The 71777-nt window shown below is 33.6% G+C and overlaps 5 protein-coding genes and 1 long non-coding RNA gene across 11 annotated transcripts; 3 read left to right on the top strand and 3 right to left on the bottom strand.

Annotated features, from left to right (window-relative positions):
* Positions 1 to 28936: 28936 nt before the first annotated feature.
* LOC114734165 (DNA-directed RNA polymerase II subunit 4) lies at positions 28937 to 33290 on the top strand. The gene is made up of 7 exons (XM_028921716.1): positions 28937 to 29047; positions 29883 to 29949; positions 31226 to 31334; positions 31679 to 31756; positions 32145 to 32178; positions 32273 to 32341; positions 32851 to 33290. Exons 2-7 carry the CDS (start codon positions 29901 to 29903, stop codon positions 32926 to 32928), a joined length of 417 nt encoding a protein of 138 aa, XP_028777549.1. The 5' UTR covers positions 28937 to 29047; positions 29883 to 29900; the 3' UTR covers positions 32929 to 33290.
* Positions 33291 to 35174: 1884 nt separating this feature from the next.
* On the top strand, positions 35175 to 41179 carry LOC114733936 (U4/U6.U5 tri-snRNP-associated protein 2). Its single transcript, XM_028921423.1, has 10 exons — positions 35175 to 35281; positions 35449 to 35871; positions 36079 to 36323; positions 37107 to 37191; positions 37294 to 37479; positions 37556 to 37723; positions 37809 to 38027; positions 40198 to 40369; positions 40463 to 40634; positions 40715 to 41179. Exons 2-10 carry the CDS (start codon positions 35491 to 35493, stop codon positions 40806 to 40808), a joined length of 1722 nt encoding a protein of 573 aa, XP_028777256.1. The 5' UTR covers positions 35175 to 35281; positions 35449 to 35490; the 3' UTR covers positions 40809 to 41179.
* An 830-nt stretch (positions 41180 to 42009) lies between these two features.
* LOC114734140 (adenylylsulfatase HINT3) lies at positions 42010 to 48315 on the bottom strand. The gene is made up of 7 exons (XM_028921687.1): positions 47798 to 48315; positions 46770 to 46825; positions 45745 to 45802; positions 43077 to 43143; positions 42589 to 42644; positions 42419 to 42472; positions 42010 to 42321 (listed from the first exon to the last, which is right to left on the bottom strand). The coding sequence occupies exons 1-7, from the start codon at positions 48011 to 48013 to the stop codon at positions 42187 to 42189; spliced, it is 642 nt and encodes a 213-aa protein (XP_028777520.1). The 5' UTR covers positions 48014 to 48315; the 3' UTR covers positions 42010 to 42186.
* A 1252-nt stretch (positions 48316 to 49567) lies between these two features.
* LOC114734110 (alkylated DNA repair protein ALKBH8 homolog) lies at positions 49568 to 61297 on the top strand. 6 transcript variants are annotated; one of them, XM_028921675.1, is made up of 10 exons: positions 49568 to 49745; positions 51376 to 51410; positions 51516 to 51696; positions 58029 to 58130; positions 58259 to 58345; positions 59282 to 59407; positions 59537 to 59815; positions 59982 to 60047; positions 60591 to 60713; positions 60872 to 61297. In XM_028921675.1, the coding sequence occupies exons 2-9, from the start codon at positions 51403 to 51405 to the stop codon at positions 60645 to 60647; spliced, it is 906 nt and encodes a 301-aa protein (XP_028777508.1). In that variant the 5' UTR covers positions 49568 to 49745; positions 51376 to 51402; the 3' UTR covers positions 60648 to 60713; positions 60872 to 61297. The 6 variants fall into 6 exon arrangements, with proteins under 6 accessions (XP_028777508.1, XP_028777499.1, XP_028777491.1 ...); XM_028921666.1 differs by having other exon boundaries at positions 49568 to 49963; XM_028921658.1 differs by having other exon boundaries at positions 51376 to 51696.
* LOC114734149 (uncharacterized) lies at positions 51906 to 52885 on the bottom strand. Its single transcript, XR_003739139.1, has 3 exons — positions 52874 to 52885; positions 52251 to 52252; positions 51906 to 52002 (listed from the first exon to the last, which is right to left on the bottom strand). It is a non-coding gene; the product is annotated as an uncharacterized LOC114734149 (long non-coding RNA).
* Positions 61298 to 62591: 1294 nt separating the features above from the next.
* Positions 62592 to 64924, bottom strand: LOC114734156 (60S ribosomal protein L32-1). Its single transcript, XM_028921705.1, has 4 exons — positions 64903 to 64924; positions 64249 to 64354; positions 63216 to 63397; positions 62592 to 63128 (listed from the first exon to the last, which is right to left on the bottom strand). The coding sequence occupies exons 2-4, from the start codon at positions 64336 to 64338 to the stop codon at positions 62999 to 63001; spliced, it is 402 nt and encodes a 133-aa protein (XP_028777538.1). The 5' UTR covers positions 64339 to 64354; positions 64903 to 64924; the 3' UTR covers positions 62592 to 62998.
* Between the last annotated feature and the right edge of the window lie 6853 nt (positions 64925 to 71777).

Raw genomic sequence — 71777 nt, 5'->3', positions numbered from 1 at the left:
TGGATAACTCATGATTTTATCCTAAATGTCCCTGGTCAGTCATCTGTGTGGGAGCAGAGATGAAATAAGACCCGTATGACTTTGAAGATGTATAGAGATATAAATCAAAGTCATAGGTACATGTAAAAGTACAAGGTGTTGGACCGACCCGCTATGAGAGAGCTGCATGGGTTAAGTCATAAGCTTCTCTCATATACAAACCATGTCACTATGCCCTTTGACCTGAGATCATCATGGATTCCTACATGAGAAACGCTCAGCTTTGACCTAGTCAAAAGCCACTTTTGACAGAGTGATCATAAAGACTATGTTCAGGCTTAGTGGTTTTTCATATGGAAGAATGTAAATGGTCAAGATGGAATTTGTCCCTTACATTTGTAGAGAGATATTACTGGGCCTCTCGATGAGTGAGTCTGAGAAATGTATGGCCATACTATAATGGAAAGGTAGTTCCATTTCTGTACTGAGACTACTTAGGGATCGAGAAAGTAACGGTCAAGAATAGGAGGATGACGTTCTCCATGCCTCATCCATGACCAAAATGTCGTGTGACAAAAGGGACGTGATGTGGTTGTATGAAAGGTTACATCGTTCATCGATCCTCATATGATTTGGGTAGTCATGATGTCTTGCTAGAGACCGCTTACGACTTGTGAGTCATTATAATAAATGGCCCACTGCCAACTTCATATGGGCCTACAGGTTCACACACAAAATAGCCCAACATGAGTTATGATGTCTAGATTCATTGAATCTAAGATATGTCCAGATTCAATGAATAATCTAGGGTGGACGTGTATATATATATAAATTCGTGTATATATATTATATGATATAAGAGATATTTATAAGATTTGATTTATAAGGATAAATTAAATCTCTATCACTTTTAAATTTGAAATTTAGATTGATATGATATCTTAGATTTGAGTTATTGGGATCAATTAAATCTATATCAGTTCTAGATTGATATGTTATAATATAATATCTCAAATTTGATTTATTAGAATAAATCAAATATAATTCTGTCATATCTTTATTTTGAATTAAATGAATAGGTGAATTAAATCTGTGGGACGGATTTAATATAAACCGTATTTATTTAATTGATTTCTTATCAGATTACGCAATATATGATATTGTATTAATTTCGGAATTAATTTAGGATTAATTCTGAAATCCAATATCCTTCATAATACCGATAGCATCCTATATATTTGATATTTTAGGATCTAGGGTTTTAGGTGTGTGAGAGAGCAAAAGGTTTGTAGATAAGAAACGGCCAAAATAGAAACGGTGAGGACGGATTCTCGGAAAAGCCCTAGAAGGACAAGAGGCGCTAACACGTCGTTCGTGATTGGAATGCTGTTCGTGTGGATACCGGTAGAGGAAACTGATCTGAGTTGTCGACTTCTCACGAACAAAAGGAGAGCATAGGTATCCCAAACGTCAGAATCCCCAAGCCACCAACGATTCGAATACCGCAGGTAACACCTCTTACTACTTGACTTAAACACAATCGGTAGATCTGGGCAAGGGATTGAAAAATTTTAAAGTTATTTTCCGCTACGTGTCTTTCAATTCCTTACACATATTCCTTGTCATGTGTTGGTTGATTTTGGACTTAAGTGTCAAAGGATTGGTTATTTTCATTGTAACCAAGTGTTTTCCTTTGTTAATGATTGGTAATTTTGTGTAGCCTTTTCAGTGCCTTCCATGGTGTGTTCTTTGATGATTTGCCTATGATGGGCTGTTAACATCAATCCATGACGCAATAGGGCATCATTGTGAATTGGAAGTCAATGCTCCCTTGCATCGTATGAGGGAGCACGCTAGTTATATATAATATATAATCTATGTTGCGATTATCTACTCTTACCTTTGTTCCTTTTAATGCAATTTTTCTCTTTTTGATCAATAATAACAAACCCTAAAATTGGGTTAGAAAAAAATTCCTGGTTTAAAAACAGAAAAGAACTGGCAGCTAGTTATTTTTTAGGAGTCTTTATGCTGGGTGTTGTCAAATTCAATTTAACATTTAAATTAACACCAGTTATCTTGTGTTCAATACATAAAATGAGTTTTCAGCACCGGTTTCTATGTCTACCAATGTTAAAATTTTGTCTTAGCTATAAATAATGCCCCCTTACCCTTAGTTTGACGGTCTTAGAATACAGAGAGGCTTGTTCTCACCTGTGGGTAGATGGCATAGAGTGTTTAAGTTGTCTTTCTGTTGCTCGCCATTACTGTCATCGTCTATCCCTATTGCCTCTACAATTCTATTCTCATTATAGATAACATTATCATTGTTTTAATTTTCCTCTAAGCTATTTGCCTAAACCCTAATATAGCCTCTTTTGTGTGAGATCAGCTTTGAATGTTTGTCTATTATAGGTTGCAAGCTATCTGAGGCTTAAGGCATCTTCGCCATCGATATCGTGGTTTTCGCCAAGTATTTGGCCCATTAAACAGGATGAGTCTACTAAGTATTTGGTCATTCAAGTATAATCAAATCTGCATTATCTTGAAGGACTAAGTACTTGTTAGAGATCTAGCTTATCCTTGGGAAAAAAAAGGCCTTCGTTTTCTTTTTTCCTATCAACTGCTGGTAATTAATTTTCCTTTCTTTTCTTTCTTCCTCATGAGCTATTTTCCTAAACCCTAATACTAGTTAGTTGTTAACTGCTAGATCTTGTGTTTTTACAGTTTTTTTTTGTTTGGCAAAAGAAATATTCACTCATCAAAAGAACTAGCTAATATGAGAAAATTAATTAACAAAAAAGGTCAACCTAGTGGTCTAAGAAATGGACCTTTTTTATTTAAATTTTCAATGGTCACACCGGCTGGTATCCTAACCTCTATAAAAAGTGTGGACTTTTAACATTGTCTATTTCTATACTAGTCATCTTTTTTATGCTAAATGTCCATTCTAAGTAATGTAAAAGACCTTCCCCCCCCCAATAGTGATAATAAAGTCAAAGGGGAAAAGAAAACAGTGGGCTGGAACCAAATGAACATCGAACAATTGAAAATATTCATGAAAACAAAGCAATAGTTAGAATCCAGTTATGGTTTTCTTAACTTATCCAAATTAATTAATAACTCTCACATTAATTATTGGATTGATACTAATTCTAAATAAAAATGATAAGTATTTGAAATACCTCATATAGTCCTTTGTGTTTTTTTTATTTACAATTTTCTGTTTCTTTATTTATATATATTTTTTCATAATTATCAATCTGTTGTTAATTCTTTATTTTTATTTTTTTATTCTTTTAGTTTCACAATCATGAGTGTAGCAGTTATGAGCTATGACCACCAAAACCGTGGTTTGTTTGAACTGTTAATGTAATCGAATCGCTATGAAACCATGTTTGTCAATTGTCAAGTCCTTGGTGCCCTTATTAAAAGTAACCTCATTTATCTTAAATTAAACACGATGGCATTTTTGGTCCCTATGAAAAAGTTCATAGCTCTTTTTATCCCACCATTTCATTATGGTGTCCGATGCTTTTGTGGATATTATAATGAGTAAATCTGTGCCCCCCCCACACATATATAATTTCAATGAATTAGAAATCCCAGTCCTTCTCCTTCCAAGTGCCTCTCTTTGATACCAAACTCACGGGTTTCATTATCCCAAATTCACAGTTGAGATATATCTAGTCCACCCACAGTGGATTAGAGCCAAAACCCAATACAAATGGGACTTTAATGAGAATTAGAAGAAATATGGGTCTTAATTATATAAGGATTGAAATTCAAGTAACTGCAACTTTTGTTAACTCCCCTAGGTAGAAATCTCTTCTTCTTTGTGCAGAAAAAAGACTCTTTCCTCTCTCTTCTGTCTTGGCAACTAGCATTTGTCGTTCGTTATTATACTCTGAGTCCTATTTGTTACTAGATTTGCGTGGGTTGCCTGAGCATTTAGCCAGAGTTACAGGGATGCCTCAAAATTAACTTTCATACATTATGAAGTGAGGTATTTCAAAATACATCTCTTCTTTAGTTTTAAAATCACTAGCTAGAAAGTTGGGTTTTGAAAGATGGCAATATTTATGACTTATGCATTCTGCAATTTATTTTTGCTAAAAACTATTTTTATCTCCCCCCACCCTCTGTGTTTTTTTTAAATAAGAGGAGGGAGGACACATATGACATACATATTGATATATCCCTATTTTATTATATATTTGTATATATATTTTGGGGATTTTATTATAATTTAAGGGTTTAATTGTAATAGTTGTCAATAATTTGAGCTAACAAGGAATTATATAAATAAATGCTAAAATGGGTCTAATTGTTATGTTTTCTTAGTTAAACTAATCTATATGAAGGTATTTCTACTTTCTTGTATGTTTCAGGGTAATTAAGAAATTTTAATCTAAGCTAGACCCAAGACACTATTGCAAGGTGATAATGGATCAAGGAAAGTGGGCTTTTGAGCCCAAATGGATTGAAAAAAAATATAGGTGTTGAAGAACCAATAGATTTCAGGGTCTTAAGAATACATTTGTGCCAACTTACAGCATAGTTAAGGCTCATACATGTTAACTTATCACTTATACCTATCAAATGGGCCATAACACCTCAACTTAAGCCCAAATAGCATCTCTTTCATGGCCCTATTGTTTAAAAACGTGGCTTAACATTAATGAAGAGTATGAAGGTGATTTCATAAGGTTTTCCTTCTCATCAAGTCAAAAAAAAAAATGACACTCATTAATGAAGGGCAATTTTGGGATTGTAAAATTAATTAAATTAAAAGAGGAATTGTTAATATCTAGTTAGAGATATCTAGTTAGAGAATATCCTAAAATATCTTCTTTAAATTAATTATCATCTCAAATCCATATTTAAATAAGTCAAAACTTCTCCTAAATCCTCTTACTTTTTCTCCAAGTCTTCCTTTTTAATTATTCGAATTATCCTAAACCCTTCCTACTTCTATTCACATTGTGCCAACTAAGCTTCTCATTATCCTAAACCTTAATTCAAATCAACTTAAGTCTTAATTCAAATATTAATTTGATGACTTATTTTTCAAGGCAAGTCAAGAGATAAAAATCCTATCCTCTTTCACCCAAACCTTTTGACATTTTTCAATTACTATCATTGCTATCATATCTTATCCTATCCTCCCTATTGAGCATGCTATTCTCTCCATTTTTTTCTCCATCCATACTTTGTATATGACACCATTTAATAATAGTTTCCTAGGTGATTGTCTTAGACTATTTGTATAGGATAATTTATTCAAAATATGTAATATTTAAATAGATTATCCTAGGGTTTATACAAATTATATGAAAATAATCATAGGGAAATCAAGGAAGGTATGAGGAGGCTAAATAATTCAAAGATCAAGAATCCAAGATGAAGTAGAGATCATAAAGACAGATTGAAACTATATCGCATAGGGAGGCATGGAGAGGGTCAACCAAGGCTATAAAAGGAGGTCCAAGGAGAAGGAGTAGGACGCGTCTTCTTCACTCACTCTCTACACTTCCCACAAGCATCCACTAAAACGTCAAATTCTCTCTATTTCATCTCTATATTTTTATTTTCTTTCTTTATCAATATGATGTGTTCTAGCCACATGAGTGGCTAGTCTCCTTGTTCTTGAGGAGGGATGTTGTGGCTTGAATCTCATGTTTTAACCTAAATGAGTTGTAACTAGAGTTTTTAATCTTTCATATGTAAGTTTTTATCATTCCCTAGTTTTAGGTTTTCAAACTCTTATATGTGGTTCTTTTGATTATTAAAGTGAATTTCTTTTTTAGTTATAATTTGTAAGCTTATTTATAAATCTTTTTTCCTCTCATGATTATTTCATGTTATTTTAATATGTTATTTTTAGGGCTGCATGAGTAATTGTGAATTAAGTTTAGTGCTAGTTTACTTTTGAAGAATATATCATTTGAATATTCTCTTTTTGATGAATAAATTGTAATCAGAATTGAATTTCACATGCTACGTGGTTCCGGAAATAATTATTTGGTTAATATTTATATACTAGTTCTAGGTATAGATATTAATTAAATAATTATGACCTACGTTCACTTAGGGTTTATATTCAACTCTTATTAACTTAGTACTTTTCTTTTTATCAACTCTTATTAACTTTTGGACCAGGATAGCTACACATCAATTCTTGGGAAGCTCATCTTATCAATAAAGTTTTTCTTATTCACTATCTTTTATTTTTGTGTACTCTTTATTTTTTTTGTTCACTTTAATTTAAAACCAACATTCTCTTCTACTCCTTATCTCTCTTTAATCATGTAATTTAATTTAAAAGTTGTTTTAAAGCCAAACTTTGACTCCACAAGAGATCGACCTACGGTTAGCTCTTATATCACATAGGGTTAATACTAGTAACTTATTTGAAATACTAGCGACAAGTGCGATCACATATATAGAGAGAGAAAAAAAACTCTTATATCAATTATATCAAGTTCTCTAACAATACATAATTGTGTGTCCTATTTTTTTTATGTGTGTTTATAATTAAGTGTTACTCGTTCTTGTCCTAAATGAAAGGCTCATTATGTAGTATGATTTATACTATAAAATAGGCTTTACATTTAGGACCGAACGATTATATATGTTAGGAAAAACCTAGGTTAAATTCTTTATGTATGTATATGAAAGGAAGCAAGAGAGCAGTTTTTGACACCTCACTAAGAAAATAAAAAGGTGATGATCTAAGCAGTAGGCAGGGTGACAGTGATGGGGATGGAGTTTATATTGGACAATGCTGCTCTGGCAAGCCAGCGAGTTTTTCAATGGCTAGGTGTATTACTATTACAAGAGTCCCTTTATATAAAAGAACCTACTGTGCTTATTCAAATTCATTCAAGCATCACCTTAATGCTCCTACTTTGGTCACAAGCCAGCGTCACCTAGCTCGACGATTTTCTCCCAATCTCTGCCTCTTTATCAACACTAAATCGCCTCTCATTCCTTTCGGTGTGGAACTTTTTTTTGAACCTACGTAGTTGTTAGCTGTAATTGATCTCAGAGATAATTAAGCTTATGCTTGGAGGAAAGCTGACATATTGAACTTTCCAAAAGACGTCTTCATGCCGTAAAACTATATCCATGTAATTGAGATAACAACATAATATTTTACAATCTTATTATAGGTTCCAGGACCCGACTTTGTCCTTGTTTCTCGTAACTAACTAACTAACTAGATTGTCGGATAATAGATATGGTGAATATCATCTACATTATGTAGATAATATGATTATATGATGGTAGGATAATATGCTTGCCGTTGATCAGTTAAAACCTAACATACATTATTTTACTGATTTTATTAAATAAAAAAGAGAGCTAGGTATTTTGAGATACCTCGTACTCAGATAGTCCTTTTTGGTTTTTAATTATTTTTTCTTTTTTTAATACTTTATACTCGCGTCATACTTCACCCGCGTATGAAATTTTGAATTTGAAGGTGTCTAAAATTAACTTTCATAATAATTATACGAGGTTGTTACCGTTGCTAACCTTGGCATAGCCATATACACACATATGGATATATATGTGCGTAAAAGTGCGTTGAGCCTTTTTGTTGTCATATGTAATGAGATTCAAGCATTTTTCAATTCAATTCAAAACGCAAAAAATTAAGAACCTTGCTGTTGATCAATCATTATCAATAGCTTAATTACTTATTGCTGTCAGATTTTGAATAATTTAGATTGTATCTATGGTGCTCATCACTGTGATGAAAAATGAGAATATGTTTATCATTATGTGATAAAGGATTCTGTTGGCTTTTGGCATAACTCTTAGGATATTACAATGATAATATCTTAGGATATTACAAAGAATTTGGACGCGTCCTCATGATCCACATAACTCTTAGGATATTACAATGATAATGATCATGATTTATAAGCTGAGCATGATTCATTAGTAATATAAGAATTTGTATTGCTTCAAAGTCCACAACGTTAAAAATTAAATGAGACAAATTATTATATGTAAACATATATAGTGATTGATGACAAATTGCCAACATGTGGCATTTCATGATAAGCTGGCTTTCCAGAGCAGTTATGTCTATTTTCGGTTTAAATTCAGATGTAATTAAATATCAGCATGTTTCTGTGAAACCAGCCTAACGCAGAAACATGCTGATTGTCTTAATCCCTAAGAGAGATCCTCCTGAAACCTTTAAAGACTTGTGGCTGATAAGCCTTTGTAATGTGGTTTACAAAGTGGTGACCAATATTCTAATCAATAGAATGAAGAATTTTTTACCTCAAATCATATCACCAAACCAATGCGGTTTTGTTCCTGGTTGACATCGCTCTGATAATATCATTGTAGCACAAGAAGTTATTCATTCTATGTGCAATATCAGCAGTAGAAAGGGTTATATGGCTATCAAAATTGACCTAGAGAAGGCTTATAATAGAGTTAATTGGTGCTTCCTGTTGCGGTGTTTAAAGGAATTGCACCTCCCTGACCACTTCATTGATATTATTGAAAATTGTGTTAGCTCCGCAAGCCTATAGCTGCTATGGAATGGTAATAAAGCTAAGACTTTTGAGTCCTCCCGAGACATTAGACAAGGAGATCCGATGTCTCCTTATCTGTTTGTGATTTGTATGGAAAAGCTTGCCCATCTCATTCAGGAACATGTATAGAAGAATCACTGGAAACCAATTCGTTTGACAAAAAAGGTCCCCCGTATCCCACCTTTTCTTTGCTGATGACATTATCTTATTTGCTGAAGCATCTCTCTCTCAAGCTAGTATGATTAAACGATGCCTAGATACCTTTTGTCAATGCTCCAGCTTAAAGGTTAATTACTCTAAAACATATGTCTTCTTCTCTTCAAATATTAACCACACTAGATGCTCAGAAATTAGCTCTTATATGGGTTTTACTCAAACGGCTAACCTGGGGAAGTACTTGGGTGTTCCCCTACACCATGCAAGGGTGAGTAAAGATACCTTCAAAGCGACCGTGGATAAGGTGAAACATAGACTAGACAAATGGAAGGTTAACTCTTTATCTCTTGCTGGGAGGACTACAATGATTAATTTGGTAACTTCAGCCATCCTAAACTATGCCATGCAAACTGCTCTTCTTCTAACGTCCTCTTGCGATGCTCTTGATAAACTCAAGAGAGGGTTCCTGTGGGGATCTATGGAACAACAAAGGAAGTTATCGCTTGTAGCATGGGACACTGTATGTACACCTAAAATGAAGGGAGGGCTCGGCCTACGACATGCCAAATACCAAAATCAAGCTCACCTCATGAAGATTGGCTGGAAACTTGTCACACGCCGTGATAACTTCTGGGTTAAAGTTATAAGAGATAAATATAGATGTGGAAATGACTTGCTCCCAACGATTGACAAAGCAAGGAGTGGGTCCAACATTTGGTTGGGTATTAAGAGAACGTGGCAACATGTAAAAGAGGGAATTGAGATTACATCCAATAGAGCAAACACCAGATGGAAATATGATCAGAGCGGGCAATTCACTGTTAAATCGGCCTATGAATACCTGTCCCACGCTAGTAAGCCATTGGACACTATATGGGAAAGGATTTGGAAACTACAAGTCCCTCAAAGGTGCAGGACAACTTTGTGGCTTGTTGCACACAAGAGTCTTTTGACTAACACACTCTGACACAAACGAGGACTCACCGATAACTCTTGCTGCTGTGTATGTAACCAGGGAACAGAAGACTTAATCCACGTCTTGCGAGACTGCACAGACACCAAGCTGCTTTGGCAAAAACTAATCCGCTCCTCGCTGTGGAGGCGGTTCAACCATTTGAGCTTTAATGAATGGTTTATTTGGAAACTCATGTCCAAAACCATCAACGAGCATGAATGGAATGCGACATTTGCTATCATTTGTTGGTGGCTTTGGCGGCGCCGAAATCTCTTCACTTTTGAAGGCAAAAAGATATCAAATGAAGTAATCATTTCCAATGCCAACACTCTCCTGCAAAGCATTAGGCAGGTGCATAGACAACTCTTTGGAGTTACACTGCTGAATGTCAGACGCGTGAAGAACAATGGATGGCACCCACAAACCCAAGGCGGGTCAAGCTAAACGTCGATGGAGCGTTTTCTGCTGTTAACCACGCATGTGCCTGCGGGGGCCTGTTACGAGATGAAGTTGGGAATTTCATGCAAGGCTTTATCTATGCACTTGAAGATGGCGATGCGCTACGTGCCGAGCTCTGTGCATGTCTCCATGGCCTGAAGCTTGCCTAGGACGGTGGGTACCGACGAGTCATATTGGAGTCGGATGTGAGTACTGCTATTGAACTCATCGAGGGCGAGCAGGATGACTTACATGCTGATTATGATGTTGTCCATGCGATCAAGTTGCTCTTAGCTAGTGACTGGGAAACCCGACTCACCCATCTGAGTCAGGAGGCAAATAAAGCTGCAGACTTCCTCACGAAGAAAGGCCTTGCAGCAGCAACAGGTTTCCACAGCATTGTTTCAGCCCCTGAGGAGCTTGCTGGTATTCTGGACATAGACCGAAATGCTAGAGATAGCGGCCGTTTAGACCGTGTGTAAGGTGTTCCCTTTCTGTATCCAAAAAAAAAAAAATATCAGCATGTTTCTTTAGAGTAGAAAATTATAGGGTATTTCAAAATACCTCTCTTTTAAAAATGTATTGGTTATTGTGCTTAGTTTCTTTTTTTTTTTTTTTCCGTTCCCATTACCATCTTATAGATTTTAGCTTCCTTTGATTTGTCTTGATATTTAGATTCTAGAATATTATTATAAACACATGAAATTAGGATTGGGAATCATAACCCAAGCTTGAGCATATAATAGGATTTAAATCTTGAGGATATATAATATAGGCTATTCAAGATTTAAATCTTGGGGATATATATTATTTCCATTTGTGTTTTAATAGTTGTTTGTATATATATCGTTATGTTTAATCTAAATTTCAGAAACCTCCTTTTTATTTGAAAAATCTCTCTCTATTTTAAAAACATATAAAAACCCTCCCTTCATCGTCTATAATTTCTTCCTTGCTCTGTCTTTTTAATTGGTTGCAAATTAAACTATATTTAACAACTCTTCTAAACCTTAGAATGCATGGATAGTTTTGTGTGCGATAAAAGGTGCGACTTTTTAATTATCCGTACGCAAAAGTCCCACATTGAAAAAATCACCTCCTATAGCATGTAGGTGCGTGATGGCATGAGCTAATAAGGTCTCATATCAGTTAATTCTCAAAAGATTCAAGTAATTGGTAGTGCTTGGTGCTAGCCAGCCAAAACAAACCAAGTCTAAGTTTTTTGAGCTCTTCTTTCCCTTTCATCTACTGTTCTCCTTAGTCATATTTTTATATTTCTGCTACGTCGTTCCTTGTTGCTACTAAGAGGAGAATTCGTTTAATTTTGGAGAGTTGCACACTAATTTTTTGTTGTGTAATGAAATAAAGTTAAGGACAGTGTCGTTCACTTTGTTATCTTCAATCCTTTTCACGTATGAATGATACATACATACATACATACACACACACACACACACACACACACATATATATATATATAACACGCGAAACAAGAGCAGTTTTTGAAGTCTGACTATGAGAACAACGAAAAGGGAAATAAAAAGGTGATGGTCTAAGCAGGGAGGGGGGATCAGGAGGGTTTAGCACGTGTATGTGTACGGTAATTGGTTATATATGTGTGTATGCGTTACAGATACATACAGAGTTGTATATATGTGTGCGTTACAGATACAAACATACAGAGGCATGCGTATGGTATATGAGTTACAACATGCTTATCCAAGCATCACCTTAATGCCCCTACGTAGGTCACAGGCCAGCGTTACCCAACCCGGCGGTCTCCTTTCAACTTCTGACTCTTAATAAACCCTAACTTCCCTCTCATTCCCGTCGGTGTGGACCTTTCAGAAGGATCACGTTGATGAACCAGATGACATTGAACTTCTGGAGAAAGAAAGACGTCGCGAAGTCGAAACTGTACGTGACCTTTTTGGTGATATGGTAACCACATTATATTTTACTACACAATCCTACTATTACTTCTTTTTTTTTATCTTACTGTTATATTTTATAAGGCCCCGAGTTCTTCCTAGATTCTCGCAACGAGTTAGATTATTTTGTAAGCATCCGCATGAATAGAAGCCACATGAAATAAATAAAACGATATTATCGGAAGATCAAGAGCATATTATTCGATAATGGTTGCGTTGGAGGCTAGTAGTTGGGAAGTAACATCTATGTTATATATATAGACGTAGATAGTTAAAAATTCAAGAGGATATCGAAATATAATAGTAGTATCAAGGTAGAAAAATATATACTCAATAAATCAAATCAGATTTGGATGAATATGAGGGATATTAGAAGATATTAATGAATATTAGATTTAAAAATTATTCCTAATAAAATAAAAAAAATTTCCAGCATATTCCAAATAAAAGAAATAAATCTCAATTGTCATTGATAATTAAATATGGGCATGACTCATCAAGATTGCCATGAGTTAAAACTTAACATTTGTTTATTGATTTTAAATAGAGAAAATTAATCTTTCGATTTTTCAAATTTTAACTCAGTTGGGACTCAGTCTCTCAATGATAACTCGATATGATTCTATTCCTCAACATTTAATTTAACTTGATCAAAACTCATTCCTTGCACTTTTCACATTTAGTAAATTAATCCTTTTGCATATATTGCCCAGCTTGAGTTATCACATAGTCATCCTAAATGGCTTCCAAGTAAGCTCCGGCACATGGATTCAATAGAAAATTAAAAAGAAAAATGAAGACCACGAATAGAACCGGCGGCCAAGAAGACGCAAATGGTCCAGAATCCGTGACCACTCCATGAACCTTGTTTCCATCTCCCTCCCCTCCCCCCAGCAAGCACATATATATTTTCTCCTGCTTTCTAATTACATTTATTATAAATAATTAACTAAATTATAAGTTTTTTAATATTCATAAACTAGTTATCTAACTCTTATTATAAAGGTTAGAGGTAATAACACTGCAAGTATGTAATCTTTCATATGGCAAAGTTAACCAACGTTCCTTAAACTTCATGAGAGCGGGATTTGATGTTTAGAGCCTGGATGAGCAGTTTGAAGATGGACATGTTCAAATTATTAGTCCGGTACAAAAATGATAGAGTGGATAGAGTTAAATATTCCAAACTATTATTGCTGACACTACAAAGATTAAATATTTTGTTTGGCCTTTGACTTTATTCAATGAAAAATTACGAAAATCGATAACAAATGAGGAATAGTGTGGAGAAAAAAATTAAAGACGAATTTGTGGAGCTCATTTTTCTACTTATTTGTGGATTTACGCAAAAGTAATAAATTTTTCACTTTTATTATAATATCATTAAAATATATATTTTACGTTTGTAATTGGTCTTACTTTTAATGTAATATCATTAAAATATATATTTTACGTTTGTAATTGGTCCCTAAAACATGGAGCGTAAGTGAGAAGTTTATTATTTTTAAATTTATATGTTGATGTTTGATCCTTCTAAATAATTAGAATTTTTAAAATCCTCAATAAATATTATTTTCTTTTAGTCATTTTCTTTAATTTTCCCATAAATATATTAGTGTTGATTAAACGTTGTAGACATGAAAATAAGGGAATTAACCGAATAAAACCAATCATTTTGATGTCATGAAATTACACTGAAACGAAACGGACCCTTAATTAGTTGTATTCATTTTTGTTTGTGGGTTGGTACCCTCTAAGCAATTCTTCACTTTAATTAATTTGTGAAAATTAAAAATTTTCGTTAAGTAAATAGAGTTATTTATTAAAAAAATGTGTTGATTGACGATTGTCTTAATGTATCAGTTCAATCAAACTCACTTAATGAAAATTCTCAATTCATATGCCACCAATATAAAGAGTTTACAGAAACTTCTTAAAATGCAGATTTTAGGATCTTTAATTTAAATGTTGGTAGTAAGAAGGAGAATTCTAATATAAATTTCTTAGTGCTTTTCCAAGTCAGTGGTAACCTAGATATTAATTAGTTTTTATATTTTATTTTCCTATTTTTAATGAATTTTGAATCTCACACCTTTTGCAACGAACAGTTTTTTTTTTTTTTTTTGCCGTCATGAATAAGGCTATAAATACATAAGGAATTAATTACACAATAATGATATATATTTAAATAACTATAAAAGAAATAGTTATAATGATCATACTACGTGAAGATTTCGAGCAAGTATTAAATTGGAGGAGAATACTTAGGATAAGTTAGTAATTAACCGCGTTAGCCATAAGTTGAGGATAGCAACTTATCATTACTTAAATTTTATATAATTTACAAGACCCACTTATATGAATTTCTTTTTTTAAGAAAGAAGGTAGTACTTGCTTAAGGTTTGATCTCTCAATATTATTTTCGTCAATATAAAACTTCAATAACTTTTTCCGCTAATTATATTTGGACGATTTAAAATTAAAAGGAGAGGTGTTATGAAATAGTTGTCCAATTGATTACTTGGAACATGGAAGAATCCAATCAAAGTTCGAAGAAAGCTACCAGCTCGAACCCACGCCAAAGTGTTCTAGCCGAAGCACAAAACACTAGGCCCAAGCGAGCCAGTGGCATTCCCTCGCGCAAAAAATATACTAGTATGAAGTATGGATTTGCATGGGTGCTCATCAAAACGCTTATCAGATCTAGACGATCTAGATTTAATTTTAATTTTATTTTTATTTTTTAAAAATAATTATCTTAATATGTATAGGATAAAAAATAAAAATAATCTCTTAACTATCATTCTTTAAAAATATAATTTTTTCTAATTTTAAATAATTATTTAAAAATATTAAAGCTGGACGGCGCAGATTGCTCATTAGGTGCTCATCACCTAATGAGCATTGAATGCGGACGCTATGAAGTATCTTGTGTGATGAATTTAGAGAATATGACACAACAACACCCTAAAAAATGTTAAATGACAGATTATGATACGTGAATTTTAAAATTCCAAACAAAACTCTTTGTACTATTTTATAATTTTTAGATACTACAAAATGACAACATTGTTTCTATACTCCTAGTGACTACTTTTGTTAACTATTTTTATTTAGTTATTGACTATTTTAATTTTACTATTTGCTACTTTTGTTTTCGGAGTTTCAATAACTGCCTTTATATAGCTATTGAATACACAAAAATAGTAAATAGTTAAACAAAAGTAGTCACTAGATCTCTAATAATATCTAATATATTTTTTGAATTTTTGAAATAAAAGTAGTTAATAGCAAAACTAGAATAGTCAATAATTAAACAAGAGTAGTCATTGAATTTTGAAAAAAAATATTTAAATGCGATATTAGAGTAGTCAATAGTTAAATAAGAAGAGTCATCGGAGTTTTAAAAATAAATAAAATTAATAGTTAAATAAAAGTAGTCATCAATTTTAAGTGACCGGTCACCAGTATCGGAGCTTGAGTAGCTGAAAATCGACCAAAGGTGCAAAGGGGGCATTCTCAAAAAAAACAAATAAAAAGGTGAAGGGCATTAGTGTCATTTTCCAAGATTAAAAATTTCAAAATACTATAATGCTCTGCTTGGATTGAGAAAAAATAGGAGATGAAGGAAAAGTAGAGTGGAAAATGAGAGAGGAATGGAGTTTTTCTCTACTCAAATGGGAAAGAAAATAGGAGAGAAAGGAAAAGTTGGGAGGGGGTAGAGTGAGTCTCATATCCCCTTTTTCTCCTAAAGTTTCTCTCCACATATGGAGAGATACCCAAAAAAATTCATTCCCCTCACTGCCCTCTCCCGTGCCAAGCTGAGATTAGTCCTCAACATTTCCCGTGCAAAAATGCTCTCACTGTTGTTGGTTCAGTGGTACCGTCTGTCCAGTCGTCTACATCTTCTTTAGGTATCATCATCATCCTCTCCATTTTATTGTTTTGTTCTTGTTCTCCTTATTCTGTTGCTAAGCCCTAATCTCACACTCTCTTTTGATTACTCTGAAACTAGTAACTTGCATACTTCTCATCTCCTTGCAACACCTCTCATGCACAAATCGTAGCACTCATTTTAGATTCCTTTTGTATGGATCCCAAAAAATATATGGTTCATAGATGGAAGCTCGATTCTGACAAACCCAACTTGTCTTTCTATATTTCCTTTCTGATTAAAGATGTGAACTTTTATATACTTCTATGCTCTCTATTATCTTATTAATCTTGCTTTCTTTTCTTTCATTTTTTTTATCAATGCTTGTGTCAAGTCAACTCTGATCTGTTTCTCTTTGTTCTATTTTATAGATTTACTAGAATTGCATTAGTTATTCCATAGCAAATTTTCTCTTTCAAACATTTTATTGAACTAGCAGATTAGTTATTCCATAACAGATTAGTTTGCTCCTAATAGGTTCCTTGAAGAAGAAAATCGAGATAATGCCGTCCTATGCCAAGTTAAGTACTTAAATTGAGCTTTGAGGAGGTTCTGAGAAGATAAAAGGAAAGAGTTAGAAATAGATTTCCAAGACAACTAAAAAACTAAATAAGAATTATTTCGTATGTTATTATGATCATAATGAATTAAGTAGCTTCATTCTCAATCCAAGTAAACATATAAATGTATTACGGCTAAAATAGGACATTACATAGTAAGCAAATTCATAAGTTAAGTACAAAACAGATTAGGAAAAGCTGTTATAATGAAAGTAAAGGTAGATAACAGACCACCATTGATCACCATTGATAATAAAGGCCAGCATTCATCCACTCTGACATTTCATATTAAATGGTCAATTTAAAAAACATGGTAAGAAGAGGATTCCAAGGAGTGTTGCCCTAGCATTCCCTTACAGATTTTTAAATTTGTAGTTCTCCATCGAGAGGAGGCAAACACAAATAATATCATTACACTTGGTGGATTATGCTAATGGTATATACTATTGTCACACTTGTGATGAAAATATTCCATGGCTTAGTAGTATACATCCTTGGCCTTTGATTCATTCTCCTTGGATGCAATACTTCATATAAAAGTAATAAAATCCAAATACAAATCATCAACCCTACTCACTGTCTTATATCAACTTTGTATGACATGGTAAACTATACTCTATACTCTTCTAGGACAGACTAAATCAGGTCTCGACAAATTTCTTCATAGTTATTCATTGCATATTATGTATGTGGTTGTGTGGTTTTGGATTGTTCTATAGATGAGCAACTATACTAAACAAGGAATGATTAAGGACTTTGAGGAAGAAATGTTGGATTTTGAGTTTGAAGTTAAAATGTTCACAAATTTTGAAGTGGCAACTAAAGGTCCTGACTTCAAGTTCAATTTCAACTTCAACTTCAACCTCAACTTCAATCATGTGTTACAAGATTGGGAATGTTGTAGGCAAATGTGTGTTGTACAACTTGTTTGTTATATTGTACATACACTATATTTGTTGGAAGAGATATCAACACTAATTGATAGGCCTATCAGTTGTGGTAATGTTGAAAGAGAAAGCATGAGGAGAGCATTCATGAAACAATTAGAAGAAACAAAAAATGTTGTGATGTTATTCGCATGGAACCACAAGCATTTATGTAATTATGTGCTAAACTTTGAAACACTAGTAGAGTTAATAATTCTAAAAATGTTACAGTTGAGAAGTAGGTGGCAAAATTTCTTCACACATTAGAACACAATGTAAGAAGTAGAACGATGGCTTTTTTACTTTAATTGGTCTAAGAAAACTATTAGTCGTCATTTTTGTAATGTATTACAAGCTATTGTTTCTCTTGAGGCTGAATTTCTTGTGCAACCTTCTGGCTCAAAGGTTTCTCCAGAAATCTTTAATAATGAAAGATTCTACCCATATTTTAAGGTATGTTTTTATATCTGTGCATGCTTTTGTAATTGTATACTATATTTATGTTATGCGTAACCAAAGTTTAAAATAGGATTGCATTGGAGCAATAGATGAAACTCATATTCGAGCAAAACTACCTAAAGAACAAGCTGCCCGTTTTTGAGGATGTAAAGATTATCTAACTCAAAATGTTTTTGTTGCATGTTCATTTGACGCGAAATTCACATATGTGTTGGTTGGTCGCAAAGAAACTACCTTAGATTCAAGAATCCTTAAAAATGTTTTATGAAGAGAAAATAAATTATAATTCCCCAGGGTTAGTATGGAATTATAAACCATTATTTTATTTTTTATGAATGTTTATTTGTACTTATGGACTACTTCATATTGTTTAAGAAACTTTTTTCTTCGGGATGCTGACTTTCTACTCAAGCATAGTGTTATAACACCTTATAGAGGAGTTCGTTATCATTTGAAGGAATATTCAACAAGAGTACCGCAAAATGCAAAAGAAATTTTCAACCATCGGCATGCTTCCTTGCAAAATGTGATAGAAAGAACATTTGGTGTTTTTAAAAGAAAATTTTCTATAATTGACAATGGCACTAGCCACATTTTTCAATCGAAACAATAGTTAATATTCTCATAGCTTGTTGCATATTATTAAGGTGGAATAATAGATATTGCATATTCTAAGATAGAAAATGCTTTGCTCCTGACCTAACGCCCATTATAATTACGAAATTCATAATATATTGTTTGCTTGATGCATTTATATGCAACAATATATAAAATCAATATCCCAACACTAAAACAACAATTTTGTTCTCATAAGCCTTAATCTACCTACTTATGGAGGCTTTTATTAAGCATATAATGATTGATAAGTTGAGGAACGATCACTAGCTACTTCAACGAAAATCATATTGGTTACATAATATGGGATTTATGCACCCAATATGATTATTTGAACATATTTGCAAACTTTAGGTTGCTTGATCATAATCACCCATGTGACCATTTTATAGATGCATCTTTCTTTGATAATGTATTGATTTGGTCCACATAGTGTCTCAATGGGCTCATATGTAAACTTGATTCATTATATATATATGCACGGATCCAATTTCAAGCACAACTAGTGATGTTCTCTTATTTGATTCTTTCAAGAACAAGTAGCACATAAATTTCAATGCACATTCTTCATAATATTTTGTATCATTATTATCCGGACTGATTTAACTGGCCATGTCAAATAATGAACATGTGAACTTTAGGTTTATTGTAATATTATTCTTAATTATCAATGGATATAATAAACCATAATATACTTCTTGTAGAGCCTTATATTTTCATCTTTCACCAATGAGAGAAGCTCACACTTTCAACCATCAATAGGATAATAACTCATTATATAGCTCTTCTTGAGCCTTATATTTTTATCTTTTACTTAATGAGAGAAATTCACACGCCTTTCGAGGGTTGAATTTATAATCTCTTACTTAAGTCAAGATTTAAACAAGTATTTAGTATTAGTTGAATCTAAGACTTCTGATTCTTCTAGAGTTTTAGTCAATATGTGTTTCCATCATTATATTCTTACCCATATAAATAAAATAAAAAAAAATTATGGTCTTTATGAACTAAGGAAGTTTTGAGGAGAATGTGAATGAGAAATTCATTATAACAAATAAAAAAAATTTCAATTCTCCCTTAGAAGAAATAAATTTCTCGTATCATAAGTAATTCAAAAGGTATAATATTCATATCAAAAATAAATTATAGTGCAAAAATATAAAGTAATAATAATCTTCAATCTTAACGGTGGAACCTGATATTTAAAACAATGATAAATAATCCTTTTAATTTCATATAATAGCTCAAATTATCCTAGATAAATTGAATAGGGACATAGATACTCTGAAACACCATATATACATTGTTGGAGATATTTTCATTTGAATAAAGTAAAAGATACTCTAGAAAAATTATACAAATGATGCTCTAAAATTATGATTGGATTGAAAGGTATATCATGCGTACCTTGGTTAGAGTTTCGTGCTGATAATGTGTTATAAAACTAAAAAAATAACAGAGAATAAAAGAAGAGAATAGAAGATATGAGTGTTTCTCATTCCATTCAAATGTACTAAATACATGATACATAGTCTCTATTTATGGAACAGTTTAATATCTTTGACTGAATCTACCGATTGCATAATAATAGGAGATAATTGTGAGATATAGATATAACAGAAGATATTAGAGATGATAGAAGATAATGAGAGATATATAGACATCCACAAAGATTATATTCATAACAATAAAGACTTTGATTTGGGATTTCAAAATTTACCCATACTGATTTGTCATCTAGGAATTTTTAGGATATTTTATTATTTTTTTCAAGAAATGAAACATAAAATGCATATAAATTAGTTTTAAAAAAATAAAATAAAGATAAAATATATTGTCCCTGTCTTGCAGGCAAACTGAAAATTACGAGAAAAATGGAATGCTTTCAATATGTGACTTCCCTACTTCTTTGTGTATGTCACCATTACTACAGAATGAGAAATACTTGATAGTTATTTTGGGTCATATTTGACAGTTAAAAACTGTCAAGTATACCGGCGTTATATATTTGGATGACAGATATTTGATGGTTATTAACCGTCAAATATTTCGATAATATTTGATGGTTTTTAATGAAGAATCATCAAGTATAACTTGAACACTTGATGTTTTTTAAGAAAAAACTATTAACAATTGCTCCCTAATATTTGACGGTTACAATTAAAACCATCAAGTATCGAAGAACAATACTTGACGGTTTTACTTAGAAACCGTCAGGTATTATGGAACCATACTTGACGGTTCTTAAAACCGTCAAGTATTGTCCAACAGTTGTGAACAATACTTGACGGTTTTATATAATAACCGTCAAGTATTATAGAAAAAAAATTTTATACAGGTTCTGCTTTGCCAGCAGCCCCCCTGCAATTATGAAACCTCATACAAAGCAGCATATTCAACAGAACCAGACCAGCACTCAAACCAATAATTCAGCCATATGAATGTAACCACACACGTATGAGGAAGAAATTTACATTATATACATCTTAATTGATAGGAAACCAACTGTCATATTAAAAGAACTTGTGTTTAAGACAAGTAAAAATTCTGGACAAGTACAAAAGGTGAAACAAAACTAAAATTGGCCAATTGCCAAAGTTGTTCAATGCCAAAAACTAACCAACAGCAAAAAATGAACCAAAACCAAAATTGAAACCAAAGCTGTACATGTCTTCTACTTCCCTATCTATTTTGTGCCCACTGACGGAATAAGGCCATTGCCAACTCTTCAATGATTTCTTCCATCTAAGCAGATGAATACACTATGCAATATGTGTCGACAAAGTATTGTATAGAACCACAAATTATATTGAAGTTAGATATAAATGTAAAGCTATAGCAAATAAAATTTTTAAATATATAAATTGAACTTTAACAAATGCATATTACCTGCGTAGGGATTGTGTCAACATTGTGCATAATTATCTCCTTCATGAATTTCATCACGTAACACCCACAATCGAAGCTTTTTTTGGGCTGACATGGGCACTGTAAAGAATGGAAAAGGAAATAATATTAGTCAATCATATAAATAGATCATATTTAGTAGAATAGTAAATAATGGTAATGAATACCTTCACTTTCTTCCACGAGAAGGTATCATCAAATTGGCTGTTTTTTATCGGGGGGCAGGGTAAAGCTTGATTTGTGTGATATAGCCATAAAGCCTTGAGAAGACAATAAAATTGAATATTAATGATTGTCAAAAATTAGATTGAAGCAAGAAATTAAATTAAATTAAATAATAGATATAAATGTTACTTATTGAATAATGAAACCATAAATAGTCGATTGGTTAGATCCCCATGAAGAGAATCGAGATAACAAATTCTCGGCTTTGTGGGATTGACCACAATTAGAATAATTACAAAATATTTGAAAATAAAAGAATTTAAGAAAGTTCAGTATACTACGTACCTTTGACAGTAAGGCGCCAAAAACAAAGTCTCAGCCTTTGCTGCCCTAGAAATGAAGATATCCACCAAGTTCTAGATAAGTCTTTCTTCTTCATATTAGGTTCGTGGCTAGTAAAAGTGTGAGGGTTGATAATCTTGAACTTGTTATCAAGGCCACTGGGGACTATAAAGTTTTTGAAAAGATACCTAAATCAACAAACAAAGATATCAATAGAATAAAATGATCCTATTTGATCGCTATACATTGCTAACATCAGGAAAAATGCAACAAGGCAGAAGAAACCACAAAATCAAATTAGTGATTTTAAAGAAGAACACGACCAACCCGGAGTAATAAAATTTGGAGAACAGGCCGCGAACAACATGTGATAATGCTCGCTGATTGCAAAAGAGAAGAAACAGACCACAGAGGGCGACGATGATAGAGGAGGACCATTGAGGGTGATAATGATGGAGGAGGAACCACAAAAACAATAGGAAAAGTTTGAAAATGATATGGGGATGGCAGATTAGAATACTAGAAGGTCTGAGCAGAGCATGTGAAAGAGAATGACGTCTAAAATTTTAAATCGAGCTTGAGCAAAATGAGACAATTTAAGGATTTTAAAACACAATACTTGATGGTTTTTTAGTAAAACCATCAAATATGTTACACAAATATTTGACAGTTCCTCTATAACCGTCAAGTTTAATGTTATATTTAAAACCGTCAAGTATTATTAAACTTGATGGTTATAGAGGAACGTCAAATATTTGTTAGAAATACTTGACGGTTTCTTGAACTATCAAGTATTCTTAGAAAATATTTGACCGCTCTAAAAAGAATCGTCAAGTATTCCTCACATATTTGACGGTTCCTATAAAACCGTCAAATTTTAATCTTATTTGATGGTTTCTTTATTTAATCGTCAAGCATGATGTGTCAAGTATTTCATATTCTGTAGTAGTACACAAATTGTAGTGACGAGAACTTAGGATATGTAGAACACACTTTGTGCTTGCAAAGGTTTTTTTTGGTTGAAGTTTAAAAAAAAGATTGTATTTTGAAATATGCCACTTTGTTCATCTTATATATAACTTAAACACACACAAACATGTTAACACCAAACACAAGCCCCACGCAAGCCCCATATCTCATCAAATTGTGACAAATGGTGTTGCTATTAGAGTAAGTTTTTTTGACCAGAGTTGCTATTAGAGTAAGTTGCCCTAGACATATTAACAGAGAATTATAGATTTGAGACTGATGTAATAATTAACAAATAGTCCTAATTCAAACTATTCCCTCATTGGATACTGCAAATTGATCTGTTTGTGTTGGTAAACACTAATTTGCGATGTAGCCCTTCCCCTGATCGAAGTAGTAGGAGTTGACATAATTAGTGACTAATCATGCTCATTGGCTTATAAAACATGACCATTGTTATAGCATATTAGCTCCAATCTTTAATATAAAAGCTAGATAATCAATTAAGATAGATTAATAAAATTAGTTAAATTGATTAATTATAATAAATGAGTTAACTTCTCTAAATTATATTATTTAATAATGTATAGTGAAATTATCTCTGAGTGAGAACTCTAAATTTAATCTTCAACTAGTTCCTATATTAAGGAGTAGATGCTATATATGCTTAAACGTGTGGAAAAGAACCTGTCACAACCACAAGCCAGAGTGCATAAAATATTTCTGACTTTTGTCAAGCTAGGGGATACTTAGTTGCTTTTGTTGTACTGCCTTCAATCCTAATTATAAGATTTTGTTTGTAGTCCTACAAATAATGTCTTATAATTAGAACGAGAGATCATATAAACTAATGTATATAACAAAAATACCACATCTCCCGACTTTTGCTTCTTTCTTTTCCCCTCTTTTCATCATCATCAATTTGTGGGAGTAATAAGATTAAAAAGTGAGAGATATGCTATTAATTCATGAGAAGTGTTCAAAACTCTTCAGTTTTCATGTCGCTCACATTGTTTAACATTACTAGCTATAATATCTCAGGAATGTAATGAAGCGTTTAATTATAGCAGTGCGTTGTTATTATATAAATGGGAACAGACCTTATTTCGGAGAATTAATTAAGTCCCAGACTTATAAGAATTTAGTGCAAATAAGTAGATATAAACACCTTCAAGCGGCAGTCATGCCGTCCCTATGGGGGCACTAAATTATCATACTCGGGTGATTAAGTGATGATAATTGATGATGATTGATGATTGATTGATATAGTGCTATGTCGAACTTATATTTGCTGGTAACAGCATAATTTAAGTTTATCATGAGGTATTCCAAAATACCTCTTTTTATTTTCACTTCAACATATTAGTAAACTTTTCCCGACTGAAGTCATGAGGCAAATTTCTTCCATCTGTTCATTATCTTTTAGCAGCACGTGACGAAGTCAGAAAGAAGGAACGAAGCGTGGAAAGAAATACCAGCTCTGGCTTTTAGTATAAAACTTTATTTGATTTTTATTTTAATCATAATTATAAAACCTTAATCTATTTTGTTTATCATATTTATGCATTTTTTTTAAGATAATCTTTCTAATAATGGTAGTTCTAGCTAAAACACTTAATTAACACTGATATTTTAGGAAATACAATACCTATTTATACAAATAACTAATTTAACTTATTTCCTTAATCTTCTCAAACTAGTCAGCTAGCTCTTATAATTAGGACCGGAAGCAGTATATAGTTTGCACAATCCGATCCTTAATATAAAACCCAGTTAACTAATTTAGAAAGATTAAAAAAAATTAGTTATGTTAGTTATTTGTAATAAATAAATATTTTTTTCTTAGAATACCCTTACTAATCATAGATATTAGCTAAAACTACCATTTGATGGAACTTTTAACATGTGTAACAATTATAACGGTTATTTGAAAAAAAATAGATAAATATGAAAATTAAAATGGTTTGAGATCTTATATTTAAAACTAAATTAAAAATTAAACTAGCTTTTATATTAAGAACTGAAAATAGTAGTATTTAATAATCAAGATGTGTGCGCTTGTGTGTGTATATCTGTAAATAAGCCTTACCTTTTGGTAAATTAAGGTCTATACCGTTAAAAATCAAATGAATATCACATGCTATAAACAAGTTTACATTCAGACCTAATCGCGAATTTAAGCGCTTGTTTGAAATGGTTGTGGGAAGAGGACATAAAGTTTAAAACCGGCCTAGCATACAAACGACGTGGCTTCTCTCCCGTCTACCCCCAAAACTACGTTGTTTTGGGTAAAAATAAAAGAGGGTGAATTCTTTTTTTCTTTTTTTTTTAAATCTAACATCCTAAAATATTTTTTTAGTGTTGTGGAGTATCCTAAATTAATTAGTAGTGCAATTAGAATTCTAAAATATTTTCTACTAGTACTCTAAAATATTTTTCAGTAACACCTAGTATTCTACAATAATTTTTAGTCCATTCAATTTGCTAAAATATTTTTTTAATAACACATACTATCTAACATGCAACAAACTGGAGTATTTTTAGTAGTACCCAGCATTTTAAACTAAATTTTAGTGCATTGAAAACTGTAAAATATTGCACTAAAAAATACTTCAAGATACTAAGTGTTATATGAAAAATATTTTGGGATGCAGAATATACTAAAAATTAGTTTAGAATAGTAGGGACTACTGAAAAAATATTTCAATGTGATGGATGCTAGGTATTAGGTTCTACTGAAATTTTTTTAGAATATTGGTGCTACTAAATAATATTTCATGGTGATAGGTGTTAAATATTGAGAGCTAGTAAAAAAAAGTATTTTAATATGCTGAATACGCTAACAATTAATCTAGGACACTGAATGACACTGAAAAAAATATTTTAAAATGCTAGATTAAAAGGAAAAAAAAGAAAGAAAAGAAAAAGCATTCACCCTTTGTTGTTTTTACCCAAAACGATGTAGTTTTGGGGGTAAAAAATGGCATCAATTTAAAGATGCTTAATTACTTCTGGTGAACTAAGCTCATACAGTTTAAGAATCGAACACAAATCAGTCTATACATACCTTCGCATTACCTTGGCATTCAGTACCTAGGAAATTAATTACTTAGATATTTTAAATAAAAGGTTGGATTGTGATCAAATTAAAAAATTTTGGGCAGAATTATATGTCACCACTAAAATATGAAGATTTATAGCAACTATATTTAATGTTTACTTTTAGTGTGATGGCTTATTATAAGTAATAGTCGCTAAATAGTGACAGAAAGTCGCTTTTAAAATTTTCAGTAATTTTTAGAGTTGTCGATGAAAGTCAATTTATATACTATTTGTAATGATATTAAACACCCATTAATTTTTTTTTTGGGCAGAAATTGAACACTCGTTGGTTGTTACCTAAACTTTTATCACCAATATCGTTATCAATTGTCCCTTAAAATTTTATTTTGATCGATGTGTCTCTCAGAATTAATAACACTATATTATAATATCTCAGTTGTAACAAAAATCAGCAAAAACACCATAACATCATAATAGAAGCAAAAGGAGGAGAAAGGATAAAGAAAACTCAAGGAAAAGAAGCTAATCTCTCTTGAATCTATATCCCATGCATGCCTAGGCTCCCAAGTTCATTCCATGGCTGCCCTCTTGTGCTTCTTAAGCTCCAGGATGTTGGCGCAAAACAAATTAAAGGAAGAAGGAGATGTATGTTAAATATTTTTTGTGAAATTGCTTATTTTTTTAGTATGGAAAAGAATGTGAGAAGGAAGTTAGCAGAGTCATCAACAAAGAAAACGCGAAAATGGCAAATTTTGTTGAAATTGCTTACTTCTTCATTTCCAATACAATGATGGATAAAACCAATGTTTGTTATAACTACAATCATTAGAATGAAGATAATATTATGAGAAAAGAGTTTCCTATTAGTTGTTCAGAAAATTAAAGGTGACGGTTTAAGCATAATACGTAGAACTGGTTTATTTGTAAATCACAATTAATTAATGTCCAGCATAATGACCATTCCGCGCTTTGATTTTGGATGACTAATAAGAAGATAATGATGAAATTATTAAAACTAGTTGTTGTCACAGAAGGGGAGGAAAAAATTTAATGATTTTAATTCAAAAGTTAAAAAAGTAGGGTTATAAAATTAAAAAAAAAACAGAGTATGTTCTAAAAAAAATTAATTAAAACTTTTAACTTTACTCATCTAATTTTTTAAAATCAAACTCATAAAATTTTTCTTATCCCTAAACTTTTAAGTTAAATGTACTTAAAATATGCCAAACATCTTTGTCCTTTTTTGCACCTTTGGCCTCTTTTGTTTTTTCAGGTTCGGGGTATTTTGATACTTCCATAACATTAGTATGTGTAAAAAGTAACGGAGGTTAGACAAATTTAACTGTGGTGTCATTTTTGTTATGACTTTGCAACATTAGTATATGTAAAAAGTAATGGAGGTTGGGCAAATTTAACATTGGTGTCATTTTTGTTTATGATGATAGGTGCATTTTAGGTAAAAGTTTATAAGTATTTTTACATCTTCATCTATAGAATAAAATTAAAGAAAGATCATTATGTTATTTCACTCTTTATTTTACCATTATTTGTACATAGTAAAAATTATTATCTCCAATTCTAATTATAAGACCTTATTTATAGTTTATAAAATGAGATCATATAATTAGAACAAGAGGTAGTATAATTTAAATAATTTTAATTATAAATTTTTTCTAATCTTATAATAATTTTTCAGAAATAACATTGAAATAATTACAATTATAAAGTTGTTTTTGGCAGCAATACTACCTGAGCTGCTGATTATTGAGGACTAATTCAAATTTGCGTTAAGTCGGGTCCTTTGGGGTGACAAACTCCATCATTGATGGTAGGGATAATTAATCTCCGGATCCTTATAGTTTCACCTGATTTTTAATTAGGTCCTTATAAAAAATTTTTTTATCAGGTCCTTTTAATTTTACATGTTTTTACTTAGGTCCTCCATTTTTTATTTTATTTTATTAGGTCCTTATAGTTTTACTTATTTCTTAATTAGGTCATTTGTCATTTTTTAAAAATTATTTATTAACTTTATTCTTTAAAATTAATTTCATTTTAAACTAATATTATATAATTGGACAAAATAATTAATGTAATCATTTAGTAATTAATAATTAATCAGAATAATTAATTATACTTAAATATAAATTATTTATAATTATATTCTAATTTTAGAAAATTTTATTATTATAATTTGAATTTTATAATTATAAAAATCAGAATTGAAAAATAAATAATATATTTTTTTAAATAAAAATTTAAAAGAATATTAACATAAGATTTTTATGATAATTTACTCCTCCGGTCCTTAATATAGGACCCAATTCTTGAGTTGGTTTTGGTCCTAAATATAAGACCCATTTATCATATTTATCAATTTTCTCTAAATTAACCTTATGGATACTCCTTCAACCATAATCAAGTAGTAGAGGAAGATGGGTATTAAAAAAGATAATTATGATGTTTTAAGAAAAATGTGTCACTTTTCTTATAATTAACTAATTTACCTAACTTCCTTAATCTAATCAAATTAGTTAAATGGGTCTTATATTAAGAACCGGAGGAGTATTATTTTTAGAATATTATTATTTATAGAATAAAGAATAAAAACTACAAGGACTTAATTAAAAATAAAATAAAACAATAAGGACCTGATAAAAAGAAAAAAAATTATAGGGACCTGATTAAAAACCAATTAAGACTATAAGGACTTGCCTGTTAATTATCCCTTGATGGTATTATAAACTCAAATACAAATTAAGCATGTGGCGTAGGGAACCAATTAGGGTTTAAGTATACGTAGTTGGAAGAAATTGTTAAAAAAATCTCTGAAATTTAGTGCTAATCTCCTCTAGTCCTGGACTGATGTATTATTTTCTACCTTTACTTTCCCAATTCAGAGACCAAGAGGGGTTTCTTTGGTCAAAGCAGGCAAGAGGCGAAGGGGCCAGAGGGGGGTCTCTTTCGTCCAAGTCTCTGTTTCCTTCCCCATTTGCTATCGGAGGCTCTCTTGGAGCTTCGTTGCTCTTCCCGCGAAGGTCGTTTGGTGACCCTTCTCCATCTTGGTCTCTCTATCAGTAGAACAAGGTACGTCCAGTTTGCTATTGGTTTTTCATATACTGACCAAGTTGTGAAACGCTCCTGACTTTCTAATAGAGGTGTCATATATTGTTTAGTCCTTTCGTCTCTGTCCATGGATCTTCTCTAATCTAAGCTTGAATTTGGGATGATATGTGTTGAAAAATTGAAACCTTGTGAAAATCGAGGTAGGGCTTTCTGTTTTCGTGTGATTTCGACATAACATTGTGGGCGTATATCATTGCGGATGGTTTTATAAAGAAAGGGGTAGTTTGATGTCCTATTTTAGTTTGTAAACTTATTAGAAGTCCAACTTTTGTCATTCTTCTAATGGGAATGTACTTAAATGCCTGTTCTTTTTATGTTGAGCGGACAGTTTGGTTTTGAATTTCAATGCAAACGACTTTTATTTAAGAATTTGTCTGATAAAATTTGTTGGACTTCGCTGCACCTTTTTGCCAGACTTCAGTGGCACTTGATTTCCTGCAGTTGAGTATGTATTGAGTGGGGTTTTTTAAACATTGCAACTGGGGTCCTCCTGAGATCCGTTTGGCAAGGTTGTAGAATTAGGATGCACTTAGTTAATTAGGCACTGGTTTTCGAGTAGCATCTGACTTTCGTTACATGTGTTGCTGCTTCAGTTGGCAATTAGTTTCGGTCTATGATATTTTAAATAGACGCAGGAGTATTACTGTTTCTTGAATTTAGGGATCTGATTCTTCTATGTATAATGGCCTAATTATCTCCTTGTTCGTATTTTATGTAATTGACTCTATTTGTAAGTGGAATTGGTTACAATTTATCTCTAGTATTTATTATGTGTTGTCTTTGTCCTTATTTGAAGGTTTCAATTTGGTTGAATATGTCTGGGGAAGAGGAAGAAAATGCTGCGGAGCTTAAAATCGGTGATGGTAATTATGTTTTCTCTTGCAGTCATTGCCCATAACTCATAACTAAATTGCTTGATCTGACTGCTTGCTTCAGCTAAAGGAGTGGTTCTGCATGCCTTTGTGGTTATCTAGTAATTGTTTTTTGGCCGCAGCACATTTTAAGTGAGAATTAATATAATATTGATGAATTGTCCATCTCTAATTTTGCTGGTTCAAACGTGCAAGCTTTTGTATTTATTGCTTATTTTCAGTTCCTTGGAAATTTACTGATTGTGCAATCATAGCAATCATTGAAGACTTTTTCTGTCTTTAGTCTGATTAAAAAAAAAAAAGGATTAACCCCATGTAATTTTTATATTCTATCTCACTATATTGATCTCGAAGGGATTAAATCTGTCTATCCTGGCATGGCTTATTTGGATAATGACATTGAATTTACATGTCTTTGATCATGGTGTGTTTGATCCTGAAATTGGACTTGCATAACTCTGATGCTTGGTTTTATAACAAATGGCCTCTATCCTATCTATTCAAATTTAGTGTTGTTAAAAGCATGCTCAAAATGCTGGGCAAAGCAAGGTTTGTTTCTAATGCATCTGGTTGACATGCCACCTACGGAAGGAAAGAAGCAAAACGGTGGAAACTAGATATGTGACCCAAAAAAAATGGAAAATTATGTAATATAATGGGCTAGAGTGGGACAATGTAGTCAAAGATGCTGGGCTTGGTGCCGACCATGCTGAAGCAAGGTGCCAAATAGGTCCAGACCCCCTCACAGCATGAAAGGTGCTGCCTTCAACAAGGAGGAAGCCTTTTGCACCCTTTTGCTTGTGAAAGCCATGCTCCCAAGGCGCACTACTCATGTGAAATTATCAACTTTTAAGACCAAGTCCCATCTGTACAACATGACCTGAAAAGTTCAGCCCAATTTTTTATAGTTTTTAGAGTAGTGTATACTCGTAAATTTTTATATCAGTCCAGAGTTGTTCTGCACCCCATCAAAATTTATCTTAACATTAGCATAAAATTTTAAAATATAGAAACTAATGGCCATTTGATTGCTTGATTTACTGTTGTTTGATTTTTCCGAAATTAGGCATGCAATCAAATATTTCATTATTGTTTTATTTGGTAGTTCGTTTCGCCTCGCATGGAAGTTAAAGAGGTGCTGAAATTCTTATTTGTTTTTTAAAAGATTTATGATATGATGTATAATTCAGATATATCTTTCTTGAATTGAATGAGGTTGTTTTACTGCGGCATGTCTTTAAATTGCGTCACATTTCATATTTATCAGAGTTTTTGAAAGCAAAGTGCTTGATGAACTGTGAAGTTGCATTAATTCTGGAGCACAAGTATGAGCAGCTTCAGCAGACTTCTGAAGATCCTATGAATCAAGTTTCTCAGTGAGTATACGTACATCGACTTAAAGCTCAGGCATAAGCTTAAGAGAGCTATTCATTTTAGATCTCATTGAAAGGCCGTATATTGTTTGGTCTGCATCCAATTCCCTGAAAATCTTTTCTCATCCACTGATTGAACTAAATGATCCACTGGAAAAGGGCATGCAAAGTCCTCTCTGAATTTTAATTATGTTAATGCTACATATTATGTCTTCTGATTTTTGTATCTGCAGCATGCCAATTGCCAATATTAACAATTGACACCAAGAGAGAGTGACAATTTCTGGCCGGAAAACTTTTAGGAACGTTATATGGTTTAACTTTTTTTTCCTCCCCCTCTTTCTCAGGGTCTTTGAGAAATCATTGCAGTATGTGAAGCGCTTCAGCCGCTATAAAAATCCCGATGCTGTCAGACAAGTACGAGAGTATCCTTGAAAACCATGTTGAATCTTACTTACAGTTCAGTTCTGTGTGATACTTCCACCTTTGATCAAATTATTCTAGGGTCTATTTTGTTGTCTGTTTCACTATACTAATTTATTTTCAATCGTATCCTGTTTGACTATTCTGTTTTCTTGCTTGAATCTGGAGTTTTTGTCTTCAAATAATATTTTCATCTGTCATCCCCAATAAACTCCAAGAAGAAGTCCAGTATTGTTACCTTGAATTCAATGATATGGCATTCTGGTATGCATCAATTAGAGAATTTGAAATCTATTCAAGTCATTTGTTCATTAAAAGTAAATAGTGAAAATCATGAAACTTGATATATTATAAACTTTCATCTCAGTTGCGATCTTAACTGACATACAGAATTCTAAGTAGATACCAATTGGCTGAGTTTGAGGTAACTAATCCTTTACCTTCATAAACTCCGTTCAGAAACAAAATTTTCATATTAAAATAAAAGAAATTTTAAATATTTTGATGCTTCCGTGCAGCTGTGTGTCCTTGGAAATCTTTGCCCTGAAACAGTTGAGGAAGCTATTGCGATGGTGCCCTCCATTAAGGTAATTATCATTTGCTTCCCCACCCTCTTTCTGCTTCTACTTTTCCTCAGAGCTGTTCTTGCTTTAGTAATATGATTCTTGAATCCTTTACAGTTGGCCGCATGAACCTTAGTTATATATTTTTTCCATAATCAACCTGATGTTAAGCTGTTTCTATCTGAAATAGATTAAGTAAATAACACTTACAGTCTATCATTTGATTGTGCAAAATGAATTATGCTCTGTCTGGAATTACTCAGTAGCAGATTTATCCACAAATTCTGCTTTCAATAATGGCGGATCTGGATCAGTGGATCCTTAGTTTTTCTCACTTTTAAAGATCATAAAATCCTATATAGTAAGCCACACGGCTCATTCCTCATACTGCTCACTAAACGAAGCTCACATCTAGTTCATGGAGTTGCTGGTTAATTGAAGTAGTCTTGCCTGTTTCAAAACCATGAATCTACTAGAAGTTCATCTAGTAGATCTATGCTTGTTGCTTAATGCTTCATTCTTTTTACCTGCAGACAAGAGGACGGTCTCATGATGATGATGCAATTGAGAAAATGTTGAATGACCTGTCGCTCATCAAGAAATTTGAATAACTACTATTCCAATTACCCCCAGAAGCTATGGATTTTCTGTGTTGTGCAAGATTTCATGTATAATATGGTGAAGCTCCCTTGACTACAAACAAGGATGTTTCTGTAGTATTCATACCTGTCCTGTGACTTCAAACAACATTGATATAATATGATGCATGTGATTTCCACTGATTTGATAGTAAAACTCCTTTGATCAGACCGTTATGTTTATGGTCTTGATGCCAAAAGATAGCTCTAGTCATTGAAAATGACAGATGGAATCCTGGACATTGAGATGGTTACCAAGAGCTTGCAATTTATGTCTTTTATGGTTATAAAATTATAAATTGAGAGAGAATGTACAAAATGTGATTGTGAATTCATCTCTTGTATCCATAATGTTTCCTTCCATGTTCATTGATTGGCAATATGCAAGAAGGAAATAATTTAGGGCAAATGTTATATGACGCTGCAGCTCTTGTGGGATATTGATGTTACGGATGTTTATATTGTTCATATTTCTTGATTTGTATGTACTATCAGTTATAAATATAAGACCTAGTTTGTAACAAACTAGGGGGTGTTTGGGTAACCCTAGCACTTTTTTGTAAATAGAGACAAATTTCTTCACATATTTACTTCGTATACTGTAAACTGTAAAAATATTTTTAAAATTATGATTTTGTTTCTATTCAAATACCTTCTAAATCTTACATTAAGAACCGTAATACTATTCTTATGCACCAATTATGCTAATTTTTGCTGTATCGTTTCAATTTTATTAGACATCTCTAAAGGGGTTTATATTGTCCATCCCTGTGGTATTAGAATTCTTTGATCTTCTGCAGTTCTGTAGACTAAAATTAATCTTCATACGTTCATCTTTCTAGAGGGGGGGGGGTATTTTTTTCCTACAATTGGTCCTATCGCGAAGACCATAGTTATGAGAGTTTGGGGGGCGTTAGCAAAACAAAAATACGTATATCAAGCTAGCTTTTATGGACAAAATAAAACTTGGAGCAACATATTAATGTGTCCAAATGACTTCTGTTATTCCATATCCATATTTGTCATTCCTTGCTCAAAGTGTTATTTCAAACTGCATATAATTATTTTCAATTAACTTTAAACATACATTTTTTAAATTAAAATAAACCAATGGCGCAAGGTTAAGAAGTATAAATGATATTTTAAATTTTTTTTCCAATTAACTCTAAACATATGATTTTTTTACATTAATTTCTTTAATTTCAATTTTTCACTTTGAATATATGTCTTTCATTGATGATGTCCAAATATCATTACATAAATGACAATGTATGAGAATATTTGGATTTTTTTTAAGACAATCATATATTGTCAAGTGTAAGGTAATAAATGTTGGCATTTCTCTCAATACGGATTCGAGATTCATTATGTCTTAAGGGGCTAATCCCTTCCATTAAACTCAACTCCGTTAACCAACAAGTGTTGGTTGCAGTGGTTAGCGGCTGACGACCTCAAGGTGAGAACTTGTGTTCGATCCTTGAGAGCGCACTTGTCGGTAGAGGAGGGTACCCATCTTGGCACAAAGTGCTATAGGATGCGCTCCAACCAAACCTCGGCTCCGGATTAGTCAGTTGCCTGGGTTTACCTGATCCAGTGGAAGGTCAGGGCTCAGAAAAAGCACCGGATACCGGGGGAATCGCGGGGGGCCCAAAGGCCCTAATCGTGCCCTAGATTACCAAAAAAAAAAAACCTTTTATTATTATTACTACCTCCGGTCCTAATTATAAGAGCTAGTTGACTAATTTGAGGAGATTAAGGAAAGAAGTTAAGTTAGTTATTTGTCATAAATAGGTGTTGTCTTTCTTAAAATATTCTTGCTAATCAAGTATATTGGCTAGAACTATTATTGTTAGAAAGACTATCTTAGAAAAAAATACATAAATATTAGAGACAAAGTGAATTAGAATCTTATATTCATGACCAAAATAAAAATCAAACGAGATCCTATATTAAATACTAGAGGTAGTATTATTTTGATCACAAAAGACACATCACATCTTATGCCATTAGTTTAACAAATATAAGAGATAAAATAAATTATAATTTAATATTTTCACAGGATAAAAAAAAAAGGAGAATATTTTCAGTTTTTCACAAAATAACTCCTAAATTAAAAAGGAATAAGAGTATGGTTGGAGTGGGGAAACAAAAACGAAAATGTTCCCTTCTTGCGGAATGTAGTGAGTGCTACAGGGTAAGTTCCTGTTCGATCCTTCCCTGCGCTTCCTCGTCTTTCTTTTTCTTCCAATTCACTCCGATCACAAATTCACTTCTTTCACGTGGGGTCGGAAAGAGCGGAGTCTCCGTACTATCACCACCCACGCAGGTACTCTTTCTCTTTTCGATTCCCTCTTTCATTATCTCCTTTTGTGTTCCTATAACATTCTCAAGAAAAAAAGTGCTGTTCAGTGGCCAACTATTCCGGGATTCTGCTATTACTGTTTATGGTTTTTAATCATTCTGCTCAGAGAATCTCTCTTTCTCCGGGTATAGGTTTGAATAGTTTTGTGCCTGAAGGAGTTGAAGTCAGTGAGAATGGCATCAAAACGGGAAAGGGAAATTAATAGTGGCTCGAAGGAGGAAGAGGAGCTTAAGTTTGCGTCGGATTCTAAAAGGCAAAGATTGGTTGAGGAGTCTTCTCCCTCTCCTCCTCCTGTTTCCATTGCAAATCCTCTCTCTGGATTGGCCAACAATTATGCTGATGTAGACGAAGAGGAAGTTTATGGGAGAAGGGAATCGAGGACTGCTGTTGGTGAGAAGGTAAATGGTGACTCCCATCGAAATGGGCATGGATATGATGAAGAGGTTGAGGAGGAGGATGAGGAGGATTCACAGGAACAATTGAGTGTGGGCAGGCACAGCCGCCAGGTTGAAGTTCGGAGGGACTGCCCTTATCTTGATACTGTTAATAGACAGGTATGTAACTCATCTGCTGAATGTTGGACAATGAACTTTGCTGGTTTGTATTTTTGCATTGTACCACATATGGGCTTAAATATTTGTTTTTAGTTCTTTAGTATGGTTGGAAGATGGCTGTGACTGACTTCATTACTTGTAACATGGAGTTTCTAGTTCCCTTTCCTTCTTTTAAATTTATTATTCACTTTTGGTGATACTCTGCAGGTTTTGGATTTTGACTTTGAGAAGTTCTGTTCTGTGTCTCTTTCAAACTTAAATGTGTATGCATGTTTAGTTTGTGGGAAATATTATCAAGGAAGGGGGAAGAAGTCTCACGCTTATACTCATAGCCTCGAAGCAGGACACCACGTTTATATCAATCTTCGAACTGAGAAAGTTTATTGTCTTCCTGATGGATATGAAATTAATGATCCATCATTAGATGACATTCGGCATGTTCTAAACCCAAGGTTGGTCTAATTTGTTTATTTTGCTGCAGACAATTTCTTTTCCCCCTGAAACTTATGTCTTAAATCATCAGTTAATGGCTAGTAGCTCTTAAATCATCAGTTAATGGCTAGTAGCTCTTAAATCATCAGTTAATAGCTAGTAGCTCTTAAATCATCAGTTAATGGCTAGTAGCTACATATTATAAAGGCTAGTGGCTACATATTATAAATTTTCTATTTCCTATATGAATCATCAGCTGTTGGAGGATTCAGGAATTTTATCCTTTTTATAAGCTCAAAACTGAATTAATGGGCTTTCCAAAATTAAACCCAAAAAAAATTGCATGGGGAATACTTTTTTTTTTTTTCCTTCCATTATTGTATTTTTTTGACCGCCCTTGTTTTTGGTCAACGTTCTGCAGTGTCATTTTTAGCCAATGTGCTGGACTGTCTGTTTTAAACATTAATAATATTAGCACATTGGTTTCTGTCGCAATGTTGACCTTGTGGTCTCCCCGTTTGTAAATTTTCTTTGTCATGCATGTAAACCTTTCAATTCTGGCAGCATGCTTGATGCCCATTTTGTTCACTATTGCCTTGATGATTATTTATTCCCCCATACATCATTAATTGAAAACATTTGAAGCATTGCCTTTAACTTAGTTTAACAGTCATTGGTTAAATTACCTGCTAGCTTCCTATCATTACTGCATTTTTCTAAAGAAAAGAGTTTTTTTTTTCCTTTTAAATTTTTAAACATAGCTGGGCATGTCTGAGTTCTTTTCTATTGATCTCTGCCTGTAGGTTTACTAGAGAACAAGTTGAACAACTTGACAAAAATAAGCAATGGTCTAGAGCACTTGATGGCTCTGATTACCTTCCTGGAATGGTATTTTTTCATCTTGATTCTAAAATAACTGGAATTTCGCTCATTTCTGGCTGGTCATTAAGTGCTATTTGCTTATTTTTTGGCATTGATTAAATTTTTTAGGTGGGACTTAATAACATCAAGGAGACTGATTTTGTGAATGTGACAATTCAATCCTTGATGAGAGTTACTCCTTTGAGAAATTTTTTCCTTATCCCAGAAAACTATCAGCATAGCAAATCTCAACTTGTTCATCGATTTGGTGAACTCACCAGGAAGATCTGGCATGCGCGAAACTTTAAAGGACAGGTTTGTTTTTGTTATAGACATCGTAAAACTCATTCTGATATCTTAGCATTTAACTTTTAAATGCTTGTGTCTGCAGGTTAGCCCACATGAGTTTTTGCAGGCAGTGATGAAAGCCAGTAAGAAAAGATTTCGGATAGGTGCACAATCTGACCCAGTTGAGTTTATGTCCTGGCTTCTTAATACACTGCATGCAGATCTTAGAACCTCAAAGAAGAATAGTAGCATAATACACAAGTGTTTTCAGGTTCTTCTCTGATCCATTTGCTTTTCTTATTTTTTACCAACATATGTTTCCTAGCTGCAAGCCTGCAACTAACTTGTGCTTGCAGGGTGAATTGGAGGTTGCGAAAGAAATTCCTAACAAACAAATCACTGAGAAGAAAGAAAACAATGAGGAACGAAACCACAATGACAAACTTTCAGATGGTGGCACTGAGCGGGATGCTTTTGTCACAGAAACTTCCAAGATGCCATTTTTAATGTTAGGATTGGACTTGCCGCCGCCACCTCTATTCAAGGATGTGATGGAGAAAAATATAATACCTCAGGTAACATCTCTGTGATGTAGTTCTGTGTCATTTCCTCTGAATATTGTGAAACATGATTGATATGCTTGTATCACACTGCGTGGTCTGCTCTGACAACCAAGACAAAGTTTTTCCCCCCTCGGTTATTGTCTATTCTGTGTAATAAAATGGGTACAGGAACTGACTAGAAGTCACACATACAAGAGGATCTGATATTTTTTGTCTTGCTTGATGGGTTGGGGAAAAAAAGAGGAGTGTTGTGGTTTATTGGCCCCAAGCATGACCATTTGGCTTGTTTATTGCTTTAGTTGATAATATACATCAGCATGGATTATATATTAAATGCTTTGCTTTGATATAGCACCCACCGAAGTACTTATTGTCTGTCATTAAGAACTTTTTTAACAATGTTTGTTTGATAATGAGCGGAGAAAAATAATGCTTCTCTCATTTTATTTCTTTCTATTCATGATAATGTCTTGAATTTTTCCTTCATTTTCCGATGAAAATACTTTGGGATATACAGTATTTATTTGTTTAGCTTTATGGGAACCATTCGTCAAGATCCTTTACTTAAAGGAAATGAAAAAATGGGATAAAAAATGTCAGTTAAATAAATAAAATTCTGTTGAATCCTTGCTTTTTGATTGAAAAGATATCAGTTAAATATATATGGGAGGCATAGAGTAGCATTCTGAACAATCTGGCTGCACTCTTGCCCCAGATTTTCGGTCCTCAACTCAACCAAATTCCATTTTCTGTCAGAAGAAAAGACCATCGTGCATGAGTTGTATGAAAAGAAAATATACAAGCATACTAGGCGTTGTGATGACCTCTTAGAGGCCGTTTGGTTGTTGCAATGGATGAGAATGGAATAGAAAATAAATACAAACAAAGATAAAGTGACTAAGATGGGGAGGGGAGATAGGTTAACAGTTTCCAAAAGTTTGGGGGAGGGGGCGTAATTGAGTTCAAATGAAAATTATTAGGTTGCTAGTCATGATTCATAAGGTTTGCCATGGCTGTGTTGATTCCCATATTTGTAGTATTGGGTTTTCCATGGAAATGATAGTGCCAAGATAAATATGCAACCAACTCATTTTGCTAAAATGCGACATCATTCTGATTCTTAAAGCCTTGACTCTAGCAACCAAACGGTATGATAAACTGTTAAGCTACCTGCTTTTAAAATCCTGTTCTTCATTGCTTTAGAAGTAATATAAGATCTCCCGATAAACTCCCTATAGCTAACCTGTTCCAAGTTGCCTATGCTATAAAATCCATTGGCACTAGAGGATCTTGTTAGGATCAATGCAAGACACATCTAAAAGTTAAAGCTATTAGCCATAGTGCATTTCTGTTTCCTTATTGCAAGCTTGCAACATGGAAAAGGGGCCAAGTGCCATGGTCGATATATAAGGGGAGTTTATGGATGCTACCAACTATCAATCAGCCAAGAAACCTTGTCCTGGTCAATTCCCACGAGTGATTCTCATCAGTGGTATGAAGTTCCACCACCCCGTTCCTATATAAAACAGTGCAGCCCCAAAAAGGAATACACCATGTTATAGGCTCTTTTCATCTCTCTCATAAAAAGTATCATGTATTTCACCAGAAAATAAAAATAAAAATAATCATGTAAGAGGGAAAAGAATGTAGAATCCTCAGGCATATGATGTAATTTCTAGTTTAAATAGCCCAATAAACAAATCTTCCAAAGTCTACTACCCACCATATCTTCTGCCTTAGTTAAACTACAATGCAGCCATATTCAGCTCAGATTCTCATTTTTATGAATAGGATTTCCACTTTTTGTTCAGCACCTCCACATGGTTGCAGGAGATTCATGGCTTTGCCTAAAAGCTCCCCATTATTATATATTTGATGATGTATTCTCAAGTTCTCATCTTACAACTTCTCCACCTGCCCATGCATGTGGCTTGCAATTTTAGTTGTTAGCATCCACAACAATTTAATCATTTAATTGAATGAATTGCTTCCTGGAAATGCTATGTGAGAAAGCACTGAAGGAAAAAACATAAGAAGCAAGCATAATCTGTTACTTTAACGTATCTAACATACACTTTTCTTGATCTGTGGAACCCGAGGACTCATATGAGTTAGCTTTTGTATTTAAGTTTCTTTTCATGCCCCTTCATCCTCATGTCTGCTAATTAGGTTTTCTTTTCAGGTTCCACTCTTCAACATATTAAAGAAGTTTGATGGGGAGACTATCACGGAGGTAGTCCGTCCTCATATAGCTAGAATGCGATATCGTGTCACCAGATTGCCACCATACATCATTCTACACATGCGTCGATTTACTAAGAATAACTTTTTTGTGGAAAAGAATCCTACGTTGGGTGAGAATTCATATTGAAAGCAGGCTTTAATGATGTTAATCTGAATACGGCATGCTTATTTCTAAGTTCATCCTAACTTATTATTTGTTTCAGTTAATTTTCCTGTGAAGAACCTGGAGTTAAAAGATTACATTCCCTTGTCAACACCAAAGGAAAACGAGAAATTGCGATCTAAATATGATTTAATAGCCAATGTTGTTCATGATGGCAAACCCGGTGAAGGATCCTACAGAGTATTTGTTCAGCGCAAATCAGAAGAACTTTGGTACGTTCTTGTCCCTGACAGAATGAAATCAATCTAAATGGCTTTGTAATATAGTTTTGGACTCAATCAAAATTGTTTAGGTATGAGATGCAGGATCTACACGTCTCAGAAACTCTTCCCCAAATGGTTGCACTCTCTGAGGCTTATATGCAGATATATGAGCAGCAGCAGTAACATTGATAGATATATGGTCATTGCCCAGCGAATTGGTTCAGGAATCTGAATGTCCTTTTGTTAGAACCCCCCCCAGAAGAGGAATTATCCAAATCCCTGTTTCTGCTCTTTGAAGATGTTTAGACATGCATGGGAACTTCGGCGTTAAACTTGTAACTGGACTTTCATTGTTGCTTTTGTTGTAAACCCCATCTTGCTTAGCTCCTGTTTTTGTAAGCTGAGAATTGTACTTGAGCTGATAGGGTGCCTTGATTACTTGAGAAACTAGTTAAATACACTATTTTTTCCTTGGTGAAACATCATGTTACGTGTGTAAGTTCATTAAATCATAATTGCCGTTATATAGCTTGACATTCAAATTTTAGCAAAAATAGTCATGTTCACATTACAGCAATTTACATTTTGATTAAAATCCAGGCACATTGCCACATTGTAAGTAGAAATAAAACAAGTTACGACCAGGGTGAAAACAGGCACGCACGCACACAACATACTAATTTTAGGTCAAATGAAAAAAAAAACAAATTTTATTTCATTTCTGTATGATTATCATAAAACTTATTTAAATTAAAACAATTTATCTAAGTTGTGTGACTGCCTAAATTTCATTCGCAAGTTGGAGAAACTGCAAGTTTGTTTCCTAAATTTTTTATATGATGAAAAAAATGAACAAGAAACAACTATATCAGCATGACTACTGAAAAATTGCAGAAGACTTGCATCTACAATCAAATGGAAATGATAAATTCCATTTAGAATTAAAGAGTAAGAAGCAAGACCCTTGGAAGATAGAGATCTTTGTTTGACATAATCCTGCAAGATACTTTCTTTTTTAATTCCAAAAAGTGATGTCTACCTTCGATAATTAGCTCAAGTAGCATCTACGTCTAGATACAAGATGTTTACTAGTTCATTTTGTTATTTTTTTTTTTTTTGGGGAATTGGTAAAGGCGAGCGAAGCTTGATACAAACAGAGAAAGACTAAGAGAAATCCTAGTTCATGTTACGTGCATATTGGGCTGCACAGACGGGAATAACAGAATCAAAATACATATTGAGCAATATGTTAACTTTACAATCAACCATCAATCAATATATTATACAATTATATAATGTAGAACTATTACAAACAATACAACCAATTTCCTCAAATTTCAATTCAAGATATAAATCTTTAAAAGCCAAGCGGCTTGACAATCTATTTATCTTCAGAGGAAAGCACAAATTTTCAATCCAAGCATAATTGTAGCACATAATAATCAACTTAAAGATTCCCTTCATCAAAACTATTTTTATATATAAAATATGATTGACTGTACAAAAAATCAAATATGTAGACAAATTGGAAGTTACAAGTTACAACAGCTCAGTGATACAACTAATCTTTACTCGGACAAAAATCTGGATTTTTGCTATCATGACAGATGTCTTCTGATGGCAACAACTGTTCTTGGACCCGAGCAACTAACTGAGAAGCTTCTCCATCTAGGTCCAGGGGACGCCTCTTCAAACTCTGAAAACAATAAGATTTACCCATGGTTTATAATCCCACGACATGATTACATACCAAAATATGTATGTGTGCGTGCGTCAGATGGAATGAATATTACCTCAGACGTCCACAAGCAATCATATGCTTTGCGAGGAATTATATGGATATGAGTCTGAAATTCACATGTTCAGAAAGAGAATTAGCCATGTTGAACATTTTTTGAAAAGTTAACGGGAACTGAATTTGCATACAAATTGTAATGCGTGATTCCTAAGTAAAACATCTCACATGAAATATAACTTGCCCGGCAGCTCTCCCATTGTTTACCAACAAGTTGAATGAATCTGCCGAATTCCAAACATCCATGAAATTTGAAGTGGAATGATATTTGTCAACTTCATAGACTCACAGGCCAGCTTCTTAATGCAAAAATAATTTCTCAAGTACTTTGAAGTTTCAGGAAAATGCCAAAATATATATACATCTGACCAGGAAATGAGCCCCATAAATTTAATTTTTCTATAGCAGGACAGCGTGTCAAGATTGGAAATAATAAATGCCGCCCAGATATGTTTCCAAGCGAGATCAAAGTGTAGTATTTTCAAATCCAAAGCAAAAGTGGATAATATTGTATTTGTGCATGGCCTGTCAAAATACTTAACCAGTGAAATTATTACGTTCAACTGAAGCAGAGAAATTTAGGCCTGGCAGAGAGGGCAATAAGTATATAAATAAAGTCTATGACAGAAGAAAAGAAAAGAATTTTAACCGCATACCACAGCCAGTAGCTTTTTTAATGGCATTGCTAAGGAATGGAACTTTTGAACACATTGCAGCTACAACCTGCACCATAAGTCAATTTGGTAACTAAAATGGAATAATTCTTTATGCAACAAGCATTTAAATTAAATAAATGCTGCATCAATTTACATATCCTTTTCTAGCACTTTACCCAGGATGTGGGAAAAATCACACTTTCACAGGTCCTACCAGCTCGAACCCATGCCAATGTGTGTCAGTCAAAGCATAAAACCCATGAGACATGAACTCGTGGACTTTCCAAACTTGAAGAAATTGCAACAATGATAGGAGAAGAATAATTAATACTCAGACAAAAATAAAGCCAAAAATTTTTGTTAATTCCGAACTAGGAATTGGATGACTTTGGCCATTTTGTTCCATTAATCTGTATAAGAACTCAAGTTTGCAATTCTATAAGGCCCACAAGATTTTCAAAACCTAGCTCCAGGTCACTAAAGTTTTTCTTCCCCTATAACAGTTGGCAGTATACTTCAACAACAAAATGTCAACAACATACAAAATTATGAAAGAATGGGCTCTTTAATCAGTCCAAACCTTCAGGCCAGAGTTGGGGTGCATTAAAAGGATACAATAGGCCCAAAATAAGGCTAAGCCACCAAATAAAACAGGGTGCTAGAACAAAATTAACAGCCAGAGGATCCGCTTAAAATGGTTGAAAGTTCAGAGTTCCAAGAAGTGTTGAGAGTCACTAAAAGTATAGGAGCGCCTGGTAAGGCAAAAGAAATAGCAAACCCAAAATAAAGGGTTCAGGTGTTGTTGTAGTTTATAGCATTAGAATAGAGGTTGAACCAATGAGGAATCAAGTTTGTGCACACACCGAATTGAATCATTCACTAAGAAGGTGCTTGGGTATCATCCAAACCATGGTTTGGAGAAAGAGTAAGCCAAACAGGGAGAAATAATCTGAAACTATGACTTGGGCCAAAACCATGGTTTTGAAGTCCAAAACCATGGTTTTAGAAAGGGTGTTTGGGTAAGATCAAAACTATGGTTTCAGAAGTGCTTTTACGGTATACGAAATAAATATGTGGAGGAGTTTGTCTCGATTTGCGGAAAAGTGTTTCTGAAAAGTGATTATTGAGGTATCCAAACACCCCCTAAATCCATTTTGCTTCTGGCTCAAATTGAAAAATATGATTGTACCTGTTAGAATAGATCTCAACAATAATATGATTTTAACACCCCTCAATTATTTTTTTATAAGCATATTTAATCTTATATCTTATAAATATATATATACATTAATTATTTATTAATTACATTATCTTATGTATTATTAATTATGTTAGTAAAAAATATATTAACAATTTTATTCCTTCAAATTAAAATATATTATAAAATCTATATTTTATATAATTATTATATTAACTTATGCTTTTTTTAGTAATTTGCATATATAAAAAGTGCTTTTGATAACAACTATTCAAACACTCTTACTTTATCAGAATCACTTCTTCATAAAATTTATTCTCTCAAGAATCTATTCTTCAGAAGCTATTTTTCAAACCATGATTTGGTTTCATCCAAACACCCCCTAAGATTTTGTCTTGTTTTGCCCCTATGTTCCCAACATGTCATCAGGTCACAAGTATCACTCATCTTAAATCCCAATACCAGCTTCCACAAAAGTAAAACATGAAATCCAACAAAAATCCAGCAATTTGAGTACTGCTTTGTTTGATTATATAGGTTCATGAGATTTTCATTAATTTATCAGATTCCAACGCAACAAGGTACTATTTTCAGTTACCCAGTTGTTAATGTTGTGTTCTACTTTGGTGATTGTGGACAGTGCAGTCAAAGACATTGGTGCAACATTGGAGATTGCAACTTGTGAACAGGAAAAGGTCTAACAATTGCATATTGAAGACTTTGGAAGCAGAGAGAGAACTGTGCATCAATGGTTGCTTTGGTATGCACCTCTAGTAATGACAACCAACAAGGAGATGGTTAAGGGAGCTTCTCGTAGGAAGCAGATTCAAGACTTGTAGTTGTAGGATGCTGTGTTAGAATGATAGATAATCACGCTGAGGAGGGTAGTTGAAGAATGTTGAGGGGCTACTCATGGGAAGAAAGTCTGAGAGTTGCTTAGATGTCAAGGACATGATCAAGGGAGTGTACTACCGGTTGGCTAAGTTCTTGAATTGATGACTTTTTTTTTTTTTTTTTATAATTTGAGCCGGCTATTCTTATTGTCATTGTTTTATTTATCTAGCCTTCTACTGTCTGTTGTCCTCTTTTGGTCCTTTCTCATGTCCCACATTTGATGGAATGAAAGCAGAGGTCTTAGATTTTCAATTTTAAAACTTCCGCCATTAATGCAAATTATATATTACCACTAATTTCTGAATCCAGAAACAATCAGAGACCCAAGGGGGCCGTTGATACTTGCGTGTCAGAAGTCTTTTTCCATGCTCGGGTACATACACTAACACATGTAATATCATTTGGCTTTTAAAGTGCCATGGAATCAACATAGTACGATTTTCTCATTCTTTTGTTAATGCCGTCGTCATCCAGCACTGAGAAGAGATTTATTATAACCTTAAAAGCATATACAAACTAATGATAAAAACCAGTCAGCAAATATATTAGAACTTCAGACCTATTGAAATTACTTACTGATGGAGGGGTAGCATCTAATGACGGAAAATGAGATTTGGGGATTATGAGAGAGTGCCTGGAAAAAAAATATTGGAAATAAAAAGTTGATGGTCAAACAATCTCACGTAGAACAGTAAAAAAAAAAAAAAAAAAGTAGGTCTAAAATTTTAAACCTGTAGGCATAATTTTCTATTTGTTACCACATCATGTTCCAGCATATGATAAAGTGATGACATTTCAACAAGGCCTGAACTTTTTGCTCTCTCACTCACACAAAAATGCACACAATTACTTCCATCAGATTGTTACTCTCTGTATAACCTAAACTGGTCCCCCATACCTCATATTTTCTTGGTCATTCCTATGTTGTTGTTGTATTAGTGTAGATGGTGGTGGTCAAAATGTTCATGAAACGCCTGTAATCCCACGATCAGTTGAGAACGCCACTGACTTCCATCATATCCCCCATTGTACTTTATCTTCATTTGTTCAGTGATGCACCCAACAAAACCCCCCTCATCTTAAGAGATTCAATCTTGGGTCATACACAGTTACGTTTTATATTTGAATATTGAAAACTCTATTTCAAAGGTTTTTTTCATTTAAATTACAACACAAAAGTACTGAAGATTGCCCTATATCTATCTAAGAGACCCTTCATTTCTTGGCTGTTGCCAACATTCTTGGCTATTGAAGATACATACATTTTTTGTTTAAAATTCTGGCTCAACCACCAAAGTTTAGTTCACTTTTCTTTCAATCATGCTTTCACTGAGCTTCTACTGATGAAACACATCTGCTCTATGAGTGCAGTTGGATGCAATCAGCAGTTTGGGGGACGCGGGACTAACTTTATCAACTTCTAAGGTAACTGATGATATTCAGTATCACAATGTATGGAACAGCAATTACGTGCATCTTTATTCCTTCTAGCATTTCCAAATGTGCTTGTGCATAATGACATAAAACAAAACTAGAGGGGACAAGACTATGCGTCACAATATGTCCATTTGTACTTGCTACCAAGATATATGATACCTTACCCGTGACTCAGCGGATTCGTGTCCAGTATACATACGCAAAAGTCATCTTCAAACAGCTGTCAATTTCAATAAACATTAGTAAACGATAATCAAAGGAGAAAATGTGTCAGAATGTCCAAAAATATCAGTAAAGACAGCAAAGTTTGCTTTTAGTATGGAAAAAGTTCCTAGAGCATTGTCCACAATGTCAATTTCTGCATCACAACAATGAGAACGAATTTGTGATGGTCTAAAAAGAACAAAGTTAATACAATTGGAAACTTGTAAATTTAATCTCTAAAATCATTTAATATGTGGGCAACCAAAAACCCATGAACTTCCAAGCCAATAGCATTAACACCTTTTTAGAGTGAATATTAAATCTTCGCCACTTCAGAGTAAGAAATGAAATGAACGAGTTATACGAACAGTGTTCGCAAGAAACCTTACAGTCTCTATGATTGTATAAGCAGGTCACGTCATCACTTTCTCATGGACATAATATTATCCGCTTTATAATAGTTAAGCAACCATGGGGGCCTGCATTCTCGTTTGTCATATCAATGACCGTTAGCCCATGAGAGAGAGAGAGAGAGAGAGAGAGAGAGATTGTTTTCTGTATCATAAGAAGTTGGGTACTTGGTTTACTACCACTTAAAGCAGCAGTAGAACGTTCCAAACAGTTGGCAAAGAATAACCACAACCCTCACAAGATTTAACAAGTTGGTGAACTCATTAAATACGCCTTGTACAACATGCATATGAAGATTTTTGAAATTTTATTCAATGCCTTGAAAGTGCGAGAGGACCCAGTAGGTTCTATAAGTCTCTTTCCGATCAGTTTCACCATTTCTTAACTAGATGCAATTGAATGCTATATTAGAGCAACTTCAATACCAGATTGCCCACAAGAAATCAAAAATATCATATTTCCACAATTTTCTCAGCCACCAAACAAATAATCACGTATTGGCTTGTATTTACTAAAACAAGAGGCGCAAGACCGTTAAGAATAAGAAGGCAAGAAAATCCAGAAGCCAAAATCATACCTTGAAAGCGGGTGATTCGCCACGGACAATCTTACAGAAAATGCAATCATCCTGCAACTTCTCTTTCTGCGTATCACGCAATCGATTTTCCCGATCAGAAGAGAAAGAAGTACAAGGCAAACCCGAAACCCGCAAACGGTGAGACGAACTATAATCGGGACTCAACCCGATGGGGCGAAGATGGGAACACAAAATGGCGAGTCTCCTTGCCTCCATCGAAGGCTTCAAAAGAATTATGTCACGGGAGAAGGTGAAGGAGTAAGCTTCGCCATGTGAGCTCTGGGAAGGGTTTCGATTTTGAATTTGAAATGAAGACAAAAATATGACCAAAACCAGGCACACAAACTTCGATCTCTCTCTATTTTTTTATGATCGTTAGTTTCAACTTGGAGGTTAGGATGGTCTATGGCTTATCCACATTGCACAGCACAGGCGAGAGTGGGTTGACGTAGCAGAAGGCTTGGGCGATCATTGACTACCATAATTCAAAAGAATTTTTATTGGAGAAAATTCCAAAAAGAATTCGCTCCACAAGTTTCAGAGGAGGAGGTGACCCTTCTTCAGTTCTATTACTCCTCAGTTTCTAAATACTAATTATAAGACCCAGTTAACTTATTTGAAGAGATTAAGGAAGTAAGTTAAGTTGGTTATTTGTAATAAATAAGTATTGTCATTCCTAAAATATCCTTGCTAATTAAGTATATTGGCTAGAGCTATCATTATTAAAAGGATTATCTTGAAAAAAAATGCATAAATATAAGAGACAAAATGGATTGGGGTCTTATAATTAGGACCAAATAAAAAGTCAAACGGGGTAAGGACCGGAGGTAGTATAAAATCTTTTTTACGATCTTATATTTAAAATCAAAAAAATATTTTGGTGGGATATTTTAAATAGATATAAAAATCGTATTAATTTTTTAATGTTGGCAAAAATATTATTTTTAATTAATACATTAATTAATAATTAGCTAGGATGTTTTAATTTTTGATCCTATCTACGTATTATTAAAATAAAAATAAAATTGTCCATATAAAAAGTATTCTCCTCTCTTCTTGTGAACCATAGAAAATAATATTAAAACCACTTCTCTCCTCTCAATTAAAGTCACTATGCTGTCCTTTTTTCCATCTTCCATTAAAATCTCTCTCCTTAATCACACAGATTCTAAAAGAAGAATTTAAGGAAGTATAGATAGTAAAGATATTTAATTTTAAGGAAAAAATTTCTTGTTGGAATCTCATTTAATAATCACAAGGAATTTTAAAGCACATGAGTTATTTCTTTGTAGTCTTCTAAACTAATTTATTGTTATGTTTTGTGCAATTTTATTCTATTTTTCTCGACAACTAAAATATATTTTCAAATACTGGATACATAAAAATATTTTTTTTAAAAGTATTTGAGAATAATGAATAACAAGCATCATGAAAAAAAATACTTTTGAATGTTGAGTTAACAATAAATTAGTTTATAAGTGCTGTTAAAAGATTTGAAGTGAATTATATGTCCTAAAAAAGAAGTCAGCAAAAATGAAGTTACTATTTTCTTTGATGACTTACTAATTATTAAAAAATATAGTTTAAATTAGTTAGATTATAAGGGCAAAAAAATTGGTTAGACTAATAAAATTTAAATTTCTTTTTAGAAATATTCTCGTTTAAAATTTGATTGGTAGTCTAATAATTGATTTTATTAATAAAATTTAATTGATTGTGAAGAATGCGAAGTTAGGCCTTGAGAATTGTATTTGTTTGCCCTCCCCTCCGCCATCCCGCGCTTCCCACTAGCGCCCCAACCTCATTGGCGTCGCTCAGCCTCAGAGCCCGCGAACGGCTACGCCCGATCACCAACACCAACACTATCCTAGAGGAACGCTAGCCACCTGCATCCGCAGCGCCACCGTGTTAGCTGGTCGGCGATTTGGACGTTGTTCTCTGCACCGCTGTTAGTATCCACCTTCTCCCCACTGTTGAGTCTGGGTTTATGAAATATGAGATAAGAATTGGCTGGTGGCAATGTTCTGGTGGATGATATTTGCATTATTGCTGCTTGGCGCCTGTCCTGAGTTGGTTGCTCAATGAAGGATGATTATGAATGCCTAGGTGGATGAAACCTGCGGGTCTGTTCAATTGCCAGCTTTGATTTACTTGGCGTCAGAAACTGTATGTCCTAGGATTGAAGTCCTCATTTCTACGTGCTAATTGCCATTCAATCTATCTAACGGCGTTTACCAACCTTTTCCGAGTAGCTAAATTTAGATATAGGTCAAAGCACATGTGATAGATGAGCTCCTAAAACTTAAAAATTGAAGAACTTTGAGTTGAACATAAGATGGAAAATATATAGGTTGTGGATCCTGAGATGTAAGAATATAGTTTTTTTTTTTAATTTTTTTGGTGCAGTAGCTTCCTATGTTGTCCAAGATAAGCCAATATGTAGAACGACTATAAGTGGGTATTTGAACCGATTTTGATCATAGCTGGAAAAGAAAATGAATATATTGATTTGAGGTCATCAAGCTTAGGTTTTAGGGCGACCCCTCCCATTTCCCCCTCTTTCCCCAGGAGCCTGCGAGAGGCGAGTCACAACTATGTGTGACTAGCAAAATAGTTCCCTGTTGCATCAAGTCCATGAAAACCAAATTGTTGAGTTTGTTGAATTCATGATGATGGTAAGAAACCTTAGTGAAGCAAATGAAATTCAGACCTTAGTCACGGAGTTTGAAATGAATAACTTTTTGTATTGGTTATCTTTCCTTGAAATTCTATAGTCTTACATAGTTGAAGACCAAAAAACCTAGAAAATAAGAAAGGCTTGATTTGTAAATTTGAGCAATTGAGCCCAGTTACTTGTGACAAGCCAGTATGGACTAGCCTGCTTTGATAGTTCTAATACAAAGCATGCATTACATGTTTTTCCTTTTGAAAGGTGGACTTGATGACCAGTTTTGGGTTCATTGCGACAGCCCATAATGGGTAATTCTGCATTATAACCTGACAATTGAGTTCCTTATTTTAATTATTATGGAGAAAAAAAGCTTTTCTTTCTACACTGCAACTCATAGCAAATCAGCATTCAGGCTGGCTTTCATGTTCCTTAGCCAAGATGAGAAAATTGATGGAAATTTTTCCTTTTTTTTTTTTTTTTTTTAAAATCAATACATACATCCAGAAGAAACAGACCAACAACATTTATCTGAAAAGTAATGTACTAGTGAACCTAAAGCCTATATATAAGAACCCTATGTATTCACAACTTTGATGGAGGGTCTTAGCTTCAAATGTTTGGATTTTAAGCCATATAATGCAGACCTATTTTGGTATTTGTTTTCTCTGTCTCTTATTTGGTTCAGTATTTTGCTTGAGCCATATAATGCAGACCTATTGTGGTATTTGTTTTGTCTGTCTCTTATGTGGTTCAGTATTTTGCTTGAGTCATTTCTGATTATTGAAAATAGTGTTTTGCTGGGTGTTTGAGTAAGTGTTTTATAGCTGTTACATTATTGCAATTCATTGTAACCTTATTGTACATTTGACTCCACTGGAACTGAGTCTTCAATTATTCATTTTTGTAGTTGAAGAATGATAAAAGATTAGTGGCTATGGCAAGGTTTGTGCGTCCTAAGAATGATGGTGAATTGAGTCCAAACCTCTATGTTGCAAACTGTGGCCCAGCTGTGGGACTTTCTCATGATGCTATTGCATCTGTGTTTAGTGAATTTGGGGATGTAAAGGGAGTTTATGCAGCAGATGAGAGTGGTACCCGTGTCATTGTATCTTTTTCTGAAGAAAGTTCTGCCAAAGCTGCCTTAAAGGGATTAAATGGAGTTCCGTGTTCCAAACTTGGAGGCCGATCTTTACATATTCGTTACTCAATGCTTCAGCCTGTTTCACAGGTACTGGATCTTCTCAAGCAATATGGTAAATAATTATTGAACCATATGGTGTGCTGAATGGTATATTTTATTCACTGTACAGAGCGCTATATTTATAGGAGAGAGGAGGAGATCTCACAGAATCATCCGAGATCTTCCTAGGATACAATATGGAAATAACATAATAAAGGAAACAGAATAATTCTATGATCCCTAGAAACAAGGAAATAATGATAATAAAGATAATTAACCCTAAAAGGCTGTTACTTAGACAAACCAGAAACAAAGAACTACTTTGGGCCTAATAGCGGAGGCCCACTTCCAACACTCCCCCTCAAGCTGGAGAATAAATGTTGAGCATTCCCAGCTTGCTTGTGAGCTCATTGAACTTTGTTTTTACAAGTGGCTTAATCATTACATCTGCCACCTGCTTTCCAGAAGGAATGTATGAGAGATCAATTTCCTTAGCTTCAATTTTTTCTTTGATAAAATGTCTATCAATCTCAACGTGCTTTGTTCGATCATGCTGTACAGGATTGTTTGCAATCTTTAAAGCTGCCATACTATCACACCACATCTTGATTGGTGTGATTACTTCTATACCCAGTTCCTTGATCAACCGAACTACCCAGATTCCTTCACAAATTCCAAGAGCCAGCACCTCGTATTCTGACTCAGCCGAGCTTCTTGACACAACAGATTGTTTCTTACTCCTCCAAGTCACCAGATTTCCCCAGACAAACATGCAGTATCCTGTGGTAGACCGTCGGTCACTTATTGCACCTGCCCAATCTGCATCTGTATATACTTCTATACTTGTATCACCCTTTAGATCAGGCACCCTCTTGTTTCCATCAGTGTATATCTCAATATCCTATTTGTCCCCTTTGCAGAAAAATAGACCTTTACCAGGAGTTTTCTTCAGCTATCTAACTATACGGTACACAGCTTCCATATGTTCTTTCTGAGGATTATTTGCAAATTGACTAACAACCCCCACAGCAAAGGATATATCTGGCCTTGTATGGGCCAAGTAGATCAACTTTCCCACTAGCCTTTGATATCTCTCCCTGTTAACAGACTTTCCATCAGGAGAAATTTCCAAATTACAATTGAACTCCATAGGAGTATCAGCAGGCCTGGCCCCAAGCATCCCGGTTTCTTTGAGCAAATCTAGAGTGTATTTTCTCTGTGATACTCTAATACCCTTCTGTGATCTGGCAATCTCTAACCCAAGAAAATATCTTAGGTTGCCGAGGTCTTTTACTTCAAATTTGATGGCTAGTCTTCCCTTCGAGTTTTTAATTTCTTCAGGATCATTACCTGTTAACACCATATCATCAACATACACAATCAACACTATTATTCTATTAGCATGGTGTTTAACAAATAATGTATGATCTATTTGGCATTGTTTGTATCCAAATCCCTTCATGGCACGTGTGAACCTTTCGAACCATGCCCTAGGGGACTGTTTCAAACCATACAGAGACTTGTGTAGTTTGCAAACCTTGTCTTCATTTTCTGGACCACGCAATCCTAAAGGTACTTCCATATAAACTTCTTCCTCTAAGTCTCCATTTAGAAAGGTGTTTTTTACATCCAATTGATGCAAAGGCCAATCTAGATTTGCTGCAATAGAAAGGAGGACATTTATAGTGTTAAATTTAGCGACCGGTGCAAATGTCTCTTGATAGTCAATCCCATGAGTTTGGGTGAAACCCCTTGCAACTAGTCTTGCCTTATACTTGTTTATACTTCCACCAGGATTAAATTTATTGGTAAATACCCATTTACTTCCTACAAGAGACTTCCCACGAGGTAAATTAGCAATTTCCCGGGTTTTATTTTGATCTAGGGCCCTCAACTCTTCTTCAATTGCTAATTTCCAGTTTGGATCAGTCATAGCTTCCTCAAAATTTTTTGGAACTTCTTCCTTGTCAATAGTAGTAACAAATGCCTTAAATTGAGAATTAAGCCTCTCATAGGAGACATACTTGCTGATTGGGTGCCGTGTACAACTTCTCTTGCCTTTTCTTAGTGCAATAGGCCATTGAAGATCTTCAGGAGTAGCCTCAGGTAGAGTTTCATGGCTCTGCCTCGGAATGGTAATGGGATCTTCTTGGTGTGCTGGCTGCTCAATCTGATTCTCCCTGTTTTCATCCCCATATGAGCTTGGGTTTACTTCCGGGGTTGTATTAGGTACAGGTTCAGGTCTGATTTCTGATTCTGCTTGGATTTCAGCTCTATTTGGCTGAGTTTCTGGTTGGGCATTTGGTGGTTCTAGGTGAGGACAGGTGATTTCAGGCCTGTTTATGGATGGTTCAGGTTCAGCTGTTGGTTCGGTTGCTGGAAATTCAGGTCTGTCTAGTGATGTAGGTCTGTCTAGTGATGTTTGAGTTCCAGTTATAGGGTGCCCATCCATGGGATAAGTGGGAGTATCCGCTGTAGGACAAATAAGCCATTCACTAGTCTGCTCCCCCTGAATGGGTGATTTGTAATAAAATGGAAGTGTTTCAACAAACTTGACATTCATTGTGATATAAACCTGTTTTGTGGCTGGAGAGTAACATTTATACCCTTTTTGTGTGGAAGAATAGCCCAAAAAAATGCATTTGATGGACCTAGAATCTAATTTCCCACTGTCATCACTGAACACAAATGCTATGCAGCCAAATACACGGCTTGGACGAGAATTAATAAGATGGGAGGTAGGAAAAAATTCTAGAAATTTTTGGAGAGGGGTTTGAAATTTCAAAACTTTGGAAGGCATTCTATTTATGAGATAAGTTGCAGTAAGAACTGCATCCCCCCAGAAATTGTTTGGGACAGTTTGGCCAATTAAAAGAGCCTGAGCTACTTCCAAAAGATGTCTATTTTTGCGCTCAGCCACGCCATTTTGTTGAGGTGTGTACGCACAAGAGGTTTGGTAGTGAATGCCTTTTTCAGCAAGAAAATGCTGGAATTTAGAGTTAAGATATTCTCTCCCATTATCACTTCGAAGAATTTTAATGGAAGCATTGAATTGTGTTTGAATAAAGGCATAAAAAACTGTAAACAGTGAAAACTTCATATTTATCTTTCATCAGAAAAAGCCAAGTTAAACGGGTATGATCATCAATAAAAGTAACGAACCATCTTGCTTTAGAATTAGTGGCAACCCTTGATGGTCCACAAACATCACTATGAATAAGGGCAAAAGGTTGGATTGGAGTATAAGAACTAAGAGGATAAGAATTCCGAGTTTGTTTGGCAAACTGACAGGTATCACAAATAAACTGAGAAGTATTTTTATTCATTGAATTTGGAAACAAAATTCTCATGTAATCAAAACTTGGATGACCTAGCCTATAATGCCATAACAAAATTTCCTCAGAAGACATAAGAGAAGCAGGTTTAGAATAAATTGCAGAAGCAGTTGCACAGCTTTTACTGATGTGATCGCCCTCGAAATAATTAGCCCATTACTTTCCTTAGCTTTGCCAATCACCTTCCCCAAAGCTATGTCCTGAAAATCACATTGAGACTTGTCAAAGATAACTAGGCAATTTAACTTGTGGGCCAAATGCTTTACAGAGAGCAGATTACGTTTTATGTCAGGTACATAGAGAACATTTTCAAGAATAATTTTTTCAGATAAAATGATAGTTCCAGAACCCATAACTGTAGCATAGGTATTATTTGCAACTTGAACCCGAGAGTGTTCAGCATAAGGACTAAGTGTTGAGAATAATTCCCTATAACCTGTAATGTGATATGTGGCTCCAGAATCGACCACCCAAATATTCTTAGACCCCGTGATAGCACTTAAATCAAAGCAATAAATAAAACAGTACCTGCATGGGCTAACGTAACAGTAGGAGTAGGTTGTTCACTTGGCTTGTTGTGAGAATACTTATGTAAAATTCGTCGCAGCATAGAAAGCTCTTCGTGATCCAGACTATCATTCTAATCAATGGGGGTGCCTGTTACAAAGTCCCCTGCTTTCTCCTTTAGACCGTTGCTTCAAATGGGCTGGTTTCCCATGTATCTTCCAGCAAGTATCCCGTGTGTGTCCATTTTTGTTGCAATGATCACACTTCAAGGAAGATTTCTTTCCCTTATAGTCTCCCCCTTGGTTATTACGAGTCACCATTGCTGAACTCTGAATCATAGGGGAAGGAGTAATGGAAGACAGACTCTGGATTAGAGCTTTTCGGCTTTTCTCATTCTTGACCATATTAAAGACATCCTCAAGAGTCGGGATAGGTTTGATGCTCATGATACGCCCCCTAATATCCTCAAAAGTATCATTAAGACCAAGTAGAAATTCATAGCATCTTTCTCTATCAATTACCTTTTTGTAGTAGAATTCATCGGTATGGCATGACCATTGGACCCCATAAAGGTCAATTTGCTGCCAAAGTCTCACAAGGGTGCTGTAATATACTGTCATAGATTTTTCCCCTTGTGAGGGGTTGCAGAGTAATTGCTTTACTTGTAATATGGCGGCGCGGTTGTGTTTTCCTTCACTGAGTAGGTACGCCTAGCTGATTCCTAGATTTCATGAGCAGAACTGGCGAGCAAATAATTCTCGCTAATCTTGGGTGTCATGGAATGAACCAACCAAGTCATTACCAAGTTATTATCTGCACACCAAGTGTCGTATTGAGGATCACCAGCTTCTGGTGGTTTCGGATCTCAAGTGAGATATTTTTCCTTCTTCCTTCCACGAACAAACATGAGCATGTTTTGGGACCATTGAAGATAATTATTCCCATTCAGCCGATGGGTAATGATCAGGCTAGAGAGAGAGTCATTTACCAGTCTAGTTGACTTGCTCCCATCGCTATCGGTCGTGGTTGAGGAGTCCTTGTTTGGCTCCGATGATGATGGGGTCTTTTCACCATCGGTATTGAGGATTCTGGGCTGACCGATCAGCACTTCTTTGAAGGACATGGGTGGCACTCTGATACCATGAACAATATGGTGCGCTGAATGGTATATTTTATTCACTGTACAGAGCGCTATATTTATAGGAGAGAGGAGGAGATCTCACAAAATCATCCGAGATCTTCCTAGGATACAATACGGAAAAAACATAATAAAGGAAACAGAATAATTCTATGATCCCTAGAAACACGGAAATAATGATAATAAAGATAATTAACCCTAAAAGGCTGTTACTTAGTCAAACCAGAAACAAAAAACTACTTTGGGCCTAATAGCGGAGGCCCACTCCCAACAATTATTTTGAAATTGAAGGTATCATATTGATATCTATCATTTAACTTCTTGACCTGAAAAACTTTAGGGATATGAGGGGTTTAGGATGAAAATATAATCAGATCCTTCAGTGGAAGAAGACTTTGCTCTTCTTTTATGCTCAGACTTGTATCTTTCTCTTTTTCCAATTGTATATATTAGTCACAACTATTTCTTAAAGCCAGAATGATTCTAACTTAATTTAGATCCGACTATTACATTTTTTGTTTCTTCTTATCAGAACCAATTGCCCTTGGATTTTTCTACCAAACTAGAGCAGTGTCTATTTGGATATTGATTGGTATTTCTCTAGGCCTCCAGCTGTGCTGGCAACTTCGAAGTCTTAAGAAATGTGAATAAATTACATTGTTTTGATCATAAAGGCTAAGCATATCATTGACCTTATAAGCACATGTTGTTGCTGTAATAGTCGGCATTCTTCTTGTTATCGTCAAGTAGTATTGTGGTCATTTTCTATTTGCTTGACTTTGTGAGCCTAATTAATACGAAGTGATTAATTAATATCAAGTGATTGAAGGTCAAATTTTCTTCAGCTTTTCTGTAGCAAAGAGATGAAACACAAACTTCCATTCCAATTTGATTTATACGATCCTCTTGAATATCACCTATTTTCACACACTTGTAATTTCAACAAATTGTTGTGTCCTTCTCTTTTTTCTCTTATTTTTTATTTTCCATTTAATTATAGTCCATATTTTTTTCTGGTTTCCTTTAGTGTGTCTTAATTTGATGTCCTGAAGAGCTTTGGAAAGCTTTTCCTTGGATTCCCTTCCAAACCCATCTTACCCCCATCTCTCAACTAGGCCCAAAGACTGATCCTTGGCTAGAATTAATATTCAGTTTTTGTGCTGCATTGAGGTGTATATGAAAAGACATCACTTTATTTATAATTATGTGTTCTGTCTATTATCATATTTTGTTGCTTGAGAAAATTTAATCATCCCTAAGTTGAATGTTTAAGTTGAAAAAAGTCGTTTGAGTAGATGGTAAATTACTTGTGTGAGGAGATGATTTTCCTTTTAATGTTGGTTGTTGCAATGGATTTCTTCATTATCCATGTTTGTTGATAAGTTTACATGTTTGTTTAGAGTCAGGTAAATAACTTGGTTCCTGTGTCTATCACAGCCTCAGATCTTGGCATTCCAGGCCTTTACCTTGTGCATGACTTCATTAGTACTAAGGAAGAGAAGGTTAGCTGTTTTTGCCTTAGCTTTAATATAGTTTTTCTTTTCATATTTGTATTTTTTTTTCCAATCTTATATTTCTATTCCTAATTTAATTATCGTATGATGAGTATGGTCCTTTTCCATCTTCCCAGGCATTGCTCCAAGAAGTTGACTGCAGACCTTGGAATCATCTTTCCAAAAGAAGGGTTCAACACTATGGTTATGAGTTTTGTTATGATGTAAGTTTATAACCTGATAGTGAATTTTTTGTAATCACGATGCACCACTACTGTTTTTCATCAAAATTGGTGCATCGTTATATTGGTTGATATGCTTAGAACATACTCACTCTGGTCCTTTTTATAAACTACAGTTTTTTAAATGGGTTTGGTCCTTTTTACAAGTTACACTTTGAATATGTCTGAACATTTAATGCATTTTTCCCCATTTTTACTCCCCTTTGATTACATGTCTCACTAATGTCTCTTTCTCACTTATTCTCTCTCATCTCTTTTCCCACTGATTCTGTCTCACTCACTTTCTCCATGAATAAGGGTATATTTGGAAAAAGCTTACATTTTTTTACACTTTCAATTTTTCAACCAATTTTGACCAACTTTTTAATCTATGTAATTTGGTTATTTGTAGCTTATATATAAGACCATAGTGAGTATCTACGTGCATTTTGCTTCAAACATTCTCTCCTCCAATAGCCCAATTAAAGATAATCAAAATCTCCTTTTTCTTTGCCTCTATTCCGCCATAACACTGTCCATCCCAAGATGCCATATAAAAACCGTTACTACAAATATCAAATATTTAATCGTATTCTTTCAGTCATTTATCTAATACAAATGCAATATCTTTCTCCTCTTTTATGTGGGACTAATTTCCATGTTCAAGGATAATATCATATTGGTGCTATTATCTGTTTTTATGTATTTATTTCTCTAATTTCTTTGCCATTATGCTTTTCATTTAGTCATTGTTATTGCCTCTAAATTATTACGATCTGATTTCTTCCAAGTCAGATAACTGATTCTTTTGCTCAATTGGTGATTTTTTCTTTCCTGAAAGGTTTCAAGTACTGCTCAAGATAAAATACCGTGTTGAGTAATATGAGAATAATATTGATTGCTATAGGCTTTACTGTCCACTTTTATTTGGCTGCGCAGACAAGGAATGTTAATACAAAGCACCGCTTGGGTGAACTTCCATCATTTGTTTTCCCCATACTTGAAAGGATCTCATCATTCCCAACTCTCAGGAATGCTGAAAATGTAGTTTTGGACCAACTTACGGTAAGCTAAGTATTGCTGAACTAATGGAATTGTATATTTATTACAAGTATGTTGTTACCATTAGGTTATTTTATATATTAATATTGTCTCCTTATGTCTGATGTTTTGAGTGTCAATATTATGATACAGGTAAATGAGTACCCTTCTGGTGTGGGCTTGTCCCCTCACATAGACACCCATTCTGCATTTGAAGATTTAATTTTCAGCCTTTCATTAGCTGGGCCTTGTATAATGGAGTTCAGGAGATATGCAAATGGTGATTGGGTTCCCAGAGTTGCCTCAGAAGTGGAAAGTCCAGAGGATGATCTAAATTTTATTCGGAAGGCTATCTATCTTCCCCCTCGATCTATGCTACTGATGTCTGGAGAAGCGCGATATGCATGGCACCATTACATTCCTCACCACAAGGTTTGATAACGTCATTTCTGGATCAATAATGACTACTTTCTTCTTTTATTAGCATGAAACTTTGAAGATTGATCAGAAACACTCGTCCTTTCTTAATATACTTTTAGGTGTGCCCTGATCATATTATTGTCTATAAATAATTCCATGAGGATTTTAACTCCCACAGATTGACAAGGTGAATGAGAGAGTTATCAGAAGAGCTTCAAGAAGGGTATCTTTTACTTTTCGAAAGGTTTGTGGATCTCCTGTTTTTGGCTTTTTGTCTTCCTGAGAGCAACTTGTTAGTCCCCTTTTAAAGTATCTATGCATCATAAACACAAGGAAAGATAGAGGATATTTGTTGGTAAACCGCTTCCACCAGTTGGGGCTTTTGATCCTGTCTTCTGAATTACCTTAACAGCAATTGCTGCCCTTTGCTTGTCATTTTCTCCTTTCTAGGTGATGCCCTTTCCCGTTATTTTTTCCCCCTTTATTTTGGTCAATATGATCAGTTAGCCTACGCTAATGTTCCTGATCTATATTCCTCAAGACCAACTTTTACAGGAACAGTAAGCATGGTTCCTTTTCAAGAATTATCCAATATATATGGAGAATCATGTATATGCCCACGGTTAATGTCTTACTATAGTATTGTCACTAGTTGCTATCATAAAGAGGTTTGGAACCATTAGAGATGCAATGTTGATGCCTATAAACTGTTACTAGTAATAAATTAGTGTTATTCTAGGATTCAAGTTTTCTGGTTAAAATTGTTCGTTCCAAACTTCTGAACCAGGTCAGAACAGGTGCTTGCAATTGCGAATTCCCTCAATGTTGTGACTCTCAAAGATAGGAAGGTTGGCTTTCACCAAATTTGACGAGGAAGACAAATTGGGCATCGTTTTTGTCTGGCCAGAAGGTGCATAACCTGAACTATAATTTGTATTTGTGGCTTATTGATATTATTTATACATCTAAGACCATATCGTCTAGTGGATTAAGCATGTCTATTTGTCTGCACTGATCTGATGATATACATTGAATTCTATATAATGCCTTTTTACGGCCTTTATCCAGGTAATCATCTTCCTGATTGATTTTGTTTGTCATGCATATCAGATAGACTGCAACACTGAGAAGATTGAAGATCATCATGCTTTTCTTTTTGTCCAAATTGGCCTGGAAGATTATGATGCATCAGCTTTTTATTTTATATTATTTTTTACCACTCATGTGGAGTTGTTTATTTACTAGTGCTGAAGTTAGTCTGGGAGTTCAATTATTTTTCTGTTCTAGCCTCACCTTGGCACAGCTTCATTTTAGGTTCTTTCAGATTAGCTACTCAACTTGGTACAAGATACAAATATTTACTCAGTAATTATACTTTAGCATGTAGATCAGGTCTCATCGTGGGGAGAAAGTACATCACTCCTCATCTCAAGGTTTCTAGCAAAATGAGCATTATAAAAAGGATTCGAAGAAATCATTTGTGATTCAACAAAATCACCTGAAAAAGCTCGTTCTTTTTTTTTTGGATTTTTTTTAAAGTCAAATTATATCAATAGTCATAATGTATCAAGTCGGTTTAACGTAGCTTTGCATGCACCCGAACATATCAAAAAAATTGGAAGAAGAAATAATTTGTGATTCTACATTGAAGGGCTCTCTTGTTAATATTTCGTTTTATTGTACAATTAATTAAGCTTTTCATGTGTACCCCAAAAAAAAAAAATCAAGCTTTTCATGTTTTATTCGCAAGTTGATGTCTTTTTTTTCTATGCATTTGTATCTTTCTTATCAAAGGTAATCATGTTTGGGGAACTAAATGTAGGCTACCTAGTCTTGGTTTGTCATGCTGTTTCATGAGTTGATGATGTTAATTACAGCGTATGTTACACACGATAATCAAAGGCTAAAAATAAAACAGCACGTAGGATGCATATTTTAATCTTTTGCTTTCGCTTTCTTGTTATCCAAAACCCTTGGTTCCATATTTTACGTTGAGTACGCTTAGGCAGTTGTTTACCTAAATTAAAGTTGGTGATTAGTGGCTGGTGGAGGCATTTTGTGGTCCAAAGTTCATCGAAAATTTTTCTATGAAAATTGAGTAAGAACTAATCATTATTATTTTTGAAGTTAGCTTGTGAATAAGAGACGAAAAACGAGTATTATTGACTTGGACTGCAAGTAAAGCTTCAAATCCATACAATCACATCACATATTATATTACCTTCACTAATTGTTTAAATCCCACTAGTGACATGTGTGCGCCCACGTGTGTGCGCGTGGTCCTTCTAATCATATTACCATAGAGAGTGACACATGGGGTGAATAAAACCCACATTGTACCCACACCATTTTTTTCCTTGAAGCATTGTGCTTGTTAAGTAGAGAATTATAATCTCCACTCTACTATAATTAAATGAAGCCATGTTCCATTTCCATCCGCATGCTTCAACCAAGCTCTCTGAGCCTTCAGTGGTAGTATTTCAATCTTTAGGAGTTGCTCGAACCTCGATTTGCGGAAGTTATTCTTGATTTTCCTTTTGGGGGAGAATTTGTTTTAAGTTGAGGGCATATTTGTTCTTTATGATCTCAATTTTTCTAAAATTTTACCAGAATAAATTTTTATTAATGAATAGAATTACAAGTAATATTATTAACGCATAGTGTACGTTGTACCTGAACCGCCCCCCCCCCCCCAAAAAAGGGGGGAAAACAACAAAGGGCAACTCTAATGGATCTTAAATACTATGATCTCATGCTTTTGTTTCTCAATAGAAACATCATAGTACTGGATCTTAAATACTATGATCTCATGATTTTGTTTCTCAATAGAAACATCATAGTACTTAAAATTTCTCAGAAAGGATATCCAAAAGGTCATTTTGACCTCCAAGTTACAATTTGACAGGCGACAATACCCAAAATACAACAGCTCAATTTTCCAGGGATAGTGCAACTAAGTCCAATGGCTTGTCAATTTCGTGGAGGTTCATGCTTGGTGTATATTCATTGTTTCATCAATTTGAGGAGGCCATTGGTGATTAATGTGTCAAACCATAGCTGGGGTGAAAAAGTCTCTATCTCCACCAAGTATCTCAGTACAATCATTCAGGAAAAGATTTACCACCAAGTTCCAAAACTTTCAAGCCAATAAAAGACGATAACAAATAAAAATAAAAACTTGATTGGCACCACCAATCACTCGTCCTCTTGGCTACGCAACCTGGCTGTTCTGTTGGTAACAACAACATCCAACTGTGCTGCCCTCTCAACAATCTCCTTACGCTTCCGGGTTGATACGTTGTGCGCTATCTCAGCACAGTAAGTCCTGAAACTTCATCACGTCAATAAATACAGAAACGAGCCAGTAAATAAGAAACAGAGATCAAAACGCACACCAAAGGGAGCCCGTTACCTGTTGTGCATCATCAAGAGTTCCAGCTCACTCACATTGTGCACAACAAATTTCTTAAATCCATTAGGGAGATGGTGACGGGTCTTCTTGTCTGACCCGTAACCAATATTTGGCATCAAGGTACATCCTTTGAACTTTCTCCTTACACGGGAATCAATACCCTTTGGCCTTCGCCAGCTGGGCTGCACACCACGATAAGAATATAGGCTTAATGAATGATTACCCAAAGAGCTAAGGAAGATGAAAAGGAAGTCATAATAGCTACCATGGGTCTCAATATAAGAGCACAACACAGCAATGAACAAGCATCAAGCATCAAACATACATCAGTCCCAAATATATATATCTATATATGTGTGTGTGTGTACAAATTCATTTGAATAATAGAGTTGTCTCCAGATGCCTGAACTGCTTTTGACTGACTAGGTTCAACTTCCCTGGCAAGCAAACTACAGAATGCTACAATGATATCCGAATGATTAAGATAAAGCTAATTTCAATATTTATTTTAATTACTTCAATTTATCTTTTATTTTATGGCCTTCGAAGCCCTTCAGAGATGACTGATTTAGTTGTCATTTGGTTACATCAATTGGGATTATTTATGACCTTTGATATGGTAATAACAAGACAAAAGCCAAAAGGTATCAAGTACATCATAACACAAACGATAATTTTATACTTTCTTCGTTCATGTAATCACATTTTAGAAAGGAATCTGCAAGTGCATGATAAGCCCTAAAAACAAGGGTGAAAACGAGGTGCAAAACCAGTCTCAGCATTACATTATGATTATGGAGGTGGAGAGATGAGCTGAATGAGAATATCGGATTCAAAAAGACTTTTAAGCCAACTGATATTTGAAGCTGCAATTCATGTGAAATATATAATATACTCTGAAATATTTTTCATAGTCCCATTTCCAACAATTTCAGACCGTTCACACCCACGGTTGTCACTAGATGATAAACGAAGTACAGTACACATGAAGATCAATTCTAAGTAAACTAAGTACTCATGTGATAACACATACCTTAACAGAAATTTTCCTGTCACTCTGGGGCCTCTTGAACTTTTTGACACGCTTCTTCACAATTTTCTTGCTTATCAACGGAACCGCCATCTTTTCTCACACAGATCTGGGAAAGAGACCACAAATTATCAACATCACTCAATATGTTCAACGTAAATAAATATGGAAAAGAAACATAAAATGCAAGCGGCTATCTCAATGCAGACATCCTGAGACTATATTGATGCATGGACGGCATAAAATTCAACCTAAAGTAAACTGATGTTTTAAGGAACTTGGACTCAACACAAAAGAAAACGAAAAAAACAGTTAGAAGGCCAAAGCAATGCTAGGAAGTGAACCTGAACTCAATTGCTCCAAATCGCATCGACCACTTGTCTAGTTCATCATTGCAGTGAAAGTTAAAAACAACATCGGTAGAACAACCACAACTACAAACAAGTTCCGTTTCAACATCCCATATAGGTTCTAACCATTTCAGAGCAATTTTCATTTCCCAGGTTGCATATTCCCCAGTTATCCCATGTCATGAAACCCCATACAGACAGATAGATAGAATCATCGATGAAAGAGGCAGTAATAGGAACCATAATTAGGCAAACAAAAAAAAAATCAACGTGAAAAATTCAGGGAAAGGATTGACGAGTTTCAAACCTGCTTGAACAGCAGCTCGGTGATCTGAACCTGGGAACGCGGAGCGAGTTAGGGTTTTAAAAATGTTAGATATACGAACGGGTAATGATCCGGCGTTAAAATGACCCATCGGAAATGTTATGGAGTAGCCCATTGTCCTTCATGGTTTGGGCCTCTACGTTTAATTGGAATTTATTTGGGCTAAGTATCTCATGTCTTCTGTTTCTGGAAAAGGAAAGAGGCCGGCAACGCAAACAATAATTATTACTCCTCTAGTTCAAAATATAAAACCTATTTTATAGTATAAATTATACTATAAAATAGGTTTTATATTTAAAATTGAATAAGTACATCAAATTCTTTTGGCTTGTTTGATTTTTGTTTTGAAAACAAGTTTTTGTTCAAAACTACAAGGGGAAATTACTTTGCATGTTATAATTTACATCAATTTTTTTGGGTAAATGCATTAATTTTGAATCAAGTCTCTATAATTTATTTTTTTTGAATTGGGTCCACATATTTTTTTTTGTGAACAAAAGTCTAGATAAGTTAGGTCAGTGAGAACACACATCTATATTCAAGAAGCACTTATAAAGGTCTTTACAAATTGTCCACCAGTAAGATTCTTATATGACAGTGGAATTCGAACCACAATTTAATAAGTAATGAGTTAACTCCTTACCAATTAGATTAACTCTTGTTAACTAGACCCTATATGTTAAATACATCCACTTGTCAGGATCTAAACACACCGTCGTTAATTTTAGTGAGTTGGACACAAAGACATAACATTGTGATTTGGCCGCCGGGCAAATTAACTTCCAATATTTAGAGTCTTTAATATTCATATCGCTTTTGGCGATAAAAAAGTTTACAAAATTAAAAGTATGCATTTTCATTTTGGTTAATGTATTAGATACTAAATAATCATGGTCATTTCTTGTGTTTTTGGATCTAAATCCCATCCCTTCTGCTCTAGCTTTCTTGTTCGTTGTCGACATTCGAATCGAGCATGGTTGAGATGATAAGAAGGGAGGCATGTCCACGAAACAAAGATTGGGTATTGGTGATCTAAGAGGTGTTTGGATATAACCAAATCATGATTTGGAGAATAGCTTCGGGGAAGAATAGATTTTTTTAAGAATAGATTTTGTGAAAAAGTGATTCTGAGAAGTGAGAGTGCTTGGATAGTTGTTACCAGAAGCACTTTTTACATGTTCAAATTACTAAAAAAGGCATAAGTTAATATGATAATTACAGAAAAAATATATTTTATGATATATTTTAATTTGAAGGAATAAAATTGTTAATAATATATTTTTTATTAACATAATTAATAATACATAAGATAATATAATTAATAAATAATTAATATATATATATTTATAAGATATAATATTAAATATATTTATAAAAAAATATGTTTATAAAAAAAAAAACAAGATACATATCCTATAAGCTCTCACACTCTCCTTTTTTTTTTCTAAAAGCAAAAAAATTTTGTTTTTCCCAAAACCATTGTTTTGGTTTTTTTAAGGGTGTTTGGGTGATTTTTTCCCAAACCATAGTTTGGGTTATCACCCAAATACCCCCTAAATGTCTGCTTTCACTCTTTTGTCTGGAAATCTCTATTCAAACTAACGAACTGTTGGTTCATATAATAAGTAGTTTCACTCACTCTTAGGGTGTGTTTGGATGAAACCAAACCGTAGTTTGGAAAAGTGATTCTGGAGAATAGATTCTGGAAAGAATAGATTTTATGAAAAAGTAATTTTGAGAAGTGAGAGTGTTTGGATAGTTGTTATCAGAAGCACTTTTTATATATACAAATTACTAAAAAAAGACATAAGTTAATATGATAATTACAGAAAAAATAGATTTTATGATATATTTTAATTTGAAGGAATAAAATTGTTAATAATATATTTTTTATTAACATAATTAATAATACATAAGATAATATAATTAATAAATAATTAATATGTATATATATTTATAAAATATAAGATAAAATATGTTTATAAAAAAATATGTTTATAAAAAAAATAACAAGATACATATCCTATAGACTCTTACACTCTCCCTTTTTTATCCAAAAGCAAAAAAATTTTGCTTTTTCCAAAACCATGGTTTTGGTTTTTGAGTAGGCGTTCGGGTAATTTATTCCCCAAACCATGGTTTGGGATGTCACCCAAACACAGCCCTAGTTAGAGAGATTTATCTTGCTACAGTTTGAGAGTAATTTTTCTTCCTTTTATTAGCCGTTGTGCTCAAGAACACACGGAAATGAACAGGGTAGTTGGATTAGTTTTTTGAAAATAATTTTATAGTATTCGAGATAAGTATGTAAGATAAATTTTGTCTCGATTTGCATGAAAACACCTTTTTAAGTGCTTTTGGCCTTTTCCAAATACCCCACTATAAATGATGGAGATTCTAAACATTGGGAATTAACTCACCTAGCGCTCAAGTTACATTGTTATGTTTACGTATCAACTTAGTTAGCCTCCAACACATTAAAATTAACGGTGTTACGTCAGTTTATATCTTGAAGGATGGATGGATTTAATGGATTAAAATATAATAAGGGCTCAATTTAAAAGAAATAAACTATAGAACTTGATTCAAAATTAATATAAACTATAAGTTTAAAGGTTGGCGGTTTCCTAAAAATCGATTACAAGTTCTGTATAAACATTTACAAGTCTACTTGTTACTAATCAAAACTAAAAATTCAACCGTGATTACTACTTTTTAGAGAACCAATTTCTGGGTTTAAAGGATTAATAGTGACTTTGGAGCTCAAGGACAAATTTAATATAACAAGTAATATTTTGATTATAACAATGACAAGTATAAGTTTATCAGTAACAATTAATTAATTTTCAAGGTGTCAGTACGGTAATTTGGTAAGAAAATTCAACGTTAAAAGTCCTTAGAAAGTGCAATATAATCAGCTCATTTGTAGGGCTTACGTTAATACTATATTTTAGTGTTCCTCAAATATGGTTCTCCCTGAAAAATTACCCGTTACAGTAACAAATTAAAGCCACCCAATACCTATTATTCGCAATTTTTATATAGGTATGGACTACGTTTCATAAGTTATTAACAAGTTTTATTTAGCAAGTAACAAGGCCACTCCATTATGTTATTCACAATTTTTGTATAAGTATTGACTCTATTTCATGGGCTATTAACAAATAGTAAGGTTTCTCTTGCAAGTCATTCATAACTTTGTATGGGTATTGACTACATTTCATAAAGGTTTAAGGTGCAATTTTAATAATAAAAGTTACCTTAACGGACACTGGACACCATAAATTTTATTTAGGTGCAAAAATATACATGAAGTTATCAAAAGAGGGCATCTGGCACCACGCCATTAGCATCCATTAGTTTACCGTTAAAGGGGCCTATGAAGTTAGTTTTAAGGCATATTTTTAACAAGAAAATTTACATCAAGGGATATTAGGCACCATAAAGTTTACTTAAGTGTAAAAATACATATGACCTTTCTCAAAGAGAAAAAGATAACAAAATTCTCCAACTCCCATAAACATCCATTAATTTTATTTTTTTAAGTCCTATTAAATATCACTTTTTCTCTCTACTCATTCCTACTCCTTCTTCTCCTTAATATAATAGACAAATTTGGGAAAAAAATTACAGAAGTAAAACAATTACTTAAATACAGCATATAGTACATGATCTCTCTAAAATATTTATATGAATTATTTGATTATATATTAGTTTATAAACCAAACAAATTAATTTGAAAAAAAACGATAAATATAATACTTTAAAGTAATTTATTTAATTTTCTTAATCTTCTCAAATTAGTTTATTATGTCCTATATTAAGGATTGGAAGTAGTACTTGGGTGCAAGTAATGAACCTCACATCCTAGAAGGGAAAGTCATTGTTTTGCGTAAATAGATATAAAAGGCTTGGAGGCTAAGAAAATGATATGACAAAGAGAGTATGCATGTTAACTATGATGAGAGAAAGATGGATCGACTTAGAAATGAAAATTAATAGACAGAAAATATAGCATTTGGTGGGATCCAAATGAATAAAATTAATGGACATTTATGAGATTTGAAGAATTTTATTATTTTTTTCCTTTTAAAAAGTTCATGTATAGTTTGCATTTGAGTAAATTTCATGATAATGCCCTTTGATGTAAACTTTATTGTTAAAAATGCAACTCAAAACTGACTTCGTGGGCTCCTCTGATGATAAACTAATAGATGTTAACAGCTTGGTGCTAAATGCCTCTTTTTAACAACTTCAAATATATTTTTACACCTGAGTAAACATTATGATACTTAGTGTCCTTTAAGGTAAACTTTGTTGTTAAAATTACACTTTAACCCTTTCATAAATTATTAACAACTTCTATTCATCAAGTAACAAGGCCACTCTTTAATACCATTCACAATTTCTGTAAAGGTGTTGACTACACTTTGCTAGCCATTAACAACCCTGGAACAAAAATTAAGAAGCCGCAATCTCAACCCAAATATACTTAAAAAAGTGAGAAAAAGTTATTTCTTGAAGAAATAATCAAGTTCTGAATAACAAATTTTCAATTCATTTTATCAATTTTAGAATAGAAATTAATAAAAGGGCATTTCTATTATTTTCCTTCAATTTCAAAATAGCCATTTAAGTTTTCTTTCTCTTTCCATCATCACCAACTTAGTTTCTCATTTTGACATTTCACAATTTTAAGCTCTTTTTTCTAATCATTTTCCCGATTTTTTAATTGTTAATTTTTACAATATAATTATTCATGTTCTTTAACCATAATTTTAAAAAAAATCTTACGTATTGTTAATTTTAACTTCATAATTCTTTCCTTAATGTCTGTACTTGTTCAATCTCACTTGATTAATATACGGGGTTTTTAGTTGTCTCATTGGATTTAGGGGGTTTTTATTTGATCTACTAGGAATCATTTTCAAATATTTTCTTCATATACCATGGGTGTTTGATAACCCTCAAAAGTGCTTTTAAAAAGCACATTTCTGCAAAATAAGACAAACTCCTCTACATATTTACTTCGTAAACTGTAAAAACACTTTTAAAATCATAGTTTGATTTTCATCTAAATATCCTTTATAAAATCACTTTTGAAAGGATAATCTAAACATCTTCTCATGAAAAGTTTGTTAAATAGTACTCCCTCCGTTCTTTATTATAAGAGACATTTGATGTTTATGGCATGTTCCCATATATAAGAGACACTTAAAAGTTGTCTCTATTTTTTTGTATTGATTTCCTATTTTACCCCTATTTATTTTGTCTCTAACTCATACTTTCTCTCCTTTCCACCTCTCTTTTTTTTAATAATTTAATTGTTCTCTCTCATACTCTCTCTCCTTATTAATGGGGGCATTATTGAAAAAAACATTATACTTTTTACACATTAATTGTCCTCAACTAATTTTAACTGTTTTTTTATCAACGTAATTTGGTTATTTGTCTCTTATAATAAGGAACGGAGGAAGTACTTCATTAAAATTGTAATAAAATTGAATAAATTTTCGACTTTTTACTTGTAGTTAACCGCTTAACGCTATCATTTTAAAATAGACCTAGATTAGAAGTTTACGAAAGGGTAGTTATGAAAGAAAAAAACACATAAAAAACCTCGTGCCAGTAAAATCAATTCATTTTAACTCTGTCAAAAAGTCAAGTCAAATATGAAGCCAACAAAATATGCAGCTAATAAACACCTGAAATTAAAGCATGTTATATAGGTTGAGATGCATTAATATGCATATATGAAAAACGTTAAAATAATACCAAACCATGCATGATTGATTATCGTCAAAACCTACTAATGCGGGAAGAGCTAGTAAGGACGTACGTACATGATCAGTTAAACAAAAAGCCAAAACCTAACACTAAAAGCTTCTCAAAACTTGGGAAAAAGGCTGTGGAGTCAAATCATTTCTATGCTTATTTAATGCATTAGGCGAATATACATATACTCCTCCGTTTAAAAATTATTTAATGAATTTAATTAGATTAAAAAATTAGATAAATTAATTAATTATAAAAAATATGATATATTTTTTCTAAAATATCATAATCATCTTTCTTAATACCTTTCCTCTATCTTTTACTTGATTATGATTGAAAGAGTCAATAAGGATAATTTAAAAAAATAATAAATATGAGAAATAGATTTTATATTTGGGACTGAGATCAACTCAATAACTAAGTATTACATTAAATACTGGAAGAGTACTAAGGAGCATGATTCATGGGCATATACAAATAATCTTTTTTATTTAAATTATTCCATCCATTCTAAATATAAAAACTAATTAAAAATTATTTTAATCCTAATATAATATTATAATCAATTTTATCTCTCAAATTTGCAATTTATTATTTGAATTAATGAATTATCCCTTGTAAATTGTACTCATTAAGAGAGTTTTCATTATGAGATAATTTCCAACGCCAATTATTAAAAGAGTATTTTAGAAAATTAACACATTTTTATAAATAACTAAATTAATTTTTTTAATCTTTACAGATTAATTATTTATTTTCTATGTTCAGGACAAGAGAATGAGCATTCATATCATTCCCTGGCATATAAATGGAAGGGAAAAAAAAAAGTGCTTGCCACTCACAATATAATAGAAATCATTATGTTAAGCCATTGATTACTATATATGGGTGCAAAAAGGTTGAATGAAAAAATTAATATGAAATGTTTGAACTGTCACATATATAAAGGCCATTTCATTATGGTGCTTGTAGGATTCATAATGTGGTCATGCATTGTATAAACACGTAATTACAAATAAAGTTGTTATCGCTTTCTAAAAGTAATAAAGAAGTTGTTGTTATTATCACTAATAAATGATGGG

This window comes from Neltuma alba, unplaced genomic scaffold (assembly GCF_004799145.2).
Source record: "Neltuma alba isolate B1F8T4 unplaced genomic scaffold, ASM479914v2 tig00002618_pilon, whole genome shotgun sequence".
In the NCBI taxonomy this organism is placed as follows: domain Eukaryota; kingdom Viridiplantae; phylum Streptophyta; class Magnoliopsida; order Fabales; family Fabaceae; genus Neltuma; species Neltuma alba.
The sequence above is the reverse complement of the archived record's forward strand: the minus strand, read 5'-3'. Positions and strand labels throughout refer to the sequence as shown.

Excerpts from the sequence above, each read along its gene's own strand:
- LOC114734165 (XM_028921716.1), top strand. The coding sequence starts at position 29,901 with ATGTCTGGGGAAGAGGAAGAAAATGCTGCGGAGCTTAAAATCGGTGAT. Across the intron at positions 32,179-32,272 it reads ACCAATTGGCTGAGTTTGAG|CTGTGTGTCCTTGGAAATCT; the intron begins GTAACTAATCCT and ends GCTTCCGTGCAG. Across the intron at positions 32,342-32,850 it reads CGATGGTGCCCTCCATTAAG|ACAAGAGGACGGTCTCATGA; the intron begins GTAATTATCATT and ends TTTTACCTGCAG.
- LOC114733936 (XM_028921423.1), top strand. The coding sequence starts at position 35,491 with ATGGCATCAAAACGGGAAAGGGAAATTAATAGTGGCTCGAAGGAGGAA. Across the intron at positions 37,192-37,293 it reads CTGATTACCTTCCTGGAATG|GTGGGACTTAATAACATCAA; the intron begins GTATTTTTTCAT and ends TAAATTTTTTAG. Across the intron at positions 37,480-37,555 it reads CGCGAAACTTTAAAGGACAG|GTTAGCCCACATGAGTTTTT; the intron begins GTTTGTTTTTGT and ends TTGTGTCTGCAG.
- LOC114734140 (XM_028921687.1), bottom strand. The coding sequence starts at position 48,013 with ATGGAGGCAAGGAGACTCGCCATTTTGTGTTCCCATCTTCGCCCCATC. Across the intron at positions 45,803-46,769 it reads ACGAATCCGCTGAGTCACGG|GCACTCTCTCATAATCCCCA; the intron begins GTAAGGTATCAT and ends TTTTTTTTCCAG. Across the intron at positions 42,645-43,076 it reads TAAAAAAGCTACTGGCTGTG|ATTCATTCAACTTGTTGGTA; the intron begins GTATGCGGTTAA and ends GGAATTCGGCAG.
- LOC114734110 (XM_028921658.1), top strand. The coding sequence starts at position 51,403 with ATGGCAAGGTTTGTGCGTCCTAAGAATGATGGTGAATTGAGTCCAAAC. Across the intron at positions 51,697-58,028 it reads TGCTTCAGCCTGTTTCACAG|AGTCAGGTAAATAACTTGGT; the intron begins GTACTGGATCTT and ends ATGTTTGTTTAG. Across the intron at positions 60,048-60,590 it reads TATCTTTTACTTTTCGAAAG|GTCAGAACAGGTGCTTGCAA; the intron begins GTTTGTGGATCT and ends CTTCTGAACCAG.
- LOC114734156 (XM_028921705.1), bottom strand. The coding sequence starts at position 64,338 with ATGGCGGTTCCGTTGATAAGCAAGAAAATTGTGAAGAAGCGTGTCAAA. Across the intron at positions 63,398-64,248 it reads ACAGGAAAATTTCTGTTAAG|CCCAGCTGGCGAAGGCCAAA; the intron begins GTATGTGTTATC and ends CGTGGTGTGCAG. Across the intron at positions 63,129-63,215 it reads CTCTTGATGATGCACAACAG|GACTTACTGTGCTGAGATAG; the intron begins GTAACGGGCTCC and ends ATGAAGTTTCAG.